At 39.6% G+C, this 72,089-nt stretch overlaps 3 protein-coding genes across 4 annotated transcripts; 2 read left to right on the top strand and 1 right to left on the bottom strand.

Moving 5' to 3' along the window:
• The first annotated feature begins 14,455 nt into the window (after positions 1 to 14,455).
• Positions 14,456 to 18,051, top strand: LOC108679933 (vesicle-trafficking protein SEC22b). Of its 2 annotated transcripts, XM_018168677.1 has the most exons (6): positions 14,456 to 14,694; positions 15,038 to 15,147; positions 15,480 to 15,640; positions 16,205 to 16,318; positions 16,397 to 16,429; positions 16,662 to 18,051. In XM_018168677.1, exons 1-6 carry the CDS (start codon positions 14,623 to 14,625, stop codon positions 16,808 to 16,810), a joined length of 639 nt encoding a protein of 212 aa, XP_018024166.1. In that variant the 5' UTR covers positions 14,456 to 14,622; the 3' UTR covers positions 16,811 to 18,051. The 2 variants fall into 2 exon arrangements, with proteins under 2 accessions (XP_018024166.1, XP_018024165.1); XM_018168676.1 differs by lacking the exon at positions 16,397 to 16,429 and having other exon boundaries at positions 16,205 to 16,351.
• A 2,567-nt stretch (positions 18,052 to 20,618) lies between these two features.
• On the bottom strand, positions 20,619 to 23,697 carry LOC108679930. Its single transcript, XM_018168673.2, has 2 exons — positions 22,956 to 23,697; positions 20,619 to 21,150 (listed from the first exon to the last, which is right to left on the bottom strand). The coding sequence occupies exons 1-2, from the start codon at positions 23,149 to 23,151 to the stop codon at positions 20,966 to 20,968; spliced, it is 381 nt and encodes a 126-aa protein (XP_018024162.1). The 5' UTR covers positions 23,152 to 23,697; the 3' UTR covers positions 20,619 to 20,965.
• A 7,029-nt stretch (positions 23,698 to 30,726) lies between these two features.
• Positions 30,727 to 68,315, top strand: LOC108679932 (blood vessel epicardial substance). The gene is made up of 9 exons (XM_018168675.2): positions 30,727 to 33,046; positions 39,728 to 39,885; positions 50,422 to 50,524; positions 51,298 to 51,438; positions 60,244 to 60,261; positions 63,162 to 63,273; positions 63,701 to 63,871; positions 64,748 to 64,832; positions 65,715 to 68,315. Exons 1-9 carry the CDS (start codon positions 32,513 to 32,515, stop codon positions 65,722 to 65,724), a joined length of 1,332 nt encoding a protein of 443 aa, XP_018024164.1. The 5' UTR covers positions 30,727 to 32,512; the 3' UTR covers positions 65,725 to 68,315.
• Positions 68,316 to 72,089: the final 3,774 nt, after the last annotated feature.

Below are 72,089 nucleotides of genomic sequence, written 5' to 3'. Positions count from 1 at the left end.
GCAGGAAAGCCTCTAACTGAGTTTCAGAAAGGTGCCATTCAAGCCCTGATGGTGCTGCCTGAGGGCAAGCATCCTAGCCTGCATCAAATGGAGGCACAAGTGGGGTGTAGCCACAAAGCAATCTCCAACTATCTCAAGGACCTCCTGAACTACAGAAAGCAGCACACCAAAGGCCACCCCAAGAATGGCTTTTTGGCCAGGGCTGGCTTTTTGCTCTGTGTATTTTGTATTGCCATTCCTTCTCTCATGCATTTCTCCCTAATCCCTTGTGTCTCTTCTTGTTCCAGATCACCAATGATTATATGTAGTCTTTGCACTAGCCTCTAAGCCTGATGTTGTGATTATAGTATCTTGTGAAATGCAAACCAGAACCAGTCTATCTGCCAGTGTTGTTGGAGATTGCCGATTGCTATTGATTCTATTGATACTGGTGACTGATTTATTGATCACGTTTACCTATTGAGCATGGCATGATTAGCATGGTATTGTTACTGTTAGCACTAATTGTGGAAAGGCAATAACCAATTGATAATAGACCCCAACTGTACCACCTTGTATAACTAAATTCAGGTGGTTATAGGATAAATTGTGTCATAGTTTTCAGTTGTGCTTCAGTGTTCTTGCTCAATTCTGGCTATGGGAAGCCTAAATGGAAGTTCCTGAGAGATGTGAAAATAGCTCAATATTTTACTTCATCAAGCTTTGCTGATAACCAATGTTACCATTGAGCAAGTGTCCAGTCTTGCACCATGTTTCTTTTGTGAAAGTGATCTGAGCTGCCTACATAACGTAGACCCAGTTTCACACCCCATGCCGGCTGACTGAAGCTCCTTCCAAGATAGGTACTGAGAATGCAAGAGAGAAGCTTGTCAACTTCAAGCATGGGCAGAGGCTGTGCAGTATAGCTTGTGCTGCATAAGCAATCTTGTGAGCTGTATTTGTTATTAGGTATCATTTTCACTGTTCCCTTTACTACGTTTTACTGATCACCAATCTATTTTATAGTTTTAGGGTTCGTGCAATTTCTTTATTTATTGGGTTTCATCCATTTTCATTCCTGTGTATCACCCATTAAACTAACCCCTTCATCATCATTCAATTATAAAATATGTGTGCTAACTTGTTCTAGAGTTCATCTGGTCAATTGGTCTTGTGTTTGATTTTTCCTGCTGCTAGGTTGTTTTATCAAGTTTTCCGCGAGATAAAAGCCAATACTATATTGGTCATACTGGGCTTTTAGAGCTAGAAGGTTAGGAGTGCCCCTAACAATAGCATAGTAGTGCTCACCAAGGCAAGAAACAGGCACAGGAAAGCATCTAAGTTTCAGAAAGGTGCCATTCAAGCCCTGATAGCGCTGCCTGAGGGCAAGCATCCTAGCCTGCATCAAATGGGGCACAAGTGGGGTGTAGCCACAAAGCCATCTCCAACTATCTCAAGGACCCCGTGAACTATGAAAAGCAGCACACCAAAGGCCACCCCAAGAAGATGTCGGCTCATGACACGCGTCGCCTCTTCCGAGTTGCGGCGCCCGGCGACTTGAGTGCCCAAACTAGTCCAAAAGTTGGAGCTTAATGTCTGCAAGTCTACTGTCTCTCGCGCCCGCGCATCCTCCGGCATCTTCCAATACATGAAGATGAACAAGGCCCCCCAATATACCGAGGCTCACAAGCATGCCAGGGTCGCCTGGGGCACAAAGCATGCAAGTACTAGTGATGACACCTGGCCAAAACCATCTTCTCTGATGAGAAGAAATGGAATTTGGATGGCCCAGATGGTCTGAAGTACTACTGGCATTGCCGCAGGAATGATCCAAAGGCAGCTTTTAGCCGTCAAAATGGCAGGGGCATTGTAATGGTGTGGGGGCCTTTCATGCAAACAGGACAAGCGAGCTTGCCTTCCTCAAAGGCAACCAGTGCATGGAGGACTATGTCCAAACGCTCAAGGACCTTCTACTACCATCATCCACCACCAAATTTGCCGCGGTGCCATCTTCCAACAAGATAATGCCTCAATCCATATGGCACACATGACCAAGGCCTTCTTCAAGCTTGCCAAAATCCGGGTTATGGACTGGCCAGCCAATTCCCCCAATCTGAATTCCATTGAGAATGTCTGGGGGTACATGGCTGGGATCGTCTATGCCTGCGGGAAGCAGTATGACACAAAGGAAGAACTCAAGCTGGCCATTCAAGCCGCCTGGTCCCATCTGGACCCCAACTACCTCCATTGATTGTCACAGGGCATGAAAAAGTGGTGCTTGGATGTCTACAAAGCCAATGAGGAGCATATTGGTAAATAACCTTTAGTTTTGCAGCTGACGTATGTTTTATTTTGCCTAAAACATTGGTTCCCAAACTTTTTCAGGCTGGCACCCCCTTTGGCTCCCTAGTGAATTTCTAGCGCCCCCCACAGACACAAATAAAATCATGCGCCTCTTTCTATAAAATTTAGTACGCTGCAATTTTAAAATATAAAGGTTAAACACAAATGTGTATTTCACAAAAAAAAACTTTTAGTGACCCAATATGTTTTTAAGCTGTTGTATACAAATGTTTCAGTACTAGAAACCTAGCACGTCTCGGGCAAATTTACGGCCCGGACTCGTGGCCGGTCTCACGACCAATCTCAAAATTCAATTTGTGGGGTAACTGCCGTACGTTACCCGCACAGTGAGGAAATTACGAGCTCGGAAATGAATCAAACTGGATCAAGTGAATTTATTTGATACGGCAAAGAATAGGGAATGATAACAGTAATAATAGAAATAATAGAAATAATACCCTTGGCAACGTGGGAACCTGTTCGAGAAGTATGTCTTATAAGTAACCATGATGAGGCAAATAATAGTACGATATAACCAGTTACGCATATAAACAAAGAAACTTATCTTAGAGACCTAAATCTTAACTAACCTGCTGTTGTGGATCGGCTGGGCTATACTGACTAAGGGACAAACTAGAACGCGAGGTAAACTTCCTAACGGTGTTGCCAAGTCAGAGGAAAAAGGATATATTTATTTAAAAGTCGTAATTTCTAGGTTCGCTACAAATTATCAAGTAATATCTCCCAAACTAATGAACGCAGCTCAATAAAACTTGGAACATGTATTCATCAGAACTTAACGGTGATGTTTAGCATGCGAAAAATTTTTGAACATCACCTTCATTTGTGAGTTATATTGCGATACAGGCCAAAATTCGCAATGATCAAAGAATTTCTTCCAAACTACCAAACAGATTTGAATGAAATTTTGAATAAACATTCGTAACTACCAAATGGTGTTTTTTGATTCTAAAAAATTCGTTTATTTTACCTTCGTTTGCGAGATTTTTTTTCATTTTACCGTCATTCTTGATTTTACACTTCCTTATTTGCTTTCGTTCACAAGTTATACAGATATAGGAGGAACGACCGGCTTTTCTACTGGCTGGTTTAACCAAGAGCCGTTTACGTATAGCCGTATAACTTGCAAACGAAGGCAAAGCGAAAAAAATGTAACTCAGTACTCACTGCAGTGAGTGACAGAGAGCGCATTTTCTCATCGACGAAAACTTGAGGTCACGGACGGACAGACGGCAGACAGACACGGCGAGCACAATAGTGCATTTTTTCCATAAATGAGAAAATGCGCTAAAAATGTTAACGAGCTAAACATCACTGTTGCTGAGGTTAGGTATTAAAATACTAAATTTAATTCAAATCTGTTCAGTAGTTTGGAAGAAATTTCTTGATTACTGCAAATTTAAGCAAGTATTTGCTGCTTAAATCACGAATGACACTCGCGAACAAAGGCACAGTCTAAAAAATTTTCACGAGCTAAACATCACCGTTCGGTAGTTAGGACTGTGAACTCAAAATTTAGTTTGAATCTGTTCAGTAGTTGGGAAGAAATTCCTTGATCACTGTGAATTTCAGCCTGTATTTCATATAAGTATGGCAAAAACAATTGAAGGCAAAATTCAAAGAATTTTCTCGAGTTTTACATTACCATTAGGTCCTAATGAATACGTGTACCAAGTTTCATCAAGTTGAGTTCATTAGTTTGAGAGATATTCCTTGATCATTAAATTTGGAAATTGGCCGTGAGACCGGCCGCGAGTCCGGCCGTTAATTTGTCGGAGACATAAACCCAGGAGAGGTTAAAAAAATATAACTCAGTAGTCACTGCAGTGGGTGACAAAGAGCGCATTTTCTCGTTGACGAAAACGCGAAGTCACGGACGGACAGGCAGGTGGACAGACTGATGGACATGGCGAGCACAATAGTGCATTTTTTCCATACATGAGAAAATGCGCCAGGGTTGGCAATGATTAAATCAAAATAATTAAATCATGTGATTAAATCACTTGATTTTTTTTTATAAAAAAATCATGATTTTTTTCTATTTTTTCAATTTTTTTTATTTTTTCAAACATTTAAAAATATTGAGTGGCAGTCTTTAATTTATATTAAGGTATTGTTATTCATGGATTAGTATAAATGTACTATGAATGACAAATTGGTATATAAACTTGTTGCCTTTAGTGTGTATTAGGTTCCAATAAATTGAATGTTTTTGGTACAGAGGCATCAAGAGTGTAATACATTGAATTTACTATGAATGATAAATTGGTATATAAACTTGTTGCCTTTAGTGTGTATTAGGTTCCAATAAATTGAATGTTTTTGGTACAGAGGCATGAAGTGTGCAATACATTGTACGTAGCTAGCAGCTTAGCTAATTCTTATAAGGCTATAAGTAGTCTTTACCTATTTGACTATTTGTCATATATTGATAACAATATACAATTTAAATGTGTTAGCTAGCTTATACAGGGTGGAGCAGAACTAATTGAACAGTTTTGAGGTGAAATAAAAGAGTAATGGAGGTACATAAAGAAGAAAATTTATTTTCCTCAAGATTAGCATAACATACCATTTAAAATTCTTACATTTTGAAAACAATATCAGGAAGATGGGGTTTGTTAGCTGCATCACACTTTTGGAGTTGTTCTCAACTTCTCGGAAGTTTTCTACAGCACGTTCCCACATATGGTGAGGTATGGCCATAGCCTCTGCTGCAATAATCCATTCCCTTAGCTGTGGTAGGGTGTGAGGGCGACTTTTGAACACCCTTTCTTTTAGATGTCCCCAAAGAAAGAAATCGCAAATGCTCAGATTGGGTGACCTTGCAGGGCACTGTAAATCGCCCCTCAGAGTCTGGGAACATGTATTTCAAAACTTTGAGTGACATTTGGGCTATGTGAGCTGTAGCCCCATCCTGCTGAAACCACACGTCTCCCAATGCTTCATTTTCAACAATGTTTTTCATCATGGGCTGCAAGAAATTTTGCAACATTGCAGCATAGCAACTGGAATTCACTGTTAGGGTTACTCCCTCCTCTGAGAACGACTCCAACAGTGTGTTGCAGCTAATGGCCCTCATCTTCCAGATATTGTTTTCAAAACATAAGTACGGTATTCCAAATGGTATGTTATGCTAACCTCTAGGATAATAAACTTTCTTCTTTATGTACCTCCATTACTCTTTTATTTTACCTCAAAACTGCTCAATTGGCTCTGCCCCACCCTGTATATTGAGAGGTTGAGATTGTACTGACCTTTTAGGCAATTAAAAAGATTTTCCACCCTAATACGAGTATTCTAATTAAAATATTTAATTTCAATCTTTAAATATGTGAATTTAAAACTAGAAACAAAACAATTACAATTATAAGACTTTATAAAATAATTAAATGCAGTGAATGGATATAAAGTATTTGATTTGTGCACATGTTTATTTCAAACAGTGTTAGCTTTTCTCATAACTTAAGTTTCATTTCAAGTTGTATGAGGTTTGTTTGGTTATCGTTCAGTTTATGTTTGGTATTGGTTTATTGGTTTGAATTGAATGGTAACAGTGGTCAGTCACTCAGTCACTACTGGTCAGTGTGTATAGAGGGTAGAGTCTGGTAGATTTAGAATAGAATAGAATAGAAGTGTTGGCGTTGAAGACATAGGCCCATGGCCTGTTGCCAATTCTTGAACTTTTCATGACTTGATTCACAAGGGATCCGGCCTTTGGAACCCGATCTTTCCATAACTGACGATTGATTGAGATAGCTGCTGGACTTATTGCCTGCTCCGTAATTTGCTAGGCATTTTAAGACTGAACTCGTCAGCATACATCGAGCAAACGCTAGACACAGCTTCTGGCAGATCATTTATAAACGCAACGAATAGAATAGGCCCGAGAACGCTTCCTTGTGGCCATAGTGACAAACCAGAGATTTTTTAGAATCAGTTCATTTTCAATTTCCTCATTTACCTAAGATTTAAATCAATTTCTTATGTATGATAATGCTGGTATCCAGGATACTTTACTTGTCTACTTATAGTACTCAAAAATGAACTTGAGGTAGAGTCTAAAAAACTTCTCTGCTTTGCCACTATGCTTGTGGCATGCCGCTGCGCACAGAAGCCCAGTCTGATACGGACCCATTAATACTGACACGTTGTCGCCTCCCTACTAGAAAATCTCTGATCCATTTGAGTACTGGCTGCGTCTACTGGCTCCCTTTCGTCCAGCAGGCGAGTCCATTCGTTCAGAGTCGACAAGAGGTTAGTGGTGCAGGATCTCCCGGCAATAAAGCCATGTTGACAGTCTGATAGGAGATTATTAGCAGTCAAATGATCAATCAATCGATCCCTCACAACAGATTCCATTACCTTGCAAACGACACTTGTCAAACTGACAGGGCGATAGTTGCCCGGGCAGCTTTTGTCACCTTTTTTGAACAATGGTGTCACTTGAGCTTCTTTCCAGTCAGCCGGCAACATTCCTTTGTTCAAAGTTTTTCGAAAAAGTGACGTCAGAGGGCCAGCTAGGACAGTTGCTAACTCTTTGAGTAATCTGGGGTGGAAACCGTCTGGTCCACATGACTTGTTTGGATTTACAGCGATAAGGCGCTTGAGAACCTCTTCTTCTTGTATATGAAAGCTTGTTAATTTAGAGCCGACTGGGCGCTCCTCAATGGCTGGAATACTGTTTAAGTCCTCTTTAGTAAATACGCTACTGAAAAAATGATTAAGTACGTTGGCTTTGCCCTCATCAGAGGATATCTTTCGCTGATCTACTTTCAAATCAGAAATACCGTCCTTCATCTTGCACTTCGAGCTAGCGTATAAAAAGAAGGCTTTCGGGTTCTTTTTTGCATTTTTAGCAATACTTTTTTTGAGGGTTTTTACAGCAGTGCGACAGCTTTCTTTAGCTTGATTTCGAGCTCTTGCGTATAGGTTATAGTCATCATCGCTGCGAGTCTGTAAATAACGCTGGTATGCTTCCTTCTTTGTTTTCAGCTTAGCTAAAACTGTACTGTTCATCCACCGATTTTTTTTGGCTCCACCAAGCTTAATTTTAGGTACATACGCAGCAACTGCAGACATAACCGTGTCGTTGAGAAGTGACCATGACTCAGCCACATTCATGTCCTTAATACATTCCGAAATATTCACTGCATTCACTGCTTCTCGGAGTTTATCATAGTCGCCTTTCACAAAATTTAAACGCTCACGTTTTCCGAGGCGTCTTTTCTGTACAGCACTTGAGTCTGAAAAACAATGATTGGCGATGGCTTTTGCCCAACGGAGCCTCGTGACGAAGCTCATCCAACATTGATTCATCACTGGTAAACACCAGGTCTAGAATATTGGGAGTCTGTTTACTTCTATAATGGGTTGGTTTGGTAACGTGCTGGACTTCTTGACAGCGTGAAAGTGGTTGACCCGAGTCTCCATGCTTTTTATGTCTGAGTCTCTCCTGCCATTTCTTGCAAAAATTTTCTCTCTCTAAAGGGGTAGCATCCTTCTTAACAAAGACCGAATTAAACTCTGGGAATTCACTTAGTTTTCTCGCAGCCTTAAGCACATGTCCGACCTGGGCTGTATCCTGCACAGTTACAAGCAGCGGTCTACAGGTGGTAGTATCTTTTGATCGCAGCCTCTTGCATGCCGTTATATTCACAACGACGTTAAGTGCATTGGCACAGCAATCAGTAATAAATTCAGCATCTGAAGCATTGCTTTCAGGAATGTTAAACCAAACAAGTTTAAGTCGTCTTCTCTCTCTATCCAGCAGTTCATGAGTGCTCTCGTTGGCGAGATCAGAGATGACCTCTTTGAGGCCTTTACCTTCTGCGTTATCGCTATTTTCTGTTTTGTGCAGCTGAGCTTTCATTTCCACAAGCTCGTTTCGTAACGAGTGTAATTCGCTACGCAACAAGCTCAATTCTTTCTTGTGGGTCTCCTCCATTTCGGCTCTCTTTCTAAACTCTTGCTTGTTGGTTTCTTCAATTTCGGCTTTAAAAACAGACATAGGATTTTTTTTAAAACAGACTTTTATAGGACATAAAACTGGTAGATCTATTGATAGTGCTGTGCACTGTGCTATTAGCTACCTATCTGTTGTGTGACTCTTCAATGTTTAGAAGATCTGCATTCCTGAAGTGTTTTTGTATATTGAAGCTAGTTAAATGGTCAATATTTAGCTCATTACCTTGCTCCATACAAACTTTACAAAGCTAATGAATAGACTTTTCAATAATCATTTACCCAAAAACCCCTAAGTGGTAAACACCACCTTGGCCTGTTGGCCATTATTGAAGGCAATAAGTGCCCTTTTTAGCCATCCATTATGATCCATATACTGTTATTGTTAGTAGGCTAATTGCAACATAAAAAATGACACTTCAAAAAAGACAAAAAAGCTGAAAAAATCAAAAAAATCAAATAAATAAAAAAAAATATGAAAAAATCAGAAAAATCATTTATTTTTGATTTTTTTGATTTTTTTTTTTTAAATCAAAAAAATCGCCAACCCTGGTTAGCTGCAACACACTGTTAGAGTCGTTCTCGAAAGTTTCCTAAAGCACGTTCACACATATGGCAAGGTATGGCCATAACCTCTGCAATAATCCGTCCCTTTAGCTGTGGTAGGGTGTGAGGGCGACTTCTGAACACCCTTTCTTTTAGATGTCCCCAAAGAAAGAAATCGCAAATGCTCAAATCAGGTGACCTTGCAGGCCACTGCAAATCACCCTTCAGAGACACCGACGTCCGGGAAACATGAGTTTCAAAACATTGAGTGACTTTTGGGCTGTGTGGGCTGTAGCCCCATCCTGCTGGAACCACACGTCTCTCAATGCATCATTTTCAACAATGTTTTCCATCATGGGCTGCAAAAAATTTTGCAACATTGCAGCATAGCAATTGGAATTCACTGTCATGGCTACTCCCTCCTCTGAGAATGACTCCAACAGTGTGTTGCAGCTAACAGCCCCCATCTTCCAAATATTGTTTTCAAAACATAAGTATTCTAAATGGTATGTTATGCTAACCTCTAGGAAAATAAACTTTCTTCTTTATGTACCTCCATTACTCTTTTATTTTACCTCAAAACTGCCCAATCCTCAACCTCTAGGAAAATAAACTTTCTTCTTTATGTACCTCCATTACTATTTTATTTTACCTCAAAACTGCTCAATCAGTTCTGCTCCACCCTATATATTGAGAGGTTGAGATTGTATTGACCTTTTAGGCAAGTAGAAAGATTTTCCACCCTAATACAAGTATTCTAATTAAAATATTTATTTTCAATCTTTAAATATGTGAATTTAAAACTAGAAACAAAACAATTAGTACAATTATAAGACTATATATAAAATAATTAAATGCAGTGAATGGATATAAAATATTTGAATTGTGCACATGTTTATTTCAAACAGTGTTAGCTTTTCTCATAACTATATATAAAATAATTAAATGCAGTGAATGGATATAAAATATTTGAATTGTGCACATGTTTATTTCAAACAGTGTTAGCTTTTCTCATAACTTAAGTCTCGTTTCAAGTGGTATGAGGCTTGTTTGGTTATCGTTCAGTTTATGTTTAGTATTGGTTTATTGGTCTGAATTAAATGGGAACAGTGCAGTCAGTCACTCAGTCACTACTTAGAGTCTGGTAGATTTATAGGACATAAAACTAGTAGATCTATTGATAGTGCTGTGCACTGTGCTATCAGCTACCTATCTGTTATGTGACTCTTCAATGTTTAGGATATCTGCATTCTTGAAGTGTTTTTGTATATTTAAGCAAGTTAAATGGTCAATATTTAGCTCATTACCTTGCTCCATACAAACTTTACAAAGCTAATGAATAGACTTGTCAATAATCATTTACCCAAAAATCCCTAAGTGGGAAACACCACCTTGGCCTGTTGGTCATTATTGAAGGCAATAAGTGCCCTTTTTAGCCATCCATTATGATCCATATACTGTTATTGTTAGTAGGCTAATTGCAACATAAAAAATAACACCTCAAAAAGACAAAACAGCTGAAAAAAATCAAAAAAATCAAATAAATGAAAAAAATCATGAAAAAATTAAAAAAATCATTGATTTTTGATTTTTTAAAAAAATAAAAAAAATCGCCAACCCTGAAATGCGCTAAAAAGAGATCTGGGTAAAAAACCATCGCTGTGAGTCGTGAGCTGCACGTGTAGTGTACAAATCGTTAAACAAACGTTCGAACTTCAACTTCGGACTGCTGCCCCCTTATCGCCCCCCTATCGCCCTTTTCTTCTTTACCGCCCCCCAAAATCTTTCCACCGCCCCTAGGGGGCAATATCGCCCACTTTGGGAACCACTGGCATAAAATGTCAAAGTGTACAAAGTGGGGCTAACCTTTTGCGTTGGTGCAAAAACATGTTTTTCATTTTCTCCATTACTAATTACATTTTCACTACAGTCTATTGTATTTTGATTATTGAGACCAAGATGATTTGTTTGCAACCATTTGCACAATCAAACTTGCAAAATTCGATGTGTTATGATGTTTTAAAGGCGTGGGCTAACTTTTGCGTCGGGCTGTAATCTAGCAGGATGATCATTGTTGACGGTAACCGAGTCCGACTAGGCTAATCGATTGTCATCTGTATATTTAGTGCAAGAGAATGATTAATTATGTTGTTTCTGATAGAGGTTTGAACTATTCTTTTATTCAATTTTTTTATCAGTTTGAACTATTTTTTTATTTACTTTTTGAACTATTTTAACATTCAAACAAATTATTTTGTTACTTTGACTTGGTTTATTCATGGGAAATAGTCAAATGCTCATTAGGAAACACTTTTGAAATGAATAGAATGTTTATTTATATCCATAAGAGAGATTAAACAATTGCAAATCAATTTATTATCCTTTAAATAAAAATCTTTGCATAAAAACTCTTGGACGATGTATTTTTTGTACACCATATATTTGTACACAATATTTGTACACCATTAATCAGCATTATCAAGAGCCTAATGTCAACCGATCATTGGAAATGACCAACTGATGGCCAACTGATTGTTGGCCGCTACCGTCAACCGGGGCAACTCAGGACTGGCAGGGCAACTCGGGACGCACCTCCGGCACGGCGTAAAACTGTTACAGTAGCGAAACTCATTGGAATATTGCAAAACTAAATATAGTGGTGTAAACGTCAACATTTTTCCTATCTATGTAGTATAAAGGCAGTCGAAAAATATGACATTTACTAGCCTTGAAAAATTGCTGAAAAAAAATGGTGAAAAATGCTGTTTTGAAAAGTTACTTCTGCTAAGGTCTGTAGAAAAAACTATATTCGGCGTATTAAAAAATGTTACTTACATGAAAGTTGCACCCAGGTGTCGGCTTGAAAACATAATTGGCAGATTTTGCCTATCTCATTCCAAAAAAAATGGCGGCCATTTCCTACTTATCAAAAAATTTGTGCATCATCAGTCATCACAAAATTGTGCATAGCATGTCATGTATAGAATTTTGCACCAGGCATCATAGAATGAAAAGTAATTGACCTAAACTACGATTTATTTCTCCAAAAGATACGTTGGTTGTCACTAAAATATTCCTTTCTGTTTCAGGTATGTTTTTCACGAGACTTAAATTCATACTCATAGTCATAGGTGATCTTGAATTTGTGCATTGCATTATGCAATTTGTAAAACTATAAATTCTAAATAGGTACAAAATTTTTCAAATTAATTCTGAAAGCGTAATGTCTATTGAAAGCATAACGTCATTCACATAAAAAAACAACGCATTTTTTCTTACAGCTCCTATGATGATTGACGATCTCACTCATATAGCTAAAAATTTTAAATTGATCAATTTTGTCATTTTGAAGACTCCATTGATTACAGAACTTTAGTTTTTGCAAGTGTAGTCAAGAATAGTTTCTGAAATAGTAGGGACATTTCCATTATGATTCTGAAATATAAGTGTCATTTCCATTCCTATATATAAACAGGATTAATAAAATACCTATCAAATCCATTCATTGTCATTCAATTTGTGATGTATGAATGACAGTTTTACTTTCATTCCTATTATGCTTATTTTTACTGGTTGAAGCTGTAGAATTAAATTGAATTTATAAAATAAATTTTATTATTTAAAACACTAGATGGTACATGCTGTAGAATTAAATTCTACTAGAAAAATGTGGAATTAAAAATCTGATTAAATTTTTTAAATTAGAAATTAATTTTTATTAAATTAAATTGTATTATTGATGCACCTTATGGTACATGTTCTATGTTTTATATAATGAAAGTTACCTCTTTTAAACAACGATCATTTTCTAAAAGACACAAAAAGTTCAAAAACTCGTGATGGCAGACGAAATCATTCAAAATTTGAAGTGAAATTATTATGATAAAGTCAACATAATAGGGCAAAAAATGGAAAAAATTCAAATCTGGAATGTATCTATGGGTTTTTGTAATTTAAACAACTTTCAATCATTTAAATTTCAGTATGGAATGTGGATCAAGTCTAATTATTGTGAAATCGAACTTGACATGAACAAAAGAAATGTGTGTGACACCGCCATGTCAAATGTAATTGTAGAAGCACGATGTGAACGTACACCTTGAAAAAGTTACAGTTGATCTCATAATTTTGTGTGATATCAAAAACTTTGTTGTTATTGTCCAATTGTGAGAATTTTTTGCAAAGGTGGATGTGTTTTTTTTTTATTTTAGAACATATTCATTGCAAAAATTTGTCAACTAGCCTACAGATAAACGAATAGTTAACTTGATTGAGGGAGGCGTTGCCAACGAGTGATTGGATTTCAAACCAAGCGTGATTTTGGAAGCACGGCAGTTTCTAATGAGCTCAGTGTCAGTGTATCAATTTTCGCTGCAGTAGAAAGTGGTGTAATGTGGTAGGGTAGGTTTTTCGATACATTTTCTTATGTTAACATGAGAAAATATTACCTATACAGAATTCCACACTGCTCAGCATGGTGGAATTCTAGAAAATGGTTGGTCATTTAGATCCACCACTGGCTCTTACAGTCATCCAGATTTGAAAGTAATTTCTAAAATGCAATAATTTTAATCCAAACGTGTTGGCAAGATCTTCTGAAAGGCATAACTTTTGCTGCTGATGTGTTGACAATAATCTTTTGATATTCACCCACTTTCTGCACCCTGGCATCACGAGGCTCACCAGCATCCTAATAAACAAGATGACAGTGTCAGCCAATAGCCCAACAACAAAAGTTTAACGGAGAAAAATTTGAACATCCAAAGAAATTGACTCACTGAAGTCAGATTTTGAGTCATTAAAATGCCCATAAAAATATTGAAAATTTATGTTTCTGCAATCAATAATACTATGTTAATTGATAGATATATCATGTCAATAAAGGAAAAACAAGTAAAAATCACAGAAAATGTCATTTATTCTACATCTACATCATCTACAAAGATTCAGATTGGTGTTAGCGATAGATGAGCACACTCTGCATGCTTCAAACCTTCTAAAATTAGGTTTTATTTCAAGTGTCCTGGATTATCCTATTCCTAAGGGTAATTTGGTACATTTTTTTGCATTTAGCACCTTACAAATAGCATATTGACTTTTTTTATGATGCCATATAATAGCCCTTGCAAAGAGCTATAAAATGAGCCCAATCTTGTTTATGAAATGTTTTATGGTAAGAAGTTATTAATAAAATGCTCAAATCCGTCCCTTATTACCCCATTTGACAGTATATGTTCCATTTCAATTATTTTGACACTTTTTTTCAAAATAGATCTTACTGTGCTAGTTCAGATTTATTTACATAGCATATATATACATATTATTCTGGCAGTAGGATGCTTAGGATCAATTTAAAATCAGTGTAATCATCAATTTGTGTACTTCATAATTGTACAGCAAATTAAATAATAGTGCAAAATGAAGCAATTAGAGTAAAAGTGTTGAAGTGTTTCTAACTTTCTGTCAATGTTGTTCTGAATTAGCACCTTCAATGTTGATGAAATTACAGTAATGTATGAAATTTAAATTATTTTCTTAGCAACCTGGGATATTTTATGCAGTTAGCAACCAACTAATTAACCTGTTTCGAGTTGCTTTCAAGGTTTTGCAAAAGTCTGATGAATTGTGTATTTGGCTGATTCAATATTATTCTCAGATTATGGACTCTTAGTCACCAGATACAGCCATTAATATAAGAAGTTCCACACATCAAATACTTGATAGAAAAATAAATTAGAATCCTTTTTTCTAATATTTGATTTTTCAAAAATGGTACTCACTACAATCTTGGCAAGAACTTCAGATGGACTTCCACTGGCTGCTTCTACACAAGATGAACAGGTAACTGTACTGTTAAACTGTTGTACACTTGTACTAAAAACTAAACTGTAAACTAAGTCTGCAGATGTCAACTTCATGCGTTATAATTGCATTTTGAGCCTTTATGGGTTCTGTGATGTTTAGCTGTGTTTCGGATAGACTTTTAACTTTCTGCAATGGTATATGTCTCTAAACCAGCCATCCACTCTCAGATTCTTAATTCTAAATGATATGTTTTATATCTTGTTGGTTTTGAAATCTATTATTGTATGGAAACTAATTGTTCCCTCATTTCAGGTCATGTTTTAGTGGTGTCCACTTACATCTAGTTAGTCGATATTAATTTGTTTTCCTCCTTCAACAGTCTGGCCGAGAAATGGTTGACTACCAAAATCAAGCTAAGATGTTATTCAAGAAGCTCACTCCCAACAGTCCCACCAAATGTTCTATAGCAACTGGCAACTATATATATCAGTAAGTTCCATTTAGTCTTAATTGCTTGTTTTGTTTCTTCATGAGAGTTCAATAATTCAATGGCAGCAATAGCATATTATAAAACCATAATATGGCCAGCAAAGACCAAAATCACTTCCTGAGGTTAACCGTACTACCACGTTTTTCTTTTTTTTTTTTTTTTGCATTCTGGTTTACTATATAGACATTTTAGGTACTAGTGCATCTATGGTTTCATTGAATTTCTTTGATGGTTTACATCTGTTAAATTCGATTATTTTGAGATTATCTTCACCAATTTTTCATGAGCTCTTTTTGGTGTAAAAATTTGAGCTGTATTATTAATTGTGCAGTTACTTGATTGAAGGAGAAGTTTGCTACCTCTGCCTGTGTGAGCAGAGCTTTAGCAAGCGGACAGCATTCACCTATCTTGAAGACTTGGCACGTGAGTTTGACAAACTCTATGGCAGACAAGTGTCAGCTGCAAGAAGACCTTACAGCTTCATTGAATTTGGTCAGTATTAATTCTATCTCTTTTTCCCCAAACAATCTTGCACCAATGCTTATGCCAAGACCGAATATATTCTTCTTTTATGAACCCAATTACCTTTATTGAGGGTTTGGTATCATTGTATCTTTTGGTTATTTTATCTTTTAAGACTAATCTTGCATATAAATTATTTTTATCTTACGCACTTACCAGAAGAATTTCTAATTGCTTCTCCAATTAAGCTTATTTATGTAAATAATTTTTAATGTTGAAATTTGTGCTAATTTCAAATATATGTCCCAAATTTTTGTTTCAAATTTGCTTGTGAATATCATCTTTGCCTTTAATTTCAGGTTGACATTTTCATGTATGAGATAAACATGTTTTTTCTGAATAATTTTGATTACAGTACCAATCAATTTCATTTGGGCATGAGTCTACTTGCTCTTACTGAAGCGTTGCCTTTGAAAAAAATGTTGAAATGATGGCCTTTTTCTGTCTTGAGTTGGTGTGATTCAAATGTTATCTGAAGCAGAAGTAATCCACTTCATGTAGTTAGCTTACAGTATAAGGTATATTTTTATCCAGACCTTTACATGAGCAAGGCCAGGAAGCAGTACAGCGAAGGCGTTGGACGTCGCCACATGTCACAGCTCCGTGATGACTTGAATGATGTGCAGCGCATAATGATGGAGAACATAGATGATGTGCTGCAGAGAGGGGCTGCTCTACAAGGTGAGGTGTAGTGTGATGTGCAGCGCATCATGATGGAGAACATAGATGATGTGCTGCAGAGAGGGGCTGCTCTACAAGGGCGAAAAATATAAATTATCTGATGTAGAAAGAAAGGCTATATATACTCTTAAAGTGAGTTGGATGATGTGCAACAGAACTTTCAACCATTTCTGTTCTTAATGCTGGAATTATTTCAGCATTATAATTATTTTTTCTTACTAAGTGAAGTTGAATTAATGAGATTGTTTCTTAACCCATAAATCAATCCATGTCTCCAATGATTGATTTAATGGCCAATTATGCTCTACAGACCTGGAGACAAAGGCGAGCGGGCTGTCGGCTGTGTCACAGAAGTACCGCAAGGACGCTCAATATCTCAACCTGCGCTCTACATTTGCCAAAGTTGCTGCTGTCTCAGTACTCGTAATACTTGTTCTCCTCTATTTCTTTGTCTTCTGAGTGGACCACTTATAAAACTAGCATGATTTATAAATACGTCCTGCCGTGCATTTGGAAATTTATTCTAATGAAACCTATTAGGAATTGAAAATGAAAGATGCATGAAAGCTTTGCATGGTTCCAGTTTATCAAAATTATGACTTTCGTTAATTTCTATTCTTTTTTGATGCCTTGTATTCCAATTTTTTTTTAAATCAAACTCTTCACGATTGTAGCTCAATACATTAAAGAGTTTCATGGTTTCATTTAACCAAAATTGAGTCATTCTGGTTTTATTGAAAAACCTGTGCTGTGAGGGGATCTGTGCTGTTGAAAAGCAAGGATGATAGGTTTTTCCTAATAAATGATTTACTTCAAACTTGGAATCTAGCAAATTGAATTGGAACTTGGAGCAAATTTCAGGAAGAGCTTTAAAGATACGCTATTTGTCACCGAGTTGAAAAATTATGTTCATTTTTGTAATTTCTATTCAGTTTGTTGTAGCTCGCAAAGGCTATTTACAATTTCTTTAGTTTTTGTAGACTTAGGATTCAACGTAATTTCCCGATATTAACGCTAGAAGGTTTAAATACATGAAGAGTTTGTTGGTTCCTTCAGATGACATTCAGATGGTGAAGTGTTGGAGCAATGTTGCCTGAGGACTGATCTCTCAGGCGAGTTAGAGAATTGGGTGAAATATTCTTATATTTTAAAGGTACTATTCGATATTATGGGGTATTGCAGTGGTGGACTTTGATATAATTGTCTAATACAATTAATTAGCATCGGTTCGACGATGTGGCTAAGGCGCAGGCACTGGAGTCGCACGTTAATGTGTCCTTCCTATAAATCCGCCTTTTATTATAAAACAATCTGTAGCTTCCTTCTTTAAACTTGTTGCTGGCACGACTTTTCCAGAATAAGTAAAAGATTATAATTTTGTAGTATCTATATTTTTTACGGTTTACTTGTTGTTGGAACCAATGGAAGTATATGATTTAAATAAAATTTTAGTTCCGTAACGTTTTATATTTATTCATATGAAAAACTTGTGTAGTTTCGCCGTCATAATGTTTATCTTCATCTAACTATTCAGTGAATGGAGTCAAAGTGATACTTTTATTCTTACGGATATATTAACAACAGATCTTTATTACTAGTGTGTAAAATTGATCTTCAGGTAACAATGTATCTTTTAAAATTACATTCGATTATTGTGGGTGCAAGTTTTTTTGGCTTCGGAATAAAACTGACTGAGATGAGTTGATATTAATTATTCTAGCCCCCGAACCTCAATATCTGAGATTTCAATGATGTGACAATTGTTTTGTAGTCTTTTCTACTTTTTTGTGGAAATTGTAGTCACTGTTTTCTGAAGTTCAGTTATCTTCTGCGAAAGATGGCATAGACTTTGTTCGACATGAATTTCTAATTTTAACTAAGACTCTTCAGAGGAAACTTAATAACCTCGGAATCAAGAACGAAATTCATCCTGTCAACCCAGATAAGGTAGTTTTTTATTAAGATATAGTGATTTTTTTTGTATTTTTCAAATTTCAAGAAAGTTATTACTACTTTTGTGCACGTTCCATGACTTCTAGACACGTCCCATTAGTTATCATAATAAGACTTATATTAATAACTATAGGTGTAACGGCCATCGACCACATTCAGGCCGAATTCTTTCCCGGCCGCCCACTTGACCTCGCTTGCTCGCAGTTCCTGACAAGCGTCCTCCAGACCCACCACCCTTCTTTTCCGCTTGTTTTCGCTCCTCCTGGTGAAAGCTTTGCTCATAAAGGTAAACTTTCGCTCACCTCTTGGCCCCTTTAGTGGAAGACGGCTGCCTGCCAGCGTGCTCCTATAGAATAGAATAGAAATGTCGGCGTTGAAGAAATAGGCCCATGGCCTGTTGCCGATTCTTGAACTTTTCGTGACTTGATTCACAAGGGATCCGGCCTTTGGAATACGATTTTTCCATAGCTGACGATTGATTGCTCCTATGGTGAAGCCAGGCGAAACCTTCGCTGGAGAATCGCCTCCCACATCGCAGCAACAACCGAGGATAACAGGGTCCTGGCCACCCCACCTCTTCCCCCATTGCCTCCGAGGAAACCTTGCTCCCTTGCCCCGTACCGTTCTACGCTGGCTCGCAGCTGTTGGGCTTTTACAGCCACCTTGCATCCTACAAGTTTAGGGTGGGACGCTCCTCAAGCTCGGCTTGTCTTTAGTGTGGGGACCCCCACCACTCGATGGAGCACCTCTTCTGCCCGTCCTTTCCCAGGGTCCTCCCCGTCTCCTGCCTATCCGACGGCCCTCTCTAGGCTACCTCCTTCCTAGCGTCCCTCCCGTCATTTGCCCACCTGCTTCTTCTCGCGGTCGTCTCCTGGGCCGCCTCATCGACGGGCGAGGGGGAGATTCTCGACACAATAAACAACAACATGAATCAACGACTTTCCACGAATTCAGGGAAGTTTCCACGAATTCAGGGCTGTCCCAAGAGACTTCAGGAATGGTTCCAATTCTCCAAGGCTGATAACACGACCTCCGAAGACGCGTGAATTGTGTGCTCACCAGTCTGCTAATATTTAATTTCGTTGTTCGCTTGTCTCACATAAAAATTAAGACGTTTTGAATGACGGTGGTGAAGTCTTCGAAGAATATCTCGTGCCGTGCACAACATTACATTACGAGGAACCCTGTAAATAACATACTTATTTATCAATACCTATTACAACTAATGTAGTACAGGGATCTGGAAAAACGAAAAACTAGCGTAAACGTTTCTTCAAATGAAATCATAGTTTTGAAATCATTCCAATTGTGAAATTGACAAAAGCTAGCCACAAACCTCTCATAAGCAAGCGATAATACATCGCAAAAGCAAAATGGACCGTAGTCCCTCCTGAAGTTAACAGAATTTGAATGTTTATACAACTGAATTCTGGCAGATGTGCAGCAGTTTCAATAGTGTGAAGTATTTACATATCGTTTTCACAAATAGAAGAAGATTAAAAAATAGGTTTGGTTGAGACTGCGATTGCTTTGAGGAAGAAATCGGGACGCAAGATGCTTTCACAGTTGTGCTCATTGTTAGTTGTTACCCAATGATCATCATTCATTTCGGCACACACGATGGCGAAAAAGAATAGAATAGAAGTGACGGCACTGAAGAAATAGGACCATAAATAGGATCCGGCACTGAAGAAATAGGATCCGGCCTTTGGAAAAGGCCAGATCCGAGATCAGGCTGAAAATAGCTGGAATGTCTACTGAGCTGGCCATCGGACAGAAGATGCTCTGGATCATCCGGAATGAAGAGATGCTGGAAGGACTGTCGGTCTCCTCCAGTGCAGGGGACGCTTGAGGCATCCACTCGATGCATGCAGGATGTTCGGGAACTGCAGTGGCCCAACTGCAGGTGCGCTACCCAAGCGATCGGAAATGGTCGCTCAAACTTGGACCCAATTGATACCAACACTTCGCCTTTCCGCAGACGTCGGCAAGAATTATACCATTCACCATGAGAGGACTTCGAGGACTGTCCGAGACCGGATTGCGGCTTTTGAGGTTTTTTTTTCTATGGAGGAGCGGAAACATCGGGAAGGAGGAGTGGTCGGCCAGGAAGACGCTGGCAAAGAGCAGCGAACACACAAGGTTCATGTGAGTAGACTGGGTAAGGACGCATCTCGGGATTGTGATGAACTCTGTATATAGTGTATAGTGTATACCATCCCGCGGCAGCCGGAGGCAATTCTCGAGGCGGAGTTTTGGATGGTCTGTAAGTTCGCGGAAAACAATGCAAGTGGGGACAGAGTAATAAAGAGTCTTAAAGATACGTTAGTTTATTACGAATTGGATGCTTGATTATGCTGTAAGTGGACATTATGCCCTCTTTGAAGAAGGCCGCCAATGTTTACAGTCCGAGGCGGCTGGCGCAAGATGCCAGCCACCGCAATGGTTATGTCCTTGGCATGAACGGTGAAGGAATAGTGACTATCTCACAAATCACCAGGATGTTTGTTTACAGGAACCTGGTTGTTGCCGAAAATACCAAAAGGGTAATTCGAGACTGATTGGGTTCAAGGGTGAGGAAGCGTGACAGAAGACTAGCAATATTTGAAGTAAACTGCGAATGTTTATCTTCATGGCTTAGGAACAACTTTGAAAAAATAATCAGTTCCAGTAAGAGAAAGCCGGGTCTCCGTGTCCGGTAGGGTCGTACGGTGCGCCGGACGAAGTAGCAACTTCTTCGTACGGCGCTCCGGACCGCGACGAGAAGAATGTTCCTGCGTGCAGAGGAGTGGGGCTGTGGGGCACGAACCTGGGGCGTGGGGCCCACTGTACTGTTGCTGCGGGACCTGCGAACACAAAAAATAATCAAGCTTTTTGTCGTGACTCTCGTGAGATAGATAACTACGGGTCAATAATCCATATTAATTCAAAACTGAATCCTAAGCCGCATGACAGTTAAACCAAGCATGGAGGAGCTTCTAGAGTGACTCGAATTCGTAACTCGTGCTATCGTTTCTTGTGAAAGTCATAATCATTTTTATTAAATCCCCAAGTTCGTTGAATACCATTTTTTTGTAGCTTCATGTAACCTTATTACTATAGCTAAAATTTAACTATTTACTTAGATGTTCACTATTTTGCAATTGTAAATTTTTAAATAAAATATCAATTTTCAAGCTCGAATAATAATCGGGTAATTTCTGAATAATACAAATTCAGTAAACGACAAAAATACTTTTAGGTTCATGAAAGATCATCCAAAAATAGTGAATTCTGTTTAGAATGCGCCAGTGGGCAACATTAGCCAGTCATGCCTGATAAAATAATAATGATTGTTGATGGACTGGGAAACCACGACAAGCTTTACGTTCATTGGGTTTGCCGTAACACGGCCTCCAAATCTGAAAAAAAAACAGAATCATAGAAAAGTGCATATAGAATCAGCCCATCGACGATTTATTTGAGCTACAATCAGACATCTGGAAGTGAATGTTTTATTGTTTTTCCCGATATCCCAACTAGAGACAGGTTCGTCGACTACGTCGGCATCAGTGCTGCAACTGCTTCATCATCTAAAAAAAAGTAAGACGGCAGGATATATGGATAGGAATGACGGCATAGAGCTGACGGTGTTGGTGACGTTACGCGTGACATACAAGCGCTTGTCCACGTGTGCGTAAATTCTAAATCAAGTAAACCCAGAACATTATTTTTTTCAACTCCTCTAAACTTTTTTGAATATATGATTATAAGAACATACAAAATCCTCTTAACATTCAGAATGGATTAGTAATTCTCTATAAAGACCGTCTTTTTTTATATCTCCATATTATTGCAAATTTTTTCAACCAAAAATTGTAAATTCATATCAGGCATTGTGAATACGTTACGCAACAGAACCAACACAGCAACGCAAGTGCGAAATATTTTTCCTTAAAATAACTTTGTCTTATATATTATTTTTTTAATCAGACGACTAACTTGGGTTACTAATTCGGTGAAATTGAATCGGTAGCTACTGGATTTACTATGAGAATTCGTAGCCACCAGTCTTCTATTGGTATCTACATTCTGCTTAAATCACAAGTTAACCAAGAACTTAAAATCAAAGAAAACGAAATCCTTTATACAGCCGATTAGTAAGGTGATATACAACTAATATCTTCGGCAGCGCAGCTACTTTGCTTGCATTAAAAGAATACTACTAACTGTACATTGGAGACTGTACAAACACTTTAACGAAGCTTTCATAAACACCCCTCGTGCACTTTTACTACCGGACTCACGGACGGTACGTTCAAAGTTTCAGTGTGCCTAAAATATCTTCGGGAAAATCTTGGGCACTCTTTGAGTTTAGCGGGAAAATTGTGGACGCTCTCTGAATTAGGTGGGGAAATCTGGTGCACTCCTCGAGTTTAACTGAAAAATCTGGTGCACTCGTTGAGTTAAACGGGAAAATTAGATACACTCCTTCAGTTTTGCGGGGAAATCTTACTCCTTGAGATTGGCGGGAAAATCTGGTATCGTGAACAACCCACGGTACGACGGCAACAGTCAGTCGCAGTACCTCCACCAAATAAGCGTATACTTTTTTTGTCGACACATTTCTTTTATGATTTAAATTTTGAATTAATAAAACGAGTTCTCTAACCTGAACGTCGTGCGATGTGGTTAACGTCGTGGTGGTGCCTGCCAAACGTTGTGGGGTGATGGGCGCCGTCGAACGCGAAGATTAGACGTTGTCCTGGGCTGACCAACGCCACCGTCGCTGCGTCACTAACGCCTGACGTAAGCGTGACGCACAACACGGAATAAAGTGTGACGTAGCGCAGGCACAGAGAAATCATTTTGTTTATTTGCAGATTAATGAACAATGCACGGCCTCAAGCAAATATCCACTCCTAACCTCTTACAATCAAACGGTAATAAATTAATAACACATACGTATTCACTCCATAAAGAATGGAATACCTTCTACGTTATGATAGAAGCTTTCTATGAGAACTTCAGCTCTTCTCCTATATATCAGATATTCTCCCAACAGATATTTCATCTATTAAATCTTCTATCCATCAGATCTTCCTCCAGCTCATTTTCTATACCAAACATTAAACAACCACTTTAAATTAAATTAAAATCAAACCACTTTGCTAGGTTTCACAATTATTTGAGCTGGAATATCCCATACGGATTGTTAGAGTTTGCCCTGCAAAATGAAGTAAGAAAAAACAAATCATTCAAATTTTATACGTGCATACCTCCATTTATTTTCACTATAATGTCATTATATTTATGAGCCCAATTTTGCATTGCCTTTATATCTCTCTGCACCTGGGCACCTGGACTGCTATTCTATCTGCACTGCCACTTTTATTGGTACGTATAAGTTTGCTTAAATCGTAAGTTCACCTTGAATTAATAAGCAAAGAATACCCCCGTAAACTACTCTTGTCTTCAATTAAAACGTTTTCATCAGGATAGGATTAATTTAAAAGAAAATAGTTCTTATAGAAACAGAATAATTAAGCTATGTTTAACTATGGTAAAGTAATATCTTTAGTTAAAAGGCAGATAGATAACAGCCTGTAACCTCGATACGACATACATTATTATATACATACATATACCCTCATTCATTTTCACTACTGTCATTCAATTCTCGAGTTCAATTTTACACCACATTTGGTTAATCATTGAACCTGCAAACATGTTATTAATTTGAGAAAATGCGAGATGAACAACTACAGTCACTAACGAAGGACACGTTTATCTGGACAGTCACTAGAGAAAATAGGAGAAAACTAGTACAGTTAATAACGAAGGACAAGTAGATCTGAACAGTCACTAGAAAAAATAGGAGAAAATTAGTGCATTCACTAAAGATGGACATTTTGACAAGCTGATGTGTAAGTTGTATACCTCACGAAGCTAATAGCTTGTAAAAGTGTCGCTAAACTCGAAGAAATTAGTTCTAGTTCTATCTTGAAATGAACCCTTAAGGGAAGCAACACAAGAAAAGATGTTAAACCCGTAGCAGGAAACGTAGAAGTCATTCAGTGAAATGATACTACATCTGGGCCTACCCGTTATCTTATAACCGTTATTCTCGCTAGTGAGAGTTCCACACTTTTTTGGAATCTTTCTTGTCGTTTGTTTGAGTTGGACGTACTTTTGGACACGTTTTTCGTTATTCCAGGACACAACAGTTCCAAATGATTCCTTTTTTGTCTAAAAACTTCTTTTTTTGCATTGCCAGCTTAAAAGTTTAGGACATATGCAGAAGTTGAACATGGACAAACCGGTTTGTCCAACCTTGAGTCGCCTCCTTCAGGCCCTCAACTACCCCAGTCGGGAATTGTAAATACAACGCCCGCGCTGGAATGGCTTGAAGCATCATGATACGATCATGGTTCTTATACTGAGAATAATCACTTTCTTATCATGTTTGGGTTTGCTCACAGTGTAAATCTACCTGACAATGATTGCATGATTCTTAAATTGGTAAAATAGACCTGAATATCACCTTATGGTCTGTAGATTTATAGTACCGTATAGCACGTAAGATTGGCCCTATAGGCACGAGGTCATGTTGCATCACTGGCTGGCCCAGACGCAAGTTGACCAACATGTTTATTGCAAATCAATTCAGTGGGTCAAATAATAGGAGGTAATGAATCAGATTCATAATGAGGTATTAATTTGTAAATATTATTATAGTAATGTTTGTTAATTCGATAGCGTTTGGTAAATAGAAAAATTTAAGAATTTTCTCGCCGCAATTCAAAATTATACCCATTTTTTCAACACTTCTCTTCAACTTTACTTTATGTTTGTTTGTCTGTCTGCTATGAATCTTATAATCAATATTTAAAACTCTTCTACCTCTCCAATCGATCTGAAATTTTGCACACTTGCGTAAAGTCAGAGACAATGCTTGAATCAATTGACAGAATCAACAATTTTACAAATTAATATTTTATATAAAATATATTTATAAATATATATATAATATATAAATATATTTATATATATAAATATATTTTCTTAATATTTATAAATAAATGAGAAATTTATTGTACATGTGTAGCATCGGACACAATGGCCTCTTTAGAAGTGTTGTCTTTAAAAAGTCATTTTTAAACGCATATTATTCTTCTGATGGTGACGTTGGCACAATATTCTGATACTACTAAAATTAAATTTGGTTCAGAAACAAATTTAGTTATTTTTTTTCAACTGACTTTGAAAAATGAATCTTGGTAACAAAACAGAGTTCATATTGCAATACAGTGTCGATTTGCAGTTAAATTAATGTTTCTAGAGAATTTTTTTCTCGCTGTTTCGGCAGGGTAGGCAAAACCAAACGTCCCCCTCGCTCAGCCGGGGCCGCGTGCGAGCGACTACGCCGGCTCACGTCGACCGAAAATCCCTGAACTTGTGAGAGCCTTGACTCCTTAGACATTCAGCCTTGACAAGATGAGAGCCTTACTCCTTGAATATTCTTACCGAAATTTGTAAGAGGCTTGACCCTTTGGACATTCTTACCTAATATTGCGAGAACCTTGGCCCTTAGGCATTCTTAGTAAACTTGTGAGAGTCTTAATTGACTCCTTATACATTTNGAATAGAGTAGAATAGAATAGAAGTGTCGGCACTGAAGCAATAGGCCCATGGCCTGTTGCCGATTCTTGAATTTTCCGTGACTTGATTCACAAGGGATCCGGCCTTTGGAACCCGATCTTTCCATAACTGACGATTGATTGAGATATCTGCTGGACTTATTGCCTGGTCCGCAATTTGCTAGGCATTTTAAGACTGAACATATGCTCCTGCATAGCTTCGTCTAGTCTGTTCTCGAAGGCATTCATACTCGGAGCGTCAACGGCTGTTCAGGGAGGCTGTTCCACATGTTCTATAAATGGAGCATGGATATTCCTTAAACTATGCTCAATCATTATTTTCGGTTATCATAACACACAAATTTGTGTTTAAATCCGTACTCTCACACACATCGCATCATCCTGAGTGCTGCAACGTCGAGCCTGCAGCTCATCGTTGAGGCTGACGAGCTTCTATTGTTTTATAGCTGACCAAGCGACGTCAAATTTACGAACCTGCAATTGTTCTGCAAATCAGACCCACAACATACCCATTGAATGAATATAACAATATAAAGATTAACAGTAATAGCAAGTAATACATTCCAAAGTTACCGATGAATAAAGTGTGATGGAGATCACTTGATTGCTTAAGCCACAATTTAGGGAGAGAATTAAAAACAAATAAAATTTCTGCCTACGGCCTAATGAGCGCTGAAACCGCTATTATTGTTGTTATTATCGACTATTTTACACTGGCGGAACATAAAGTTGGTTAACAAATGTGTTTTCGCTTCCACTTCTGCTGTTTCGGAATAGTAAATTTAAAAATCCATGAATATGTCTCAAACAAAGGTCTAACGCAGAGATTGCCATTAGTAAATAGCTTTATTCGTTAGAAATTGTAAAATATAAAAGTTCTCCTGCTTGTGTTGGTTTCAAGTTGTTCTGTCTTTCTCTTAAAAATTAGGTTTTAATATCTGTTCCATAAAATCATTTAAACAGGGTTATTCTAAATGATGGATCGAATTTAATAAATTCGTTTTGATTTTAAGTAGAATTAATAAATGAATAATTTATATACTAATGGAAATAGAAAGATTCAAGTATTTTTACATATTTATAAGTGTTCAATATATCTCCCTTGTGCTGCACGGCAAACATCTAAACGGTAGCCAAACTCGTCCCACACGAGAAAGCATATATATATCTTCTGTTACTGAGTGCACCGTAGCAGTGATACGGTTCTTCAGATCAACCAGAGTTGCTGGTAGAGGCGGGACGTAAACAGAGTTGCTGGTAGAGGCGGGACGTAAACAGAGCTGCTGGTAGAGGTGGGACCTAAACAGCTTCTTTGACGTAACCCCATAATAAATAGTTAATTGGGGTGAGATCAGGTGATCTCGGTTGCCAGAAGTGTAGAGCCAGTTCTTCATTTCCTATGCATCCTTTCCCATCCCTCATGAAGTGACCGATTCAAAAGGTTTCGGACAACAAGATGCCAATGGGACTCAGCTCCAGCCTGTTGGAGAATGAATTCCTGTTCATCTTTTATAAGTTGAGGGAAGAGTCACTGTTCCAACGTGTCCAGGAACAGATTCCAGTCACAGTTCTTTCTGGAAAAAAGGATGGTCCATAAACCCTTTTACGAGATAAGGCACAAAGCACGTTTACCTTTGGCGAGTCTCATTCATATTGTAATGTTGCTTGTGGAGTATGTAGACCCCATATGCGTACATTGTGTCTGTTGACTTTTCCAATGAGGTGGAACGTAGGTTCATCGCTATAAACGATAATGCTTGTACCGTAAAAGTTTTCGCAGAACTTTCCATACAGTTGGTTGGGGTATGCCATGTTCTCTACTAGCTTCCTTGACTGACTTGGACTAGCTGTGAACTAAACTTTTTTTCTATTCATTTTACGTCATTCTCAGATACACGCCTTCGGCCCTGAGCATTTTCCTTTACACACACTTCAAGTTTATTTAAATTGCGTGAACCGACGGCTAATGCTTTTCTTGTTGGTGCTTCAATGCCAAATTTGAGACAAAATGCCTGCTGCACTGTAACTTGCGACTCAATTCTAGCGAATTCAAGAACTCAGAAAACCCTGTGCTGCACAGTAGATATTCTGCAACAACCGCCTCCGAGCAATACCACCGCGTTTGAATAAGTTAAAAGAAAAATTGAATCTTTTATTTTCCCATTGGAGTACAAATAACTGATTTTGAATTTATACACAAATAAATACGAATCTATAAAATTGAGTTCATCATTTAGATTTTAGAATAACCCTGTATTTTTATAATTCTTATATCCCAGTGTCATTGAACAGATGATTAAGCTGACCTCTAAAGATATTTAGTGCCATTGTGATATTTTATCTAATTTTTGTATGTTCGAGTTGTGATGAGGAGGAAGTCAGTAAAAAGTTAAAATGTATTTCATTGGAACACAAATGGCGGCGGTACACCAGAATTTATTTTCTCCTTTGTTATCTCCCATGGACTGCTAAGCCTGATATTCAATAACTCTGCCATGACTGTAGACTGTAGAAAAAATAAATTATAATAATAATGTATAATAACGACTTGATATTTTTATGCATCACACTTCCTTCACTGTTACAAAGTATTTTTTGGCAAAAATGGAATTTAATTCAACACAGAAAACGAATTCCACCGGAAAATTAACGGAATTTAATTTAAATAATATTTATTTTTCTTTTTGAGCGCATAAAGTCAAAGTGAAAATGGTTTCTAGCTGACACCTCTATAGAGAATTGTCGCGTTCCGCAATATTCAGCAGCGTATTGTCTGAGGCAATGCTGTTGTAATATGAAGAAATGAGTTACACGCATGAAATGGAAACGAAAATCACGTTCCACTCTGATGTGGATCCAATACGATGACTGCTCGTGAAACCATTCATAACGACATTAGCATGCCTGTGCAAATAATCAAACCAATAAATTTAATACCAAAAAAATGTACATTAAAATTTATGAATAATTGATGATCTAAGTTAACATTAATATCGCGATTACTGGCATACTCTACTGAATTACTTTCTCGTAAAGTTCTCTTATATGGAACTTGAGGTCATTTTTTCAAGCATCACCTGAAATATCTACTTAAAATATTATGAACTAGACATTATTAAATCAACGTACTTGGAAGATTAGAGACTTGCAGAGAAAATTATGCTTTAGGGCAATTCTCACTTCGTAATTTTTTTCCTATTCTCTTATTTTTAACTTGCATAGCAACTCCATATCCACGTTTTAATTGCATCAGCCTCGTCGCTGATGAAAAAACTAGAAGTTGCTGAAAAAAAAAACATTTATTCTAAAAATGTACCTGAGCTAGGTGCAGATAAGACGTTGGATGCCAAGGGACGTTGCTTAGCGTCACTAAGCCGGGACATCTCCATGTTTTTGACGCATATTTTCGAGTTGCATTTATTTACTAAGCTGCGGATGCACGCACAGACATCGACTCCGAATTGAACAGTGTTGCCAGTGTCGTTCAAGCAGCGGTGAGGTGTGGTGTAGGATCTTGCTGCTGCTCGACTTCGAGGACAGGGTTTCGAGCTTTAAAGCAGATCGTACATGATACAAACGAGCTCGTGTTTTTCTCCATGAAGGCTACCAGTGCCGCCTCGTTCACCGAGTCTAATGTGAATGCGAATAAATTGCCTTTTTTGGACTCTGGAAAGGAATCAACCTAGGTTGTAATCTGGTCCATGTTAAGATGTTTCGCAGCTACCCACGTACGCGTGAGTGCCATCCTCTGGATGAAGGATCTGGTGTAAGATTTGCCGCGATCAAGTCGACGAAAATTCGACTACCGCCATCGGTTTCCAGCAAGGCAATGGTTGAAGTGTTTGTTACTTCTTTGCTTTAAAAAGCCGCATACTGACGTAGAACATCGTGTAGACGTGTACTGAAAGTATTATTTTTCTCAAATTTCCTCTGCTTCAAAAAAATGTTGCTAAAAAAGAAATAAAATATATAAGAGGAAATGCAAGTTTTAAATAATGTTTAAAAACATTGGTTGATTATTGATTGTAGAAATATCCGAGAAATATTTCGTTAGGCATGTAGGTACGCGGGCAGCGAAGGTTAGGAGCGTGGCAGGGTTCGAGACGACGCTGCCTACAGTCCAAGGATTATTGCTCGGAATATCGATGCGCACCAAACATTTAAATAATATTTATTTAAACACCGTCCAAAACAATCTCCGGTTCCTGAAGATTAAAAAATTCATGTATTGTGATGAAGAATTAGAAGGAATGTTACAAACATTTCCACCAATTCTTTGTAAGCTGTTACAATGATTTCAATTGCACACATTGATTGTTCATCCTGATTCCTGAATAAGTTATAGGAGGAGGGTAATATATAATGCCTTTTTTGGTAATTCTTTTTATAATAAGGTGTGATAATGGGCCGGAACCTGATAATTTGATGAATAATTTCTATTTATAACAAGAAAACTCGTATTTTATAGCATTGATGAAAGTTGACGTATCACATGGATATATAGGTATGAAGGTTTTGATAAATATGACACGTTGTTTGAAAAAATCGGTTTTTTATTATGAAATTAATGCTGGTGTTGGAATTCAATGTTCATCTTGCATCTAACTTGTTTCTTAATAAGTTAAAGACAAGTAAATTTTTCTCGTTTATATCATAGTCGTGGATAAATGTTTCATAATCAATCGTGAATACTGGAAATAACTTATAAAAGTAGACTGTTATGCAATAAATAAACATGAATTTTTATGCTAATGAATGCTAACTGTTTGGAAGTACCTATAATGGTAATCACTTAAAATTGAAACTGATCAAAATTTTACCTCCTTTTGCAGTGTGTTTAAAAAGGACCTAAATTATTTAATGATTTATTTAGAGTCGGCTAAAGACCAATCATGACCACTACACTGAACAGTGAAAGGAACCTTCGCTTCTGATGAATGTCTAGAAACTTTAATTCAATTCGAATTGTCGAAATAATTGTTTTGCATAGAGCAAGCGTGACGCGGTGCCTAGAATGTATTTCTAGTGAAGTGATTAGTTCTATGTTAATGTTATTAGGCAATATAGATAATGTTAGAAGTGATCATGTTGTTTAATAAAAGTAATATATTGCCTTTGTTATCAATCCACTTAAATATATCGTACAATATTGTCATAGTTTAGTAATGGATGTCGCTTTAAATGAATGAAAAGCGCCTAGTACTCTTAAATTAATGTTCGAAAAGACCGTTCAAGTAATGACAAATGATTGTACGATATTTTGATGAAAAATATACGAGAATTGAAAACTGTGAAAAATACGTTTTGTGACGAAACTTGAGCGCTTCCAGAAATTTAAGAAATTTTTACAATGTTGCCGGATTGCTTGTGAATATATCTTGAACACATTCATCAATAATTTAATTATCAAAACAAATTATTTCGATTAGTTCTACTAAAACATCAAGTAGTATAAAGGCTCACAGAAAATACTAACGAGATCGATCGCTTTCGCAAAGCATATCCAAGTGCATTGAAAATATGATCGATCTTCGAAACCACGAGTAACCAATGCCTTTCTATTCAATTGAAAATTGATCGAATATTTCATTGCATTCATAACTTATATGGATTGCGTGAGTTCTCTTGCTACTCTTCACTATAAAAAAATCGGTTGTAAATTATTACTTATTGATTTATTAAAAGACTTGTTCGCAAAGGAGTTGCAAAAAAGTATTTAAAGGTCATCGTTGCGCAGGTCGATATTTGGTCGTTTATCTGCCGTCGCAACCTAATGTTCTTTGTGTGTTCTCCTTACACGGTTCAGGTACAACAATTTTTTTCATATAGATAAACTAAACTAATTTTCGCTTTTGATGAAGCTAGACGAATTCTTGATGCCTGAAATTCAACATATTCCATCACTGCACCATCAACTCCGCAAAGAGAAGATGCTTCCTCGCCTAATACTTATCATTAAAAGAAAGTATAAGCTTATGTCGCGTGTCGCGCGCATATCACAATCCAGGCTTCAGTCGTGACTTAAGCTAAGCACTAAAGGAAGCCACCAGCTGTTTGTTCAGTATCAGGAAATGTGATGATGAATCACATGTTGATTGACAAGATTATGAACGTGTTTCTGCGGTAGGTAATTATTGCTTTAATAACATTCACGTAGGTTATGTGCCAAAGGTTCACTCCTTGCATGCCTTGATATTCTGCGCATCTGATTTATCGGGAAGTGTACATTCTGTGAACGTTATGCTACTGGATGCTGTTTCCGTGTCTTCAAAAATTCTTTAAAATTTAAATTTTATATGTGTTAAGAATTTATAGTTGACTTAATTGTTGTGCGAATAAAAAGCCACGTGACTGTCGACTTGAGAAAAATGACAACTCTGATATTGTTGGGATATTTTTGACGAGGATTAGCAGCCAAGTATTCGAAAATGAAAATTTTGCGTAATTTCGTTGATAGACAGGCCAGAGTGTCCAATGAGTTCCCTACAAACTAATATCTGTAAGCTGTACAGTTTATTATAATCAGCGAAATGCCTATGAAGGGAGTGTAGCTAATACACACATTTCCATGTCGCAATTGGAAAACGACTCCGCTTCTTATCTTCCGACCATGGCTTCCATTTCTTCAACTTTGGGTCTATTCAACGACTCACTGAACGTTTCGGACGTAGCCGCTGATCCGGGTTTCCGGAATCCGGAGATTCTGGCGACCACCTCGTCGTCCGTATTCGACAACGTCACCACGCAGTTGTCTAACTCTACCATCTCGTACGCTTCCTCGACCATACCATACGTAGTTCCCAGCAACCCATCCTCGTATTTATGCGAGAACAGATGGCTTCCAGTGAACCATATCTACTTTCAGCTCGCCAACGTCTTCCTCTTCCTATCCTACCTCGCCCCCAACGGCATTTACGGGATCCTGTACCTGCGGGTCACTCTCTGTGTAGGATGCTTCTTCTTCTCTCTGTGGGGGTGGGTGATACTCTGCGCCTTTGACACGTTCCTGTGGAACGCATTTTTCGTCGTCATCAACTTAGTGCACGTGGTGGTCATCTCCTACGGCCTTAGACCCATACGCTTCTCCGCCGAGCTCGAAGAGGTCAGATCTTTAAATTAATGTCGATGATTCATGGCAAAATAATTGTCTGAACTTGTTTTTTCCCATCAGATTAAATTCCCATTTGTTGGATATTTTTCTGGTCGATAAAAATTATTTATTTATTATAAGAAACCTTGAATTTTCGTTGATTTTCAATTAACGTATTTTAACGATGCCTTTTTTCTGTATTCAACTAAGGTTTCCGGTGCAAATATATTTAAATTGTTCAGCTTCATTCAGCGGGATCAACTTTCGCTGAGAAGAATGCTGGTCTCTGAACCCGATGTGTCTTGGTGCAATGAACAGCTCGACGTTACCTTGTGTGATGTGTGAGCTTCCTTGTGTGAGCTGTATGAGTGCATGCATGGGTTTGTGTGCGTGACGCTACTTGTATGATGCGTGAAGTTCCTTGAGTGAACTGTGTGCCAGTTGTGTGTGATTGTGAGTGATAAATCGAACTGCCCATGGTGTTTAAGCCATATCCAGAACTTGCATCTTAGCTCAATCTCAATCAGTTCATCCTTAATGCGCTGCACACTAGACATTTATTTAACTTGTCTTATTAACTTAACTTATTGTGCCTTGCAGTCAACCATATTATTGTTTTTCAAAATAATGATCGAAGGTTCTCAATATTTTTTTGCAGGACAGGTGTTTTTTTTAGATGAAAACCTTACAGCAAAAATAATTAACAGTGCGTTCCAATTTGTTTCAATTCTCGCTCGCGACATAAACGAGCAAAATTACGCTGTAGTTCTTGAGGGACTATAACTTACATCATCCACACAATATTGGAGTTAGGTCCGGAGGCGTTGTGTGAATATGAACTAATTCTCTTGTTTTCTTTATTAAACTAAATATTACGTCTGCACATCATGCCATGATTGTTGTATTGATCCGCGCACTCCATTACGGAATGAGAATGAATGCTGAGCTGCAATTGACAAATGGGGAACTTGCGTGTGAGACCACAGCACCACAGTAGAGTGTCTCCTGACATGTGTGTTACTCGGTGTGTATGTTTTGGGTATGTGGTGCATGTCTAATGGCATGTTGTGTCATGTGGTGCATGTCTAATGGCATGTTGTGTCATGTGGTGCATGTCTAATGGCATGTTGTGTCATGTGGTGCATGTCTGCACACCTCCCCTCACACACCTCCCCTCACACACCTCCCCTCACACACCTCCCCTCACACACCTCCCCTCACACACCTCCCCTCACACAGCCCTCACAAGACCAGATTTGATAGGCAGTCAGTCCAGATTTTCCCGTCGGTTGCCTCGGATTTTTTCGACGGTAAATCGACGGCGACGCCGGGGGCCGCCGCCTGAATTTTCAGTCCGAAAATGCTCGATATAATTCACAGTAACTTTATTTTAGAACGTGTGAGGGGAACTCGTGTGATGAGCATATACCGTATGAGGAGGAGGTCGTGTGAGGGAGAAGCTATATGAGGAGGAGGCCATGTGAGGGAGAAGCTATATGAGGAGGAGGCCATGTGAGGGAGAAGCTATATGAGGAGGAGGCCATGTGAGGGAGAAGCTATAGGAGGAGGAGGCAATGTGAGGGAGAAGCTATAGGAGGAGGAGGCCATGTGAGGGAACAGCTCACTCAGCTGATGGATGAGCACCATCATCATCACGCGTTTCTGATGATCCGTATTATGTATTTAATGTTATTCGATCTTAATATATTATATTCTTAATCCAAGACAATTATCTAGAACCACCGTTGGTTATTACATGTGGGCCTGTCATATTAAATCAACGCGTGATCACCCAACACTTGCGTCTATCAAGAACCGTTCTGAGACTCCAACATGACAAAAATATTAATTCAGAAGTAATTTATATTATAAGCTCGAACAAAGACAAACAAATTGAGTCCTTTGGCGCTTTCTTTAAATTTCACAGTCGTCTGCTATAAGTTTGATCGTTCGAGCTTCACACTTGACGCAAATAATTCCCAGTGACTGAATAAACGACCTATACATTTAGCGTGAATTTCATTGTGAACCTATAATGCATGGAAAGTCTTCCATTTCCCTCATTTCAACGCCCTCCTACCCTTCCCTCTCGGTCGGCTAAAGTTCCCAGCGTCCATAACTTGAAACGAATTTTTGCTTCAGCGAACTTTGCGTGGCTGGCAGATTGACGATCCGCGGGGACGGACGGCGCCTCTGGTAACCGTCGTGAGAATAATGATGGATACCATCTGGCAGCTGGCTGGTAATGATGGATACCATCTGGCAGCTGGCTGGTAATGATGGATACCATCTGGCAGCTGGCTGGTAATGATGGATACCATCTGGCACCTGGCTGGTAATGATGGATACCAGCTGGCAGCTGGCTGGTAATGATGGATACCATCGGGCAGGTGGCGTATATATGCCCATCAAAAAGCTACTTAGTTACATGATTGAAGCGCCTCTGTCTTGGTCGCCCAGTGGTTGGCCTCCAGACTGTGTTGGTCTGCTGTGTCTGCCTCCATATGGTCTGTTGGAGCGTCATCGTTGTCTACTGCCTCCAAGTGTCATCAGTCTGCCTTAAAACAGCTTCAAATCCTCATTGGCCATTAATCTGCCTTAAAACAGCTTCAAATCCTCATTGGCCATTAATCTGCCTTAAAACAGCTTCAAATCCTCATTGGCCATTAATCTGCCTTAAAACAGCTTCAAATCCTCATTGGCCATTAATCTGCCTTAAAACAGCTTCANTTAATCTGCCTTAAAACAGCCTCAAATCCTCATCAGCCTGCCTCCAGGCGCCATTAATCCGCCTTAAAACAGCCTTAAATCCTCTTTAGCCTGCCTCCAGGCGCCATTAATCCGCCTTAAAACAGCCTTAAATCCTCTTTAGCCTGCCTCCAGGCGCCATTAATCCGCCTTAAAACAGGCAGCTTCGCGTCATTAATCAGCCTGGCGCGGCCGATATGAGGTATCGCGATTTCACCGCGTGGGAAATAAAGAGAAAAATGTCGCTTGTGATTCGTTGGAGTTGATCGACTCTGGTTTGATTTGAGTTATAATTCTCTTTTTTATGATGATGAAACCTCCAAAGATTTTAGGTATTGTGGATTATTTCGACAGTTTTTACGCTGACGGTATTATGCGTGTAGTTTTTGTCGTGATTTGCTCAGGTTTGAGTCATACTGACTCACTTATTGAGATCAGCACTTTCGACAGAAGTTATTCACGTGTACGAGTCTTCATGACTAAATCTCGTTTTCTTTTATTTGTTAAAATTAATTAGATCAATATTGAAGATTAATCTAACTAACCTAATTATAGGATTTGATTAATTTCAGATTCGATTAATTGCGCGTTGAATTTAATCCGGTGACAAAATTATAACGTCGGATCTTACATAAGAAAAACTTATGGACTTGCATGGATTTATCGACGATTGGTTCTACTTTGCTGATCAACGTTAGTTAGGTGTTTATTGGCCAATAATTGAAACCTGATTTTTTACAGTCGTTTGGTTAGTCATACTTTTTAAACATGCATGCACGAAAATATAACAATACCGCACATGTTACACGCGTTAATCGGTTTTAAAATGTAGGTAGTTAATACAATACGAAAGGACGTATATACCGATCAGATTGTGTAGGCATGAAAATGTCAGCAGAGTATCTATAGATCATTGCCTCGTGTTACAACGATCGATCCAGGCCTGCCTTACCGGACCACAGGATTCTTTTCATAACTTCAGTTCCTCGAACCGCTGGAGTAAATTTCCGATGAATATTATCAATATTTCTTTAAATGATCGTGTGAATCATGTATCTACACACCTCACTAGCTCTGCACTCTCTGACAAGCTCATGAAGAACTAAAACTCATTTAAGCGCTACGGATTCTTTACATGCCATCAAATAAATTACTTATTTTACTGACTTTAAATAATGTTTTTGTGCTCGTGGTAAAAATAAACTATTTGTGCAGACCTGTTTTACGGATTGAGTTGACTCAGTCTTATATTTGAAGGGTTAACTGAACTAAAGCTGAACTGAGGGTACAGAGGGTAGGGTGAGGTTTGAGGGCAGAGTAAGAGAGTGGGGTGAAATGAGGGCACAGAAGGTAGGGTGATGTGTCAGGGCAGAGTAGGAGAGTGGGGTGAAGTGAGGGCACAGAAGGTAGGGTGAGGTGTAAGGGCAGAGTAGGAGAGTGGGGTGAAGTGAGGGCACATAGGGTAGGGTGAGGTGTGAGGGCAGAGTAGGAGAGTGGGTGAAGTGAGGGTACAGAGGGTAGGGTGAGGTGTAAGGGCAGAGTAGGAGAGTGGGGTGAAGTGAGGGCACATAGGGTAGGGTGAGGTGTGAGGGCAGAGTAGGAGAGTGGGTGAAGTGAGGGTACAGAGGGTAGGGTGAGGTGTAAGGGCAGAGTAGGAGAGTGGGGTGAAGTGAGGGCACATAGGGTAGGGTGAGGTGTGAGGGCAGAGTAGGGATGTTAATTAAAGGACTGTATAAGTTGGAATGAAGTGAGAGGAGGAGAGGCTGGGGGGGGGAGAAAGATAGATGAGAAAATATATATATCAGCGAATTAGATTCAGTGAAATATATTATATGTGTCAGTGATGGTGTTTATTTTGTACAGTTAAACTAGTGTTCATCATCAATAATAAAATTAAGAATTATTCTGTCCAATTAAATAAGTGTTTAATCTTTCCAGTTAAATAAGTGTTTGTTGTACAGTAATACATTTCATATGGGTCATTCGGTGTAGTCATGTAACTGGGAGGGATAAAATTTGCTTCAAATGAATTTACTAACAGGTGCATGTTTTCTTCCTTCTTCTGATAGCCGAAATAAATAAGCTTGGCTTTCTATAAAGCTAGTATTAACATAATCTTATTTATCTGCGCCAATAAAGTGGAGTGAGACTTTCAAATTCATGTGGGGAAATTTTCCCGGGCGTAATTTGCGAAAAATTCTACACCATTTATAATTTGTTAATGTGCCACAAATGCTAAAGTTAATGAAAAGGCAAACAATTTCTAAATACGCTACGAACTCTTACTGTTCAGAGGCACTGTTACGAGAATTATTGAATGTGGCCGTAAAATAATTGTCAACTAATTAGCACTAATGTCCATGGGTGCGGTTTTTAATTAGAAGCCCAATTAATGCGGTAATTTAGCGACTTATCGGTTTGGTGTGTAGTGTGTGGTCTGCGTGATGTGCTGTTTGGTCTGATGTGGTCTGTGGTGTGTGGTCTGATGTGGATTTACTCTCACGAATTTACTTGCCTCATATACCCACAATTACCTTCACATACCCACTTACCCTCACGTACCATCTTACCCTCACGTACCATCTTACCCTCACGTACCATCTTACCCTCACGTACCATCTTACCCTCACGTACCATCTTAGCCTCACGTACCATCTTACCCTCACATACTCATTTACCCCCATGAACCCACTTACCCTCTTAACATCACGTACCCTCTTCCCCTCACGTATTTACTTTCCCTCACTTACCCTCACGTACCTACCTTTCCTCAATTACCCAAGTACCCTTACATACCCACTTCCCCTCACATACCCACTTCCCCTTACATACCAACTCCCCCTCACATACCCACTTCCCCTCACATACCCACTTACCCTCACATACCCACTTACCCTCACATACCCACTTACCCTCACATACCCACTTACCCTCACATACCCACTTACCCTCACATACCCACTTACCCTCACATACCCACTTACCCTCACATACCCACTTACCCTCACATACCCACTTACCCTCACATACCCACTTACCCTCACATACCCACTTACCCTCCTGTACCCACTTACCCTCACATACCTACCCACTTACCCTCACGTACCCACTTACCCTCCTATACCCACTTACCATCACATACCCACTTACCCTTACATACCCACTAACCCTCCTATACCCACTTACCCTCACATACCCACTTACCCTCACGTACCCACTTACCCTCCTATACCCACTTACCCTCACATACCCACTTACCCTCACATACCCACTTACCCTCCTGTACCCACTTACCCTCACATACCTACCCACTTACCCTCACGTACCCACTTACCCTCCTATACCCACTTACCCTCACATACCCACTTACCCTCACATACCCACTTACCCTCATATACCCACTTACCCTCATATACCCACTTACCCTCACATACCCACTTACCCTCATATACCCACTTACCCTCACATACCCACTTACCCTCACATACCCACTTACCCTCATATACCCACTTACCCTCATATACCCACTTACCCTCATATACCCACTTACCCTTACATACCCACTTACCCTCATATACCCACTTACCCTCACGTACCCACTTACCCTCACATACCCACTTACCCTCATATACCCACTTACCCTCACATACCCACTTACCCTCATATACCCACTTACCCTCACATACCCACTTACCCTCCTATACCCATTTAACCTCATATACCCAATTCCCCTCACGTACCCACTTACCCTCACGTACCCACTTACCCTCATATACCCACTTACCCTCACGTACCCACTTACCCTCACGTACCCACATTTACCCACTTACCCTCACGTACCCACGTACCCTCACGCACCCACTTCCCCTCAGAGTAACCCTCACGTACCCACTTCCCCTCACGTACCCACTTACCCTCACTCCCCCACTTACCCTCTGTGCGCAGGTGTACCGCGAGCTGTTCGCGCCCCTGCACGTGCCGCGTGCCCAGTACAAGCGCGCGCTGGACGCCATGAAGGTCGTGCGCCACGTGCGCTTCCAGGAGATCTTCGCGCAGGAGAAAATCACGCGCGTCGACTCCCTCTCCCTAGTGCTCTCCGGCAGGTGGGGGCACTTGGGGTTCGTACCCTGGCTGGTGGGGCACTTGGGGCACGTACACTGGCAGGTGGGGCACTTAATTGGGGCACGTACCCTGGCAGGTACGTGGGGCACGTACCCTGGCAGGTGTGGCACATGGGGCACGTACCCTGGCAGGTGGGGGCACAAGCCTCAGTAAGGTGGGGCACATATGTCGGACGGCCATATTAAGCATATTTTTTATACCTGAGGACGTTGATTCGTTGACTAAGTGTGTGAAGGATAAGTAAGACACCATCGGTCTAGAGAACTCATCTTGATATGGGGTGGTAATACATGAGAGTTTTATTATATTGTTATAAGGCTAAGACGTCGACCGTTAGGTCGGAGTAGCTCGAACGCGAGTTACATTGCGGCGTACTTGTCAGTTACTGGGGGACCTTACTAAGGTCCAGCCCATTTATAGACAGCGTCCCTCCGTTCATCGGGTTCATGTCCTTATGACCTTATGATGAGTTAAGGGCTTCGTAGTCCAAGGTCAAGCTGATGCTCCACCTTCGTCGTCCTCCGTTTCCAAGTCGTCGATAGGCAAGTCACCCCGCCCTTGGGTCCCGTATAACAAATGTCTCCCAATCCTCGTGACACATATGCTGTATAAGCTGTCGACTCAGCGTCTAGGCAAGCTATCAGAGACATGCACTGTGGACTCGTAGCTAACTAGGTCTTCTGGTCTGCTGGTAAACACGGGAGGACTTTTATCCACAAACATATCTCGAGCACATACCTTGGCTTTTGGGGTACTTGGGGTAGGCATTTAATGCATTCAGTTAAACCTCATGCTATCAAAAAACTTTCATTACATGATAGTGAATACAGTGAAGTGTAAAACTTAGTGAAATAATTTGGTGAGGCAATAATAGAAAATATTTTCCAGGTAAGCCCATCGTTGTCCTGGATTGATAATTCCTGAAAATTTCGAATCCTGTTATCAAAAAAACTGGTCATGTCAATAATCCTTAATCCCGTTGATAATAATAAAGCTTGTGTATTTTAATTATCTTAAGACTCTTTCAAACCCACATTTTCCAGAATAGACAGGAATCGCATGGTACTCCCGTTTCAAAATCTTAGATATATATACCGATTGCAAAATCGACTTATAATTTTTTTATCTAATCCTTTCCTCCAATCCCATCTTATTCTCCTGCGCTAAAAATAGAATTTCAGGTTCAGGTAATATCCGACACAATAAGTATCCTGGATAAGTAGCGGTGCTAGGCTTCAAACACACTAACTAACTTTGATTACTATATGTAATATATCAGTAATTAATTAAATGCGTTGCACGTCATGGACTTATTTTCAAGGCCTAATCTAGTACGGTAACTATTTATTTTCAAGCGATGAAGGTACCTCACAATTGACGCGGCCTTCGGGCGGATGTTGCGGTGCTGATCTTTACTCAAAGAAATGAGTGACACATTGCCTCATTCTAACCCGAATAAGTGTTTGGCCCAGTTATATCCTTGTTTGTGCGACGAGCATTCAGCGAACGCAGCGACCCCGAAACTCCACGGGGGCCGCCGCCGCTTTCAGACGAAGTTAGGACACTGAAGTATGGGTCTGGGGGCTGGTCTGTTGGTCAGGGTCTGGGGGCTGGTCTGTTGGTCAGGGTCTGGGGGCTTGGTCTATTTGTCAGGGCCTGGGGACTGGTCTGTTGGTCAGGGTCTGGGGACTGGTCTGTTGGTCAGGGTCTGGGGGCTGGTCTATTTGTCAGGGTCTGGGGGCTGGTCTATTTGTCAGGGTCTGGGGACTGGTCTGTTGGTCAGGGTCTGGGGACTGGTCTGTTGGTCAGGGTCTGGGGGCTGGTCTATTGGTCAGTGTCTGGGGGCTGGTCTGTTGGTCAGGGTCTGGAACTGACGACATGCAGTTAAAAATACTCCTTACCCTGAAAACCGAGGTTACTACTGCAATCTGTTTACTTCGAAAATAAGAAGTTTAATTCTAAAAATTATAGAGCAAATCCTAAAATCTATTTACCATGTAATTTAGGGGGTTTCTTCTAGAATCCTAAGGTAGCTAGCTCGTGCTATTTATTCAGAAAAATATAGTGGTTACTCCTGGATTCTGTTTACCCAAGGAAACATGGAGTTACTCCGGTAATCCGTTTACACTGACAATCCCATGTACATCAAACCCTAACGAGGCACACCTGTCCTGAGCGTCTCCTTTGATTAATTAATTAAGCTAGAGGCAGCTGGGAATTACACGGTGCAGGTGCTGTTGTAATTATAATTATGCTTCAATATTTGTTTCATAAGACTTCATTTCGTCTTTAATTAAGTTATTACATCTAGTAACTAGTTCGAAATAGGGTGATATAAATTGATCACTATCTTGAGTGCGGTAGTTCATTGACGGATTATTTTTCGAATTTACTATCATATCTGTCGATGATTTTTCTCGCATAAAGAAAGAATTATAATTTATTTAATTCAAGTAGGTATATAAATAAGAAATTGTATTAGTTACTTTTGGAAAAGTCGGACAAATTTATGGTGTCATGCCAGATCTTTTGCCATTTATAGACCTCATTTAATTTCTATTTCGGACGTCAAGTTCATTTCTTCTGCCGAACCATTAATAATCTACGATCGCGACCTCGACCATCACATCTCAAATCTTCCTCCGTGCAAAAATCACGGGCGTTTTGAGGTTGAATCACCGACGAAATGCCGCCACAGAGAAACCATAAATTAGCACAAACTTATACGACGATATCCTTGCAAGAATTATAGTCAAATTATGGCTAATATACATATAATAGATGAGACATCGATATATTATTCCATATTATCTCTTATTTTAAATTTAATATGAACTTTCAATTCAGTGACGTGTGGCGGCTGACACGTAATTCAGTTGCCGACATCGGCTTGTCTGTTAGGGAAATGTGGATCGTGGATGCCGTAGAGTTTATCGCCCCGCGTAGCTGCGTTTATTGAGGCGCTAAATTGGATTCTCTTCGACCTGAAGCATTCACATTGAAATAAACGACGACAATCTCGCCGGGACCTGAGGTAGCGCGACTATTTTTGTGATATCAAGGCTTTATTTTTACGATATTGTTGCGGGAAAGCGATGAAGCTTTGTGATGCAGGTGCGGTATTGTGCGTGGTAGTTTGGATACGAAATGGAGCTAGACTTGGTTAACTAGAATGCTTCGACTTGACAGACCCTGACCAAATGCTGTCGTCACTCGTCACTAGACCGCCGTCACTCGTCACTAGACCTCCGTCACTCGTCACTAGACCGCCGTCACTCGTCACTAGACCGCCGTCACTCGTTACTGGACCGCCGTCACTCGTCACTAGACCCCCGTCACTCGTCACTAGACCGCCGTCACTCGTCACTAGACCCCCGTCACTCGTCACTAGACCGCCGTCACTCGTCACTAGACCCTCGTCACTCGTCACTAGACCGCCGTCACTCGTTACTAGACCGCCGTCACTCGTCACTAGACCGCCGTCACTCGTCACTAAACCTCCGTCACTCGTCGCTAGACCTCCGTCACTCGACTAGACCCCCGTCACTCGCCACTAGACCTCCGTCACTCGTCACTAGACCGCCCTCACTCGCCACTAGACCGCCGTCACTCGCCACTAGACCTCCGCCTCTGGAATTGGCTACGTTCCAATACCCGCGTCGCTGGGATGTTCAAGTCAGATCCAAACTCCACTCTAATGTCGACCATTCCTGAATGGTGACAAAAATTCAACGATTCGAAACTTGAAATCATGCAATTCCGTACATTTATTCTATTTAGTATTAAGTGAGAATTTGGTACATTATGATATAATGATACCGTAATTAATTACTCGCTTTTTGTAATCGTGAGGTAAAATTTATTCTCGGGTATATTGCTTGATGTAATTTGTTAATTTGTGGGTGAATATTTCATTTGTTAGGCTGGGTCACATAATTCATACTAATATCTCAAAACACTTAGAATATTTTAAATTATGTTGTTGCATTACAACATTTTTTTAATTTGCTGATTATAGCGCAGAGCTCACCTTGCCAATAAAGTCACTAGAGTGCAGAGCTCACACTGTTGAAGTAAGGTCATCATAAACTGATGATGAGTTTAGAACTTCTAGTCTCCGGTCACGCTGATGTGCCGCCTTCGTCGTCCTCCGTCTCCGAGTCGTCGCTAGGCTGGTCACCCCGCCCTCTGGTCCCGGATATAGCATTGGACGTGTTCCGTCTATTTGCCCTAATTTGGGCCAGCTGATGCAAGATGCTGTTGCTTGTCACTTGCTGAGGGTAGTTTCCCATCACTGGACAATCCGGGATCTTTCTCAGCCACTTGTCCAGTCGTCTCTTGAATGTCGCAAAGGTAAACTCCCCTCCTCTCAGCATCTTTGGCAAGGCATTAAACAGCCTCGGTCTTGCCGCGGACAGTGATCCTTCACGAAGAGTTTGTACTCTGGCCGCAGCTCGGTTATTAAATGGAGGAATCCTTCACAGTCTCCCTATCCTTTCGTTGTAATATGTCACTATTTTAGAGGTCTCACTCTCAAAGTTGGGAGATAATTCGGTTATCATCGTCCATGTGTACAGTATGATATACCACTCTCTTCTCTTCTCCAGTGAGTACAGTCCCAGGTGTTTCAACCTACCCCTGTAGTTCAGCTCCAGCTCCCTCATACTGCTGATCCTGGACGTGAAGGTTCGCTGGGCTGACTCCAGATTCCGCATCGCGCCCGCCTTGAGCGCTTCTCAAAGCCGCCTGAGGGTCCTGAAGAGGGTATATCGTTGGTGCTGCTTCTCTCGTTCGAAATGTCCGCCAGACCCATCCGTTGTTTCCTTCGCACGACTATTTCCTCGAAGTGGTCATTGAACGTGTCTTCGGTACCCATCAACACTCCGAGATTTCGAACAAGCTGCTTTTCCTCAATTCCTGTGCCATCCGATGGCAAGTAGCTATGTGGCATCCCGGTCTCTGTGCCAGGTCTGTACTCATTACTTCGAATTTGTTGCTGATGAATTGCATCTTATTAGGGCACATTTGTAGATTGTCGACGGTTCATCGTGAGACCTCTCGCAGTCGGGGCCATCTGTGATCCTCATCTGCACTCTTGTTTCGTCCGCTAGTTAAGATGTAGATGCGTGGGTAAGCTCCGAGTTGATATCAGCAATGTGGATGGGGAAGAGGATCGGTCCAAGCACAGAGCTCTGTGGCACTCCGCTTTTCATTCTCGCTTCTCTAAATTTCGAGATCCAATTGCGACAGCTTGTACTATAAGTGTCAGGAAGTTGTGGATCCACTTTAACAGGCTTCCTCCTACTCCCAACAGCCTCAGCTTTCCAAAGAGCACCCCATGGTCTACTTTGTCAAAAGCTTTAGCAGAGTCCAGGTATACCGCGTCTACACCTGCTGCTTCCTCCAGCTGGGCCACAAGACGGTGATGGTGCTCCAGTAACTGCGACAAACAGGAACGATTACGCCGGAAACCATGTTGTCCATTATTATACAATTCAGCCGCTTCCATATACTGGACAAGCCTCCTGACCACTACCTTCTCGAAAACCTTGATCACATGTGAGGTCAGGGTCACAGGTCTGTTATTTTGAGGTCTGTCCCTCAGGCCTCCCTTATGGATTGGCGTTATCTGTCCCATTTTGAGGCCCTCATGCAGGGATAATTCCCTCCGTCTTCGAGATTTTCCAGAGCCTTGTGAGCGGAGCCTTCAGTGCCCCAATACACTTCTTCGGCAGCACTGGCGGAATTCCATCCGGTCCTGGTGCTGAGAACGTCGCCTGTTCTTTGATACGTATTTCCATGTCTTCTGGTCCAAACTCAATTTTCTCCAACCCCCTTCCTCCTGCAGTTCCTGGAGAACTTCGATTTTTCCTGGAGAACTTCGATTTCATTCTCCTCCGTTGAGTAGCGGTTGTTACTGAACACTGATTCAAACTGTGATCCCATGCAGTAACTTAAACATGCCCTGGTCATCTCTGACAAGGACACCGTTATCTTTCAGCAGACCCACTGGCGTCTTTATTTTAGTCTTGGACTGAGCGTATTTAAGGAAATTCTTCGAGTTCTCTCTGATGACCTCAACTACTCGTTCCTCGGCAGCTAATTCTTCCGTCCTGAGCGAGTCCTGCAGCCTGCGTTCAGTTTCCTTGTGTAGCTCTACTATAGTCTCTATCTCATTAGATCAATAGCAGATTTAGCTATAGTTGTTTATTCAATCGTGTGCGTTTTCTCATGATGATTCGTCGATCTCCGGACTTTAAAGCCAGTTTTTCTTGGGGTATGACGCACACACACCTGTGCTAGTTTCTCACATGGCTTTGTGTAAATTTCCTATGCATTCTCTTCACGAAAACTCTTTTCTCTAATTCTGAATTCTAATTCTTTTCTTCAATTCTAATTCTCTTATCTAAGTTCATTCCAAATTGCCTCCCAGTCCGTTCTTCGATGGTGGAAGTTCAGTCCTGCCAGTCCTTCTTGATGTATATGCCTAAGATGGATTTCAAATCATTAGAGTGCAGAGCACACCCTGTCCATAAGGCCATTAGAGTGCAGAGCTCACACTGCCAATAAAATCACTTATAGAGTGCTGAGCTCAAGTTTCTATATACTCCTTGTCGAGAGGGTGAGCGATTTTTTTACTGTTACTGTTGATTGTTACCGATCACACGAGAGAACTGATTACTTATTGTGCGTTACCAATCAGACGAGGGAACTGATTACTTATTGTGAGTTACCAGTCAGACGAGGGAACTGATTACTTATTGTGAGTTACCAATCAGACGAGTATGCCCAGTACGCCTCTATTTAAATGCCCAGTACGCCTCTATTTAAATGCCCAGTACGCCTCTATTTACATGCCCAATAAGCTTATCAGATTTTCCTCTCATTCTGAGCTGTACAAAACTTTAGCCTACGCCCTTTTTCTGTGGATGGAATGATTAAATTTAACTTAAATAGTGATGCGAAGAAAACTTAAATCGGAATTGTGTTAGGTGAAGACCAAAAATCTTGAAAAAAAAATGAATTGCCCCGAGCTTCGTGTCAGCCATCCTGTAAAAAACACCAACTGACTTTTTAGAAATATTTAAACCAAAAAAATATATTAGGAGCTAAAACAAGCGGAATATTATGATTTTAAATTGAAGGTTATAATAATAGGTAAACTTGAATTTGAATGCAGTTTGATGACAAGGAGGGTTTTATTATTTGGTTGATAGAAGTTGTGACAGGGAGACAGTTATCAATAATGGAAACTGGCCTGAGCTACAAATTGGTGTAGATGAAGGTGCAGATGAAGTCTCACTCCATGGTGCAGATGAAGTCTGACTCCATGGTGCAGATGAAGTCTCACTCCATGGTGCAGATGAAGTCTCACTCCATGGTGCNGGGAACTGATTACTTATTGTGAGTTACCAATCAGACGAGGGAACTGATTACTTATTGTGAGTTACCAATCAGACGAGGGAACTGATTACTTATTGTGAGTTACCAATCAGACGAGGGAACTGATTACTTATTGTGAGTTACCAATCAGACGAGGGAACTGATTACTTATTGTGAGTTACCAATCAGACGAGGGAACTGATTACTTATTGTGAGTTACCAATCAGACGAGGGAACTGATTACTTATTGTGAGTTACCAATCAGACGAGGGAACTGATTACTTATTGTGAGTTACCAATCAGACGAGGGAACTGATTACTTATTGTGAGTTACCAATCAGACGAGGGAACTGATTACTTATTGTGAGTTACCAATCAGACGAGGGAACTGATTACTTATTGTGAGTTACCAATCAGACGAGGGAACTGATTACTTATTGTGAGTTACCAATCAGACGAGGGAACTGATTACTTATTGTGAGTTACCAATCAGACGAGGGAACTGATTACTTATTGTGAGTTACCAATCAGACGAGGGAACTGATTACTTATTGTGAGTTACCAATCAGACGAGGGAACTGATTACTTATTGTGAGTTACCAATCAGACGAGGGAACTGATTACTTATTGTGAGTTACCAATCAGACGAGGGAACTGATTACTTATTGTGAGTTACCAATCAGACGAGGGAACTGATTACTTATTGTGAGTTACCAATCAGACGAGGGAACTGATTACTTATTGTGAGTTACCAATCAGACGAGGGAACTGATTACTTATTGTGAGTTACCAATCAGACGAGGGAACTGATTACTTATTGTGAGTTACCAATCAGACGAGGGAACTGATTACTTATTGTGAGTTACCAGTCAGACGAGGGAACTGATTACTTATTGTGAGTTACCAATCAGACGAGGGAACTGATTACTTATTGTGAGTTACCAATCAGACGAGAGAACTGATTACTTATTGTGCGTTACCAATCAGACGAGGGAACTGATTAATTTTGCGTTCCCGATCAGACGAGGGGAATTTGAGGGGATGAGATGAAAGCAGAGGGGAAACGAAGGCTTCGTTGCCGCACCATTAGAGGGATTGTCGAGGCAACGCCCCATCACCATGACAGTCTCCCCTCTTGTGCCCTCAGCCCTTGGGGCGAGGGTCGTTCGTTTGTCCTCATTAAGCGAAGCGATGTTTACGCGAGAATTTCTTTCGGCTAATTAACGTACGACCAGTACGCATCTATTTACTTTCTCAATACGCCTCTATTTACATGCCCAGTACGCCTATATTTACATGCCCAGTACGCCTCTATTTACATGCCCAGTACGCCTCTATTTACATGCCCAGTACGCCTCTATTTACATGCCCAGTACGCCTCTATTTANTGCAGATGAAGTCTCACTCCATGGTGCAGATGAAGTCTCACTCCATGGTGCGGATGAAGTCTCACTCCATGGTGCAGATGAAGTCTCACTCCATGGTGCGGATGAAGTCTCACTCCATGGTGCAGATGAAGTCTCACTCCATGGTGCGGATGAAGTCTCACTCCATGGTGCAGATGAAGTCTCACTCCATGGTGCGGATGAAGTCTCACTCCATGGTGCAGATGAAGTCTCACTCCATGGTGCGGATGAAGTCTCACTCCATGGTGCAGATGAAGTCTCACTCCATGGTGCGGATGAAGTCTCACTCCATGGTGCAGATGAAGTCTCACTCCATGGTGCGGATGAAGTCTCACTCCATGGTGCAGATGAAGTCTCACTCCATGGTGCGGATGAAGTCTCACTCCATGGTGCAGATGAAGTCTCACTCCATGGTGCGGATGAAGTCTCACTCCATGGTGCAGATGAAGTCTCACTCCATGGTGCGGATGAAGTCTCACTCCATGGTGCAGATGAAGTCTCACTCCATGGTGCGGATGAAGTCTCACTCCATGGTGCAGATGAAGTCTCACTCCATGGTGCGGATGAAGTCTCACTCCATGGTGCAGATGAAGTCTCACTCCATGGTGCGGATGAAGTCTCACTCCATGGTGCAGATGAAGTCTCACTCCATGGTGCGGATGAAGTCTCACTCCATGGTGCAGATGAAGTCTCACTCCATGGTGCGGATGAAGTCTCACTCCATGGTGCAGATGAAGTCTCACTCCATGGTGCGGATGAAGTCTCACTCCATGGTGCAGATGAAGTCTCACTCCATGGTGCGGATGAAGTCTCACTCCATGGTGCAGATGAAGTCTCACTCCATGGTGCGGATGAAGTCTCACTCCATGGTGCAGATGAAGTCTCACTCCATGGTGCGGATGAAGTCTCACTCCATGGTGCAGATGAAGTCTCACTCCATGGTGCGGATGAAGTCTCACTCCATGGTGCGGATGAAGTCTCACTCCATGGTGCGGATGAAGTCTCACTCCATGGTGCGGATGAAGTGATAGACGAAGGAAAATATGGCGTCGTTCGCAGGCGGGCGGTCGCGGTACTTTGCTCCAATCCGAAGTTAGCTTTAATCTCCAAATTCAGATTGGGAGAAATGAGGAAGGCTGCCCACACAGAATTACAAGAGATGCTGTAATTGTAGCCGGCCAAATTAAATAATGAATGATTCAAACCTAAATTATAACAGTTTTCTAACCGGAATCATCTATTAAGATATAAAAATGTTCTATAGGAGCTCTCTTCCTCTCCTTCCGAGCGTACTCCTTCGTTTTCTCTTTTCTTCTTTTCTAATCCATCCCTTCATTTAACCCATCCCTCTCCCCCTCTCCCCTCACATCGTCTCCCTCGCTCAGCGTCACGCGCACAGCACTCACATGACTCACCACTCACGTGGTCAAGTTCTGTCTCATTACAAGTGTCATCACTGTCATGTATATGTTTGCTATGAGCACCACCCTAAGTAGTATCAATTATGATTAACTAGGGCAATTAGCAGTAACAATTACAGGTGTCAAGTAGCAGCGGACAAGGCCAGCGGCATAGAGCAGTTTCTAGTAGCAGTGATAGGCAGCAGTTTTTAGTAACAGTTGCAGTTACCATCAGTAGCAGTGACAGTTACCATCAACAATCACCCACATCATCACCAAACCCACTCCTAACCAAACACCCCCTACAACCCCCCCCCCCTTTCCCCAGACTGGTCATCAGCCAGGGGGGGCGGGCGCTGCACATCGTGGCACGGCACCAGTTCCTCGACTCCCCGGAATGGTTCGGTGTATCATCCGACGAGTTCTTCCAGGTGACCATTACTACCATTCACCTACCATTGTTTATTAATTATCATTGATCGCTGTTTGCCGCTCATTACTATCATTCAAGTAGCATTGTCCATTAATTATATATCATTGATCATTGTTTACCGCTCAAGTGAACTCATAAACATAAATGGATCAGATTGTTGAAATATTACCACTATACTTGTATTACATAATTCTTGAAATTACACTATACTTGTAATACTCCCGACACGTGTGCTCAGATCGGACATAGCAAAGTGGGTCAGGATGGACCCACATAAAGGCTAAAAATGTATCACTATTTGGCTAAATCTCGCTAATTTTTCTGAGTATTGTAATCATCGACTTCAACATAATATTATATAAATCATTAATGTTATAATAAATCATCATCGTTAGTTTTGTTATCAACAGTTTTTAATGATATTCATTCGTTTTAGGTTGCCATTAATTTCAACGAAAATATGAATGAATTTAATTAGCACCATTGACTCGTATCAGGTTAGTTTTCAATATTTTCACTAGGATGAAAGTTATTCTGATAAGATGAAGTAATTTGAAGATAAATACAATCGATTTTATTTCACGCGCTGTAATGTTTGTTAAGGTGCAAGAAATTTAGTTGAGATGCAGTGATTGTGGTACCATGGTACCAGTCTCGTGTCCACCAGTCTCGTGTCCACCAGTCTCGTGTCCATCAGTCTCGTGTCCATCAGTCTCGTGTCCACCAGTCTCGTGTCCACCAGTCTCGTGTCCATCAGTCTCGTGTCCGCAGGTGTCCGCCACGGCCATCGAGGACTCGCGCGTGCTCATATGGCACAGGGACAAGCTCAAGTTGTCCATCAGCGGCGACGCGTTTCTCGTGTCCATCTTTGACCACATCCTTGGCCGCGATGTCGTCAAGAAGCTCATGCAGGTCTGTTGTCACCTTGGCAGCTTAGCTTGTAAGTTAGTCTTCTTGTCATTATTTTATCTTCTCAGGTTGTCTGCTAGTCATGTCATGTCTTCATCTTGTTATCTTGTCATATTGCTGTTTTCATGTGATTTCAGCATTTGTTCAGGTTGTTATCATGCCAGCTTGTCTTCTTGTAATCTGGTAATCTGTTCTCATTGCTCTCTTGTTATCCCGTCTTGTCATCTTGTATTGTTGTCAGCGAGCTGACAATTTTTCATGTAATTTTCGTTGCTAATTCTATATAACTTTATTTACGCCAATGTTATTATCCTGGAATTCATTCGTAACACTTTCAAAAAGCTGAAACATTTTTACGGAATTCTTATTGAACTAAAATACTATTTTTATCCCAGTATTTGAGTTATATTGTCGTCGCACGATATCGTTGATATCTTATTTATTGATGCAATTTTTTTTGTTTGAATTAATCTATTGACAATTCAATCTCACAGTAACATTGATGTGCACATCGTCATCTCATTCTAACTTTGGTGTCAATATTGTTACCTAACTATAATATTCATGCCTATATTAGTATCTCATTATAAGATTCATACTAAGCGAATATTTTACAAGAAAATGAAGGACAGTTGCTCTTTAATTTCAAGCATCCCTCACCTGAAAAATTCACGTCTATAAAATTCACTTTAGAGCCTCAAGCCAACCATTGTCTATCATTTGTCTATTGCAAGCGAAGAAACCAAATCAATTAAAGGCGGCTTTCAGACTGTCGCCTGCTCCGAAAATCAGCTTCTATTGGTTCGATCCTCAGCTTAGATAGCTTTTGTACATTTCATTTTATATTGACTGGGATTCATACATTCAAACACCATGGATAAAATTTGCTCTTCGTGCCACACAATAGTTCTGAGCTTGAAGTTTTGAATTTGCTGAATTAGTTTTGGTAACTCCTTATATTTAATAATAGTAAACTATATTATAAAAAAACATAACGAGCTGCTCTGAAGATCGATCATTGGAAAATTATCTATTGTTTACTGCCGTAAGTTCCCATTCATCTGAGTCTTGGTCTAAAGCATTAAAATATTTATATCATGAAATATTATCTAAATTAAACTCTCATGTATTATGGGTAAATAATTTTAACATTGTTGTAACTTACGCTAATAATTCATTAAAAAACAATCGTCCTATCCTCGTCCTTTCCAATTTATCAATACAGTTGTGCGCGATGCGCATCGGCGTATATATATTCGTCGCAATGCAACTTTCAGACAAAATAGGTTTAAATTTAGATGACCAATAAATGATATCGATTTGTGTAAACAGTCTACGAATTGATTGTCATTTTATTCTTCACTTATGAACTGATGATGAATCTGTTCTGCGGAATATGTTCATTAAAAATATTGTGAATTTTCTCGTAATTTTTTTGTTTATCAATTCATGATCATCAACATAATTGAGACAGGTCACTGTACAAAAGAACAATGGCTAACTCATACCAAAAAGCTGAACAAAGTCCTGGCCAGTCTTTGATAAAGGAAAACAAAGGCTATGCCAGACTCTCATGGAGAATAAAGGTTTATGAGATAAAGTCGAACCTAGTTTCTGTGGGAATACGATACTGCGAGTGCGATAAGGATTCAATGGTTATGAAATATATGGGCACATTTTTATTTATTACCTAGAGATTTGAAGTCTTTATACTAATTGTTGGAACATGAGAAATAATTCGGAATCCAAAATAAATTTAGTTGTTGCTTATCGAGTTAACAATTTCGAATTTTCGTAATTCTATTCTGAATTTTATCATTCATAATTATCCATATCATTCATGATACATATTTATAAATTGTTTATCAAAGGATGCTTACCTTTTGTTGCTTCTTATTATTGTTTCTCAAGTGCCATTAATCATATTTTGTTAATATTTTTGATAGCTAAAATTTTTAAGTTGTTTTCATGCATATTTTTACAATGTTTTGCTAGTCAGGGGTTACGAAAAAGAGAGGACTATTGACCTTTTTACTACCTACTTGTTTTATAAAACTTAAAGTACATTTTTTCATGCACTAGTGTTCGTAATCATGTAGTTTGTGAAAGGCAAGATTCAAATTAATGGGCTTAGGCTTTATTAATATACAGTAATTACATATATTAGCGATTAGTTTTCAGCAGCATCTGTTGAGGCCAACATATTTCCATTCCATTTTTGATCGGCCTAACGTTAATGATTCCTACATCAATACTGGAATTTATATTAAAATAAAATGTGGTCCCCATAACGAAATGTAATTGTCATTTTGCTGACCCTAGTGACCTCCCCTCGCAGGGTAGGCCTCCTAGGATATTGCCCCTCCCAGGTAGGCCTTAGTTTCCCCTCGGGCCCCTCAGCTCCCCTCGAGGAGAGATGACGTTTTCGAGTGGCCGATGCTTTTATTTCAATTTTGAAGATTTCATTTACAAATATATGGTCAAAATAAAGTTTGTGTTTAATTCAATGCCAAAAATGTTAATTTTAATTGTCATAATTTGGTGAAAGTAAATACAGGACTTATGTAAAATCTGTTACAAAAATCATGGTATTCAGTCATAGTGAATTTTGGTATAGTTATTTTGGTAATAATTTTATTTGTTTAAAATGCGCAGCATTTGCAAAAGATACAATTCGAAATCTTGACTTTGCCTGAGCTTATTTATTATAATTTATTCATTACGAAATTAATTTCAATTAAGTGTACCACTCCCCTAATATATATAAATAACTAAATATAATAAAGTGTCTTAAGGGGAGCTGGGTCGGCCAAGCTGATGCTTCATCTTGACCAGGGCCATACCTTAAAAAAAGTTAAGAGATCGTAAGTTCATCAGCCTATCATTGACGGCCTTTCAATCAAAATCCATTAATCATAGACAAGAAAATAGAGCATAAGTACTTACGTTCACTTAGCGAGTTTTGAAAGCATGGCCCCTAAGCTTTAGTGTGCAGTGCCTCACGCTTGTCTGTGGTCACCTCAACTTTATTTATCGCTTCGTCCCATACATTACGACCCCATATGATAGCCTTAACATTGCTGAGAAAAATGGATGGTTCATATTGTCCAGATAGTGACACGCCTTCAACACGCAGCACTTATACGCCCAATCAGGGTCCGGATGACCCACACAGAGGCCAAAAGTGAGTCGTTATTTGGACAAAATCTCATACATTTCTCTGAGTTCTCCTGGTGCCTGCTTCATGACTGCGGTCGCATGTCACCTGCAGCAGCAGCAGGTGTAATGTGATTGCTTTTTAGCGAATTTTCTCATTTATGAAAAAAAATAACTCAGTACTCACTGCAGTGAGTGACAGAGAGCGCATTTTCTCGTCGACGAAAACGTGAAGTCACGGACGGACAGACAGACGGACGGACAGACATGACGAGCACAATAGTTCATTTTTTCCATAAATGAGAAAATGCGCTCAAAAGGCGCTATTGTGCTCGTCATGTCCGTCCGTCTGTCTGTCTGTCCGTCCGTGACTTCACGTTTTCGTCGACGAGAAAATGCGCTCTCTGTCACTCACTGCAGAGAGTACTGAGTTATATTTTTTCTTATATTGCTCACCCTTCACTAAAGTCCCGCCGTGGTAGGTTTGGTCGGCGTGTAGGCAGCATTTTATTTTTTCCGCAATTTTACGACTTTCTTCCAAGAGCAAACTTGCGTATTTTGAATCCACTCTTTAAATACTAAGATATTTTAGGTAAAAGTAACACATTTAATTACCTTTTTTCACATCAAGTATTCAAGAATGTATATTTATTGATCGAACTTCTACTTTTTAAGTATAGTAAAATGAAGCTTTCATTTTTATTTAATATTCTTTAAATTTCTTCGAGCGTGCAGGGTTAGTATCGTTCAGACATTAATTTAACAAATTATGCTTCAAATATTGACGAATTGTAATTAGTTATTATGTATATTTTTAATAGGAGATTTATTGGTGATATATGGAATTATATATTTCTATGTTTATGCCGCGAAAACGTAACGCGTTTTCTAAGGATTTTTGAACCGCCCAGTGTCGTTCTAAATTATTGACCTATTATTATTTTTGCTTGAAAATTTCTTTAACGAATATGTTTTTCACAATAACTGTCTAAAATTCCAAGAATTTAAATGTAAATTTTCAAAATTTCAACTGTAGAATAACGATACTACAGCCAGAGACATTAATTGAAGGGGATTACTTTATTATGTATCCAATCACAGAAGTCTCCATTAATGACTGAGGGAAAAGTTAATGTAAGAAGTATAAGGGTTTTTGATGCAAAACTCCCATCTTTGAATGACTAGTAATATTTAATCGATATTCTATAAGCTTTTCTAGCCTAATCGATTGTATAGTAAATTAACAGGAGTTACAACCCCACCTAATCTACGACCTAATACGCTTGAATGGCTCGCCAATACCGTAATTAAACCAATGTAAAACCAACAAACACAATAGATGTATGTGTATTCACTATCACTCATCGAGTGATAGTGAAATCAATCCACTTGGAATATACAACGGATATTTAACACTGACGCCAAGTGAATTTCCTAGATGATGATTAATGGTGAATCTATTACATGATTAATTGTCTTTCTGAACAATCGTTGATGCATCTGGTATGAATAAGCGATCGTTGCTGCATCTGGTATGAATAAGCGATCGTTGCTGCATCTAGTATGAATAAGCGATCGTTGCTGCATCTAGTATGAATAAGCGATCGTTGCTTTACCTAGTATGATTAAGCGATCGTTGCTGCATCTAATATGGATAAATGATAGCTTACATATTTACTATTAATAAACGATCATTGATTGATCTTGTATTATATTAATCGATCGTTGATGGATCTAGCATGAATAAATGATCGTTGCCGAGTCATGACCGCTCGATCGGTATAAAGTTCTGCAAAGCATCGAAGTTAACTCATAACTCAACTGAACCGACTCATCTAGTCGCGCGGTCGCTAAATTTCCTAATTAGTGACGTATTCTATTTTCCTAATGAGCTACTGGAGGCTGTTGTCTTATCGTAGTATGCCGCTTCTCTTCCTATCTTCGCTATCTTCTTGTGAACAATAATTGTATTATTGACAGTGAGTGCCTTATGGGACCTTTACTTAAAACTTTATGATAGTATTTATGTGAATGATTCTTATATTTATGATTAGTGTTATATTGCTAATAACGATCATGACGGAAGCACAGCCTCATTAACGATTAAAGCTTTGGATTTTCCTTTGAAGAACTTTTTTTTATTTAATTCAAATTATTATTATTTAATAATTATAGGAGCAAATTTTCTATAATGCAACGGAGATCATCTCAGAATTGTGTACCGTCAACTGGGGTGACTTCGGCCAACGTATATGATTTTGTTTTGCGGCCATCTGTTTCTGTTGTAGTTGTGTTGTGTGATTGGAACAAAATGGTATCCAATGTAGTTTTTTTCTTATCTGTCGATTGGAAACTGTTTTGTTTCAATAATTTTATGTCCTGCTTGACCAACACAATCTGAATGCCACAGTACTGCAAAGAAGAAAAAAAAGCTGCGTGCAAAATTCAATATTTCGAGATACGGAAAGAATTTTGGAATCAGATTTGTTTCACTTATTTTGGTATCTTGTATGATGATTATATCAATGGCTATACGTTTTTTACCAAATGTAATGTATATGCTTGAAAAATTAGCTGGCCAAAGTCACCCCATAGTATATGGGCTAAATGGGGTGACTTCGGCCAGTCAATAAATGTTTAGAATAATAGATTTTTCTTCTCTTTTTCAGACAATATGCGCAGCTATAAACGTAAATTAGATTCTGTGCCATATAGGATATATTATGAGGAGTCGTTTAAGGAAGCATTTCAATTGATAAAAGATGGTGTTAGGCTGTTAGCTTAAGAGAAGCTGCTAATATTTGCAAAGTCCCTCGTTCAATTTTGAGCGACTGATGTGCTGGCCGTAATGCGAAAAAATTTAGGACAGTCTACTCTTTCACCTAGGGAGGAGTCAGATTTAGTATCCTACATTATTCTGCTTTCAGACTGGGGCTTCCCATTAGATGGTATGGATCTGCCTTTTATGGTTAAAAATTAGGTACCTTGACAAACAGGGTCGCACTTTACGTAAGTTCAAGGGTTGCACCTCTATCAAGCGTCATCGGTTTTTTGAAGAATGCTCGAGATCCCATGGGGACACGATTTTTTTCAAATTTTCACATCCAGCTGCCATTAAAATTGACAGAAAGCAGCCTTAATGAAGCATATGATTCACAAATGTGAGCTTTATCATTGTGTTACAATTTTTATAATTCACAGTGGCATTGATTATTCTTTTTTTAAAATACCCTACGTGGCCGATGTCACCCCGCTAATGGTTGAATTCGGCCACGAAATCATTTTACTACGTTTTTACTGTGTTTAACACATGTGGCCGAAGTCACCCCATCGCGGGGTGACATCGGCCACCCAGCTAATTAAAAAAAATTATTAAACGACAAAAGTGACATAATTTATACATGACATATTCAAAGAAGAACTTTTCAGTAATATATTTACAAATTTACAATCACCAGCAACGCCTCATTCCTATTTTGTAGGAATTTGATCGGCAGAAACTAGTGTAATTTGGCCGAAGTCACCCCGGCCAGTTGACGGTAATGATTTTTCTTCATTGTCTGGATTGCTTCTGAAAATAATAAAAATTCTCTTGCAATTGCAATAATTTTATAAAGGCACAATTTCTCTGCTAAAGTTTAGGATACTTCCGTCGATATTTACTGCCAAGAATATTGATAATTTGAGGTCATTTGAATAATTGAACGCTGCAATTCTAACGGTATGGTTCGATCGAAAATTGTCGATGGATTCAATGAAAAATTATAATTCAAATATTGCTTGTAGAATACTGTTGTAGAATTGTTGTACAGATTTTCTGTTGCTTTATGCATTACGCTTTAAATATAATAATAATTTATTGGTTATGCTAGATTTAAGCTGTCGAAGAATTTGTTACCAACAAAAAATAACCATGGTTTTAAAAAAGAGGAAATTTTGCCTTGTTTGTATTAATATTATTGATACTAATTTCCATCAAACTTTAGCTCAAATTTATACATTTTGAGAAATAAATTCCTTCTGCTGGTGCTTTTTAATTAATCAATTTTATATCCCTAAAATATTCCTCCATTTTTGCAACAACATTTTTTATTTTTTATATTATTTCCCGTTTCCCCATTGATTATGATTGATAAATCTTTGACGATTTTTGCTCAGCCCTCTTTGATATTATTGAACGCTCTCCAATGCTGTCCTTTTTCATGGATTTACATTTTTCATTCACTGCAATCATTATTCGATTTTAATCAAATTTTAGAGCTTCTATTGAAATTGTCTCTCTCAATTTAGGCACCCACGTAAAATTGACGCAATTTTAGCCTCAATTGCGAAGAAAGGTAAATTATGGTGAAATTTATTAAAATTATATGTTTTTATAAATCAACTGTTTGAATGCATTTTCTCGTTAAATCTACATAAATTTAAACAATTTACAATGTCTGAAAGCAATTCACTTTCATCTAATATTTTCATCGCCACTTTCATCGCGGGGATTTGCCATTTAATAATAACCGGCACTTAATCCCTCGTCACTGCGTACACTTAGCATCATAAATTAACAAAGTCAAGGATTATATGGATTTTATTTACATTATTCAGGTTGAATCATCTGATTTCAAGATAACATAAGACTTCGTTGACGTTTCTGAATACCAATCGTCGTTTCGTGTGTTTTTTACTATACGTTATGATCCCATTTTTCAAATAAGATGAAGTTATATATAATAATATCATCATCATGGTTATAATATAACATCATCATGGTATGATGATGTTATATTAGCACATCATCACGGTGTGATGATGTAACATCATAACCTCATCATACAAAATTTCAGAACATCTTCAAACTTCTCTCTATCACAACATCATCACAAACATCTTTATCTTGCCACGCATCCTCGCAGTGTACAGTGAGCATCATAATCTATTCATAAGCTGGCCGTCCCTTTATATACTCAAACCTATTTTCGCCTCGCGCGTTTTTGCGCTTAACAAACTGAGTATTATTAATATTTCTGGAATCTCATAATGCATCGCCACAATTTCCAGGTTGTACTCTTATTGCTTCACTGTTTTGTACTGCACTGTGAGGCAAGACTTTTTCCATCCTTCTTTTGACTGATGCAACCGCACATCTCAGTGATCTCACCCGCACCATCACCCGTTCTCACTTATCTCACCCACACCATCACCCGTTCTCACTTATCTCACCCATACCATCACCCGTTCTCACTTATCTCACCCATACCATCACCCGTTCTCGCTCATCTCACCCACACCATCACCCGTTCTCTCTCATCTCACCCACACCATCACCCGTTCTCACTCATCTCACCCACACCATCACCCGTTCTCACTCATCTCACCCACACCATCACCCGTTCTCGCTCATCTCACCCACACCATCACCCGTTCTCGCCCATCTCACCCACACCATCACCCGTTCTCGCCCATCTCACCCACACCATCACCCGTTCTCGCCCATCTCACCCACACCATCACCCGTTCTCACTCATTTCACCCACACAACCTGTACAGTTCTCCTCCCACACTCACACTCTTCGTCGCTTTGGTCACTCTTTCAATCTCTTTCATCTTAACGCTTTTGTCTCTTTCTTCCTGACCTGCTCTCTACAACGGCGCTCTCAGATAGCAGAGTTCCGCAGAGTAAGTCACTTGTCATGCTATTCTTATAGCTCTTACATAGGAGATTTAAGCGAGCTTAGATTATTTAAACTGTGTTCGGTTTTATATAATTTCCAGCGCATGAATTATTTCGTATGTTCAATGTTGGGTGTTTGTGTAGTATCGCCGTGATTATAAAGTAGCTTTTAATTTAGTCGTTAACAATTGCTTCAAATGTTTTCTTAGTTACAGTGAAGTATTTGTTAAGTAATAATTGTTAAAATTGCATGGTTGAGGGATTGGCTACCATGACAAACTAATGAAAATCACCGGAAAACCAGATTGAAGATAGCAACCTTGTCTATCTTTTAATTTGCATTATTAAGAAAGCAAAGTTGTACACGTTGCTCTAATTTTGATTTTTTTTTCTGTATGTGACGGTATCTGATGTCGTATGCCACGCTATTTTATGTTGTGTTTGCCTGTAGCCGCACTATCGAAATAGTCTGCGTCGGCTCTTTCAGCTAAACCCACCAATCACAGACGTGAAATCGGCCGCTACGTGTACTTAGTTTTGTCTGTACGGCTCTTTGTAGCATGATCAAGAAAACTGACCTTGGTCATAAATTCAATGATGATTACTTTAATTCAATTGCGACTTTGAATAGAATCTGGATGGTAATTGAAAGATGAAGTCACGTTTTCGTAAATATTGTTCACATTTCAAGACCCGGTAACAGAAGTTCTTAAATCTGAAACAATCAATTTATAATACACTTAATCAAATATTATTAATCCTCTGCCCTCGAGATCTTCAGATATCGAATCTTAACTGTGTTTACTGATGAAATCTAACTTTATTAAGAACAATAATTATTCACCTCATCCACCAGTACACTATCATTCACTTGTATTTTGCCTCATTACATTTACCTATTCACCTGCATTGCATGAAACTGAAATCAGGGATAATCAGTTAAGGAATAGCGGTATCTTGCGTCGCGCCTGCATGAGTAACTCGGGGAGCCGTTGTGCCGTAGGGGTGCGGTCCATGCGAGAAGGGGGCGCGGTCCATGCGAGAAGGGGGTGCGGTCCATGCGAGAAGGGGGCGCGGTCCATGCGAGAAGGGGGCGCTGCCATGCGAGAAGGGGGCGCGGTCCATGCGAGAAGGGGGCGCGGTCCATGCGAGAAGGGGGTGCGGTCCATGCGAGAAGGAGCAATCCACATGACTTGTTGGTTTGAAACCGACAGATTCGCATGAACTCGTAGTGTGCAGAGGTTACTATGGTTTTCACAGGCTGTTGTATTCTGCAATTGAGCAGCCCTATTAATTACTATTGTTAACGTTTTCAATTTGCGTCGGTTTGAAGATTTATTAGGTATTACCCGTTGTACTTATTCCACTTATTTAGTAAAAATGTATTACTACTTCTGCAATTAACTCCATCATCTATATTTTTATTATACTGCTAAGCGATTAAGTGAGTTTTCAGAATGAATTCCTTCTTTATTGCCTATAGATTACTCCTTTCGCTTAACTCGCGTACTGTACAACCCATAAATAAATCCAATTTATCGCTAGTAGTAGCTGGTAAATTCTATATATTATATTCATTTCATATTACGTGCAATATTAAAATGTTTCCCTCATCTCTAGTTAACTTCCTTAGCCCGTTAGACGCGATCATATTGCCCCGTTCGCTTCACATCTTCATCTTCATTTCCTCGCTCGTAACACAAGAGCGACCTTCAAATTACGCTTTTAATGCCGCTCTCTCCCCAGACTTTTTATGGATCAAACCGCCATTCCGGCCCTCAATTTCGTTCACCCTCAACCCCGTTTGCCCTCGTAGGTTTACCCTCTATAGTTCCCTCTAAATTGCTGGCATTGGTTGGATCAGTGGTTGTAATGGCAGCTTTTTTACGATGCTTGTATCCGTTCAATTTCTGCTTTAGTTTTTAAAATTATTCTAAGGCAAGTTTGTAAATTTACTAAATCATCATTGTATTTTCGGTAACTTTTCGATGCGTTTATTGTCCAGAGTAAATTAAATGTTAGGTGTATTTACCCAAGAGTTTCGTACATTTCTCACCTTGAAGCAAAACATTTGTGTCGATAAGATTTATTTTTGCACTTCACTAGTACATCTTTTTCGTCCTAATAATTTCTGGTAGTTGGATATAACTTTTATTTATGAGTCTAATTATTTGTCGATCAAGCTATAGTGCTCGTGCTGTTGTATACATGCAAATGCACACATGGATTGCTCCAGCACACACGTATGATTTTGCACGTTTATGTCGCAAATGCATATTACACGCTGATGTCACACACAAATATTGCACGTTAACGTCACAAATGTATATTGCACGTTCATTGCCCACATCTTGATATCCTTAGTGTGTGTTAAGGATGTAGCCGCCCCAGGTCACGCCATCGTACCGCCTCCATAGCCATTATCAGTATACCTCATGACAAATACGTGTATTTATTGCTGACTTGCGTGCTGATAATAATTTTTAAATTAGAGAACATAGCAAAATTACATTTTAGTGAATGTTGTAATTTATTTTGTAACTTATCAACGCCGTACTCGATGTTTTCATAGTATTAGTTATTGGTTTGTCGTTGAAAATTTATATTTCTATATTTCTCAGGTATTAATTTATTTACGAATAATTCTTGCCTGTTGATCGTTGTCAAATATGTTCTAACAAGCCATAATTAATGTAGTATTCTACAAAAATCTGATAGAAAATCAATTTTTTCAATATTTTGAAGATTTTCTATAACTTTATTAAACTATAATTAACTCCATTCTCCTTTCAAGTAGTCGTATACTTTTATTTCTCTTTATCGCTGATTTATTTACCTCTTTACAAATTATAGTTTAATTTCTTAACCTAATTTTAATGGTAATATTACACGTGTTTCTGTGGAGGTGAACGAGACCCTGACGAAGCATCAGCTCTCGAACGGACAGTGTGGGGCGTCAGCGGCAGCAGGAGTGGCAGCCAGCCCAGCCCTGCCCTGCCCCGACCCGGCTCTGCCAGGTGCGTCCTGCCCAGCCCTGCCCTGCCCCGACCCGGCTCTGCCAGGTGCGTCCTATCCAGCCCTGCCCTGACCCGACCCGGCTCTGCCAGGTGCGTCCTATCCTGCTCTGTCCTGCCCCGACCCGGCTCTGCCAGGTGCGTCCTATCCAGCCCTGCCCTGCCCCGACCCGGCTCTGCCAGGTGCGTCCTATCCTGCTCTGTCCTGCCCCGACCCGGCTCTGCCAGGTGCGTCCTGCCCAGCCCTGCCCTGTCCCGACCCTGCTCTGCCAGGTGCGCCCAACCCTGCCCTGCCCCGACCCGGCTCTGCCAGGTGCGTCCTGCCCAACCCTGCCCTGCCCCGACCCGGCTCTGCCAGGTGCGTCCTGCCCTGCTTTTATCCTTTTCCTTGTTGTAGCCCTTGCCCACACTGACTCCCATCCCCCAGCAGGAGCGGGAGCCACAAGTCCCCCGTGTGCCGCCCCCGCAGTCGCGGCGGAAGTCTTCAGCTCGAGCGGCTGCACGAGTGAGAGCAAACCCCTGCTGGGGGCGCCGCCCCCCGCCAGCGATGAGGGGGGCTCGGCCACCAGCATCGCCTCCATCCTCACGCGACAGATTGCTGGTCTGGCCTTAACTTTGATTTAATTTACTCTATTTACTCTACTTTAGTAATTATTAATAGTTCCTCGAGAAAAGAATAAGGTTAATTTGTTGAGGAACGAAGACCTCGGCATCGCCTTCATACCCACACGCCGAACACATTTTCTTTGATTATGTTATTACGCGGATTATTTCGTAAATTTTTTATTTACTACTTTGAGGATCTTAATTATTTTACACTCATGGATTAATATACAATTTCAAAATTATGTTCATTTATAATTCTGAATGTCATAAAATGTTCTAATATTTTTACTTCCTTGTTCCTATTTTTTGTTCTCTCATTCTGTTGCATTTGTAATCAAATGAATCTGACAATCATTGGCATTCACTACAATTATAAGTGATTGTCACAATTAGAGCTTAATTTTAATTTATCATTTATTTGACATCCATTTTAGTTATGTTAAGCCCTCAATTTTCATTCACCTCATACATGTTAAATATTGATTTATTACTATCTGTATATTTTTAACGTTTTTTCTTCCCTCTTCTCCCATTTTCTGTTTATATGCCTGTTATTTGCATTCATTCATTCCTCACTTTTATCATGTATCCCTTGCTTACCTTCTAAATTTATCTATTTACATTCACCTCCTATTATATCATTCAATTTTCTTATTTAACCTTCTATATTTTCATTTACATCGCCAGTATACTGCTCACTTATGACAAAACGATTATTTTTTTCTTTTATCTATTATTTTATTGTGCATTTATATTTTTACTATTTTATCCTCTATTATCATCTATAAATTATTTTATTTTATTACTATTTTCACCGGCAATTTAAGTTCTTTTGCATTGTTTTTACCTTATCTTACCCCACGTGATAAAGGACTAAGCCAGCGCTCACTGTCGCGGTGCTCGCTCTCAGACTCGGCCGACCCTGAGGAGCGTCTGATGCTCACGCGCCCACCCAGGTACTGGGGCACCAGTTGGGCGCTCACCCATCAGTTGGGGTACCCAGCAGTTGGGGTACCCAGCAGTTGGGGTACCCAGCAGTTGGGGGACTTTGGGGTACCCAGCAGTTGGAGTACCCATCAGTTGGGGGACCCATCAGTTGGGATACCCAGCAGTTGGGGTACCCTGCAGTTGGGGTACCCAGCAGTTGTGGGGTTTTTGGTTGACTAAAATGCTGCATTATCCGCATTACAAAATACCGAAAGTCCCCATCAGTTAGGACAATGTAAGCTCTCGAGTATTTTGCATTGGGGAATAACTAAATGAAACAATCATCTCCCAGAATAGAACGATGAGCTGCATCGCTGCAGTTGATCATGGACATGTAAGTGGCATGCTGCGTTCCACTACCGTGCATATCAGAGCTGTTAATATCAACTTAATTTGATGCAGCTTTAATTATATTTGTTATATCATTATATTATCAAAATACACATAAATATTTTAAAGATATTTATTTGCTTAAATATTCAGTTATTGCATCTGTATATTCATTTCATTCGGTTTCATACAGCCGTACACTTCACTAATACAGCCGTACACTTCTCTAGTACAGCCGTACACTTCACTAATACAGCCGTACACTCCACTAATACAGCCGTACACTTCATTAATACAGCCGTACACTTCACTAATATAGCCGTACACTTCACTAATACAGCCGTACACTCCACTAATACAGCCGTACACTTCATTAATACAGCCGTACACTTCACTAATATAGCCGTACACTCTACTAATACAGCCGTACACTTCACTAGTACAGCCGTACACTCCACTAATACAGCCGTACACTCCACTAATACAGCCGTACACTTCACTAATACAGCCGTACGTTGCAGCTGTGAGTGAGAGCGCGTCGTGGCGCCTGGGCAAGATAGACGAGCACGAGCAAGAGACGCCCGTGTGACGGCCGCCCAAAGCGCGGCCAAAAATCGCTCTTAACGTACAAGCCCATCACGCACGCTCGTGAAACGTGGGCGTGCGTGCAATAGACGACTTTTTCATACGAACGGCCATGAGGTTCCATGGTGGGTGTTCGTGAGATATGAAAGTTTTTCATGATACAAGAACGAAACAACCTCGCAGACTTCCATTCTATGATGGAAGATGATACAAAGGCCGCCGGGTTACCGCCTTTGTCTGGCTGCTGTTCTTGTCATCTTGTCCTGGAAGAAACGCCTGCTATTTTACATCGTTGAACTGTTCCTTGCTGAAGTGTGAACACTTGTGTTATCGTTCCAGTGGCAGTAATATCAAAAATACTTGCGAGTTCGTAACTCTGTCTGGCGATTCAACTTCAACCATCCAAACAAAGACGAGTACTTAAGTGAGTTCTGATAGCTCGGCCCCAAAATATTTATAACTTGTGATGAGAATTTGTGGATGTGATCTTTCAAATTGACCACCGAGGAAACAATAGAAACTAAATACAGCTTGATTGGGGTAGTCCCAAAAAGAAATTTGTCGCCATGTGTGTTGTTTAGGGACAGTTTCGGTCGATAACTGACAACACGAGCTCGTCGATAGCTGATAACTGTGCTGTGTTATCATTGTCAAATTGTACGACTTTGCTGCGGTTGCTAACAAGTGAGTTTATTGCTTTAGACTTATAACTCGACTGCGTGCGGTCAATTCCTGTCATTCAATCAGCAAACGTGGAGTTGTATGGTAATGGACTCAGCCTAGGCCATTTTAATGTTTAAATTAAAATATTAAAATAAAATTAAAATTGAAAATATTTAAAAAATATTAAAATGACCTAGGTTCATAGAGAGTCGACGGCTGGCAGGTCTTGCGACTTTTATACGAATCTTCCTTCGAGATGCCTAGGGTCATTTTAATGTTTCTATTCCGAATATTTGTGACGTCGCGATCCTTGTGCAACTCTACAGCCCTCGCTTTTATAAGCCTTCTCTCGTATTATATTAGGGTAGTCAATTTATGCGGTTTTGAATTTCCAAATGCCTTCATCTGGCTATTAAGATTTACGAATCATCTTGAATCCCATAACAGCAGATAAAATATATCAGGAAAAATGTTTGTCAGCCTTTAGGCTCGACTCCTTTGAACATAAAGAGTTAACTCACAACGCGGGGTAATGTATTAACCTCGTTAGGTTTTGCTTATTTTCACTCGCTTTCCACTTGTTTCTCCCGCCCACCAATAAATAATAAAAGATCTAACATTACCCAGACTCACAAAATGGATGCTCTAAGATGAGGAGATCGATAAAATTAGTACGACAGCAACGTTGCTTTAAATACCATATACCGACGACTAGCTTATTACTTCATATTCATAACCTCTTCGAACAAATAGCTTCTGCAAATAAAATAATAACAAAGCACTTACGCATGAAAGCTAATTGTCCGCAAAATATTTGATATCAAAAGCTGTTAATTTGCTATAATTGGGTTGACATCAGCAGTTGTGCAGAGTTATGAAGATAGAAATCGTAAAGTGACTAAACTTGACTCATCAATCCTTATTAGTTGCTTTGGTGTCTCGAACATTATTTATTTGGACTTTTATACTCCTGTAATTATTACTCAAAGTATTAAAATTAAATTACCAGTTTTCTAACAAATATCCTCGGATAATATTAGACAAGAAAAATCCTCATTCCAAGAACAATGCAATCCAAGAAATCCTCAACATTAAATATCAACAATATAGAGCGATAGAAGGAATAACTGCAACTGCGATGCCTTGTCCTTTCTCGCATCAAGCTTTCCTCTCAATAATAAATGTCATTGCTTCAACTATTGAGTTTACAGAGATCATCAATTAACGTCATCCAGATGCAGATAATAAATATTATTGTGATACTTGAATTTCCAAGTACTTAATTTCATATTGCTTGCCAGATATCGATGTAATTCACGACGCTTTTGTCCATTCTGTCTGTTGATGAACTGTGAAAGTCCCAGCGATATATATTGTACCAGTAATAAGAAGGCCTTTGTATTATAAGTTATCTGCACGTTTTGTGTGTGGACTTACCAGCCTCGATGGACTTGAAATCCCGGAAAAGTCATTTGTTTATAATTATTTCTCGATTTGTTCAACTGAAAGCAAGAGAAATTATAATCAAATACTTTAGCTCTACGCAACGAGAAATGTAATAATGCTTGACTCTTAATGATGCCGGTAAGCATTAACAAATTGTGTTATAATAATAAAGCAATGAGGTTATTAAATGTTACTCGATAGTCCCCAGGATGTGAGGAAGAATTGCTTGCCGACAAGAAGGTTTTGGTTTAGTGTCACAGAAAACATGGCTCCCAACTTATCTTTACTGGCGGTACGTGTGACGTGGCTTTATTGTTCATGCATTGCTACCTGCATTGGAGCTCTTATTGAACTATCCGATGTTTCCTGAAGGAGTTGATGTCACTTGTTTGCTTAAATCGCAAATTAACTAAGAATTTAAAAGCAAAGAATAGTCCATAAAAATTCATATCATTATAGAAAACGTTTCGGAGACCAGCTCCATCGTCAGTTCTGGCGATGGAGCTGGTCCCCGAAACGTTTTCTGTAAAGATATGAATTTTTGTGGACTATTCTTTGCTTTCAAATTCTTCCTGAAGGAGTTGCCGTTTGATAAGAAGTCAAGTCAGTCGCTGCTCCAAGTGCAGATCTTAATAACTCTTTAATGATCTAGAAAATCTGTTAATTAATTGTTGCATGACGTGCAACTTCTGTTGTAGAAATGAATTAATGATAGCAGATTTTACCCTGATAGAAATATCTATTTAATTCCCATGTTATTAAACTAAACATTATATTTAATTTAAATTTAGATATGAGCAAAACGAAGATATCTTCGCTCACCTCTATTGTTCAATATCAAAGCTCCCTACGTACATTTATATGTGTCATTGGAAAAATATGTATGTTTAATGTACCTCCTGCGGCCTGCCTTACTTCAATAAGTTAATAATAGTCGCTGAAGCGTTATAGCATTATTATTATAGTCCTGGTAGATGCAGAAAAGTGCGTTCTTGCTCATTAATTTTTACATTAAAACTATTTCAAAGAAAAATTGTTATCGAATATGTCAATATTATGGATGTCTTTCCTGCTCAAAATTAACATTGTGCTCTACCGAATTTTTTTTGTAAAAAGTACGGTAATTCGAGGGATGCTTTGTCTCATAACTTGGCCATAGGTTAAAGAGGCTGAGACACCTTACCTGTCTCGGCATTAGGATATTTCTGATAATATTAGGCGACTTAGCCATGCCCAGGCTTGAATTTGTTATCGATTTGAATACAGATGTTTTCACTGTCGTCTATAATTCTGTAAGCATCCCTACGGTGAATGAGTAATCGCAGAAAGTTTATTAGATAACAAATGTTTTGTTACCTAATTTCAATTCGATATCTTTATTCAAACGTGTTCCTTTTTTATAAATTTGAGGACCTATCTAATAGATTGGGTCTCACAATTTTATCAATAATGTGCACTGTCGCACCATCATTAAGTCTCCCGCGCACCACTTGCCATGATTTGGTGGATCACCAATAGCCTCAAGAAGGCCGCAGGACTTGTAAATTTTCTATACCGAAGAGTACTAATGTTCAAAATAACCGTTAAGAAAATGGTCAGACCGACGTCCTAGTGACAGCGGATCGTGAAAATAGATCGTTTTGCCGTTTTTTTCAAAGATTGTACAGATTTCTAGTGTACAATTAAAAGCTGCCGTCCCGGCAGGTCTCTTAAATGCCGGAAGACCGTTTTACGGTGAATTTTCGAACAGTGAATGTGATAGAATAGAATAGAAGTGTCGGCGTTGAAGAAATAGGCCCATGGCCTGTTGCCGATTCTTGAACTTTTCGTGACTTGATTCACAAGGGATCCGGCCTTTGGAACCCGATCTTTCCATAACTGACGATTGATTGAGATAGCTGCTGGACTTATTGCCTGCTCCGTAATTTGCTAGGCATTTTAAGACTGAACATATGCTCCTGCATAGCTTCGTCTAGTCTGTTTTTGAAGATGTTCATACTCGGAGCTTCAACGATGCTATCAGGGAGGCTGTTCCACATGTCGGTGACTCGAAGCGAGAAGAAATGTTGTCGCATGGATGTGTTCCAACGCTGTTTTTTTAGTTTATAGCCGTGGCCCCTGGTGTTGGTTCTTGTTTCAACGCTGTTTTTTTAGTTTATAGCCGTGGCCCCTGGTGTTGGTTCTTGTTTCAAATTCTAATAATCCTTCTGGGACCTTGTATAAGCCATGAGGACCTATGGGACCTATGATGGAATATATTATATATATACCCATGCAACGATTCTCCATCAGCAGCTGTAACGGCACTTCAAAGCTGAAATCCCGTGACGCTGCGGTGGCTTATGAGATGCGGATTTCATCGAAGTATAGGCCATCACTTTTCCTTCCATGAACATCACGTGAACAATAGCAGAAAATTTACTATGAAGACCTACACAAATAATCCCAAATCCTTAATAGGGCAGCTCGTTGGAGCCCATTGCTGCATTTCCCTAAGGTCTACCTAGGAATAAATTTGCACTGTAGAAGGTTCGGCTCCAGTTGAATTGTCCAGCGGACGTTGAGCAATGACTTCTCTTGAGATGTGCGTCCACTTTATTTGAAAACGCCCATGACTTCTCTTTGCATGAAAACGTCCACTAGGTATTGAATTTATACTATTAATTAGTAGTAATCTTATACTATTCGTATAAGACAATACCCAAAATTTATACTTTCCACTATCAAAGAAAATATTGACTCTAATTTCACTGGCAAACTGGAGAGCACCTAAAGCTACGAAAACAAACAAATTTTTTGTAAGGTTTCTAATTAATTGCAATTCGTAGAAGGAAAGTTGGGCGAGATTCAATCCCTAGCTTGTAGGCAATGAACAGTTAACATGGATGATTAGGCTAACAGAATTTAAAATTAGGATGAACCATAAGCTCCCAGCATAAAGGCCGGAGAATATTAAGGGGAGCGTCTGGGTCAAAAACTAACTTTTTCATTTACAGACGGATTTCTTTGAAACTTGGTACACATATGTGAAACAAAAATCTAAGACTTTTTTGTTCGTGTCAATTTTCCAAAAAAATTGATAGAAAACGTGAAATTCATAGAAAACGGCAAAAAAGGGGGTCCTCAAGAAATCTATCTCCTCCTAGGATTTTCAAGCTACAACATTGAGAGACATATCATTCGATGCGTAAAGACCATATCTATAAAATTGCGCATACGTTTTTCGAAATTCTAATTTTTGTGGATGTGGGGTCATTTTTCGTAAAATTTTTTATTTTTCCCCCCTTCCCCCCCCCCCTTTTTGCCAAATATTTCTCAAACTATAACGGAATAACAAAAATCCATACGCAATTCTGTAGATCTCTCCTTTGCAAATCGAATGGTATATCTCTCAATGCTGTAGCTTGAAAACTGTAGGAGGAGATAGGTTTTCCGTGACAATAAGTGTGAATGTTGAGGAGAGCGCGACAAAGTCCCGCGCGCACCACAATATGCGCTCAATGTAGCATAGATTCCNAAAATATTCGCCGTATTAAAAAATTTTACTTACATAAAAGTTGCACCCAGGTGTCGGCTTGAAAACGTAATTGACAGAATTTGCCTATCTAATTCCAAAAAGAAATGGCAGATGTGTATAAGAGACAGGTTGTAGGATGATATATGTAGGAGGAGATAGATTTTCTAAAGTACCCCTTTTTTAGGCGTTTTCTATGAATTTCACGTTTTCTATCAATTTTTTCGAAAAATTTATACGAGCAAATTGTTTTTTATTTTACATTTTACGTATGAATACGAAATTTCAGCAAGATTGGATGATAAATGTAGAAGTTAGAGGGTAGCCGGTCTGGAGGGTAGCCGGTCCCCTTAAGCACAGCAGAATTGTAGCAGTGAGTTGCGAGTTCGAGACCGCAACAAGCTGTGAATGTTCTGCGATGTTAAGAATTGGCGACAGGCCTACGGCCTAATAACGCTGAAACCGCTATTATTATAAAACTCTTCCTAAAAATAAAACAGCAAGTGCAAGCAACGAACAGTGAATTTGGAAGCACGTCTCTCCCAACAACAAGTCAGCAACGTTGTTCCGTTAGAGTTTAGTGCACCGTGGTTACGGCCGAGTGATTACGAGCACCGAGGTTACGGTCGAGTGGTTACGAGCACCGAGGTTACGGCCGAGTGGTTACGAGCACCGAGGTTACGGCCGA

Source organism: Hyalella azteca, unplaced genomic scaffold, assembly GCF_000764305.2.
Source record: "Hyalella azteca isolate HAZT.00-mixed unplaced genomic scaffold, Hazt_2.0.2 contig16320, whole genome shotgun sequence".
Classification (NCBI taxonomy): domain Eukaryota; kingdom Metazoa; phylum Arthropoda; class Malacostraca; order Amphipoda; family Hyalellidae; genus Hyalella; species Hyalella azteca.
The sequence above is the reverse complement of the archived record's forward strand: the minus strand, read 5'-3'. Positions and strand labels throughout refer to the sequence as shown.

Excerpts from the sequence above, each read along its gene's own strand:
- LOC108679933 (XM_018168677.1), top strand. The coding sequence starts at position 14,623 with ATGGTACTCACTACAATCTTGGCAAGAACTTCAGATGGACTTCCACTG. Across the intron at positions 14,695-15,037 it reads CTTCTACACAAGATGAACAG|TCTGGCCGAGAAATGGTTGA; the intron begins GTAACTGTACTG and ends CTCCTTCAACAG. Across the intron at positions 15,641-16,204 it reads TTACAGCTTCATTGAATTTG|ACCTTTACATGAGCAAGGCC; the intron begins GTCAGTATTAAT and ends ATTTTTATCCAG.
- LOC108679930 (XM_018168673.2), bottom strand. The coding sequence starts at position 23,151 with ATGATTTCTCTGTGCCTGCGCTACGTCACACTTTATTCCGTGTTGTGC. Across the intron at positions 21,151-22,955 it reads CCACATCGCACGACGTTCAG|GTCCCGCAGCAACAGTACAG; the intron begins GTTAGAGAACTC and ends TTGTGTTCGCAG.
- LOC108679932 (XM_018168675.2), top strand. The coding sequence starts at position 32,513 with ATGTCGCAATTGGAAAACGACTCCGCTTCTTATCTTCCGACCATGGCT. Across the intron at positions 33,047-39,727 it reads TCTCCGCCGAGCTCGAAGAG|GTGTACCGCGAGCTGTTCGC; the intron begins GTCAGATCTTTA and ends CTCTGTGCGCAG. Across the intron at positions 39,886-50,421 it reads TCCCTAGTGCTCTCCGGCAG|ACTGGTCATCAGCCAGGGGG; the intron begins GTGGGGGCACTT and ends CCCTTTCCCCAG.